This window comes from Euleptes europaea, chromosome 5 (genome assembly GCF_029931775.1).
Source record: "Euleptes europaea isolate rEulEur1 chromosome 5, rEulEur1.hap1, whole genome shotgun sequence".
NCBI classification, from domain to species: domain Eukaryota; kingdom Metazoa; phylum Chordata; class Lepidosauria; order Squamata; family Sphaerodactylidae; genus Euleptes; species Euleptes europaea.
In genome coordinates, this window is record NC_079316.1 from 102,026,659 (window position 1) to 102,098,747 (window position 72,089).

The 72,089-nt window shown below is 46.8% G+C and overlaps 1 protein-coding gene across 1 annotated transcript; it reads left to right on the forward strand.

Moving 5' to 3' along the window:
* Nucleotides 1–28,542: 28,542 nt before the first annotated feature.
* SNCG (synuclein gamma) lies at nucleotides 28,543–56,022 on the forward strand. The gene is made up of 5 exons (XM_056850044.1): nucleotides 28,543–28,663; nucleotides 43,304–43,345; nucleotides 44,433–44,560; nucleotides 53,959–54,168; nucleotides 55,718–56,022. The coding sequence occupies exons 1-5, from the start codon at nucleotides 28,543–28,545 to the stop codon at nucleotides 55,736–55,738; spliced, it is 522 nt and encodes a 173-aa protein (XP_056706022.1). The 3' UTR covers nucleotides 55,739–56,022.
* Nucleotides 56,023–72,089: the final 16,067 nt, after the last annotated feature.

Sequence of the window (72,089 nt, forward strand, 5' to 3'; positions counted from 1 at the left end):
TCTCTCTCTGTTTCTCTCATTCTGTCTCTCGCTCTCTTTCTTTCACTCGCTCTCTCTTTCTCCCTCTTTCTCTTTCTCCCTGTCTGCCTGCCAGCCAAGGCAGCCAAAAAATAAAAATGCCAGGGACCAGAGATACACATTTTATAGAAGACGCAGCCAAAGCTAATTAATATTATTTTTTACTTTAATTTTTACTTAAAATACAAACATGCTCACAGTATTTTGTTTTATTTAACAGTATTATTGTTTTGTGTGTGTGTTAAGTGCCATCAAGTCGCTTCCGACTCATGGCGACCCTATGAATGAAAGTCCTCCAAAATGTCCTATCTTTGACAGCCTTGCTCAGATCTTGCAAATTGAAGGCTGGGGCTTCCTTCATTGAGTCAACCCATCTCTTGTTGGGTCTTCCTCTTTTCCTGCTGCCCTCAACTTTTCCTATCATGACGGTCTTTTCCAGGGACTCTTGTCGTCTCATGACGTGACCAAAATACGACAGCCTCAGTTTAGTCATTTTAGCGTCTAATTATTGTTTTAAACATGTTTATATTTTAAGTAAGCAATAATTTCACTAATTGGCTTTGCCTGTGTCTTCGATAACGTTTGTATCTCCGGTACCTGGCATTAAATTTTATGGCACACATGGCCAGGCCCGACCAAGTGACATTTATGTCATATCCGGCCCTCATAATGAATGAGTTCGACACCCCTGCTATAGATATATCTGAGCTCTTTTTCTTCAGCAGGCAAAGCCCAGCTCCGTGTCTGTTCTCCTGGTGGTTTCCCCAGTTTCCCCCCCAAGCCATATCTGGGGTGATGACACAGTTTGCCACCACTTTGCTTTCTTCCTCCCCACAGAGGTTCCACAGCCCCTTATTGGGTGACTTAGTTTCTTCCTATTCCCTCTGTAGGTAGGGATTGGCTGGGATGCCTGGAGGGCGGAACTAGAGGCCATCTGTCACACCTCCATGCCATAAAAGTGTCAGCTGTCCATTTCCACACATCAAACCTCTATTCCAGGGACTGGACATTTTCTCCAAGCCACCTGGCAACCATAAAGCCGCTTTCTTTCTGCGACTTGGATGTGGCCAGAACAACAGAAATGTTATTCGTCGCTGTGCTGTCTTCACCAAACCAGCCGAGGGCTCAGTGCAGCTGGATATTTTTATTGACTTTATTTATTGATTTATTTATAATACTAGCAATAGTTTCCCTAGCACCTAAAGATCAAGAGCAGAATGAAACTTAAAAACAAATGAAGTAAACCTGCAGGCTTACAATCTTATGTACACAGATGGTAGAAGAAAGAGAAAAGGAAACAAGCAGAAAAACTGGAGGTAAAATTGCCTTAACTTTGGAAGGCAGAAAGGAGGATTTCGGCCACTGTTTTGAGAAGGGTCAAGACCGAACAGAATGAAAACGCTGGGGCGGATTGGCCCTTCAACTTACTGGGAAAGTTCTGGTGGGCCATTGTCCTGGAGAGGTCCCGGTGACCAGGAGCAAGTGGAGACAAGTCCCAGTGGCATTGGTACCAGGGCAGAGGGCATTTGGCTCAGATCCAGGCAGCAGGGACAACAGCAGCATTAGGCTTACCCATTGCCACTCTGAGGTGTAAGTTAATAGGGTGATGGGGTATACCACTGACCACAAACCCGGACTACGGTGCCTTCATTGGGTTGGGACAGGAATCCATTGAGAGGTGCCATTAACCATGACCCTTATGGCTTGGGCAGTGGGATAGAGCATGATACACCTCTCTGAAGCACTAGCTCGGAGCCAGGTAGACTTGCCCCACCCCCAAAAATCAGGGATACGTAAACAGAGGAGTCCTGACTCTTCTGCATCTCATCAAGTGCTCATTCTGCAAAATAATAATAATAATAATAATAATAATAATAATAAAAAGAAACAGAATGTGTTGTCTGCCTCTGACCACTGGAGATATTGATTGGATATAATTTATAAAAGTTGATTGATTATCCCAGCCAATGTTGTTGGCTTTCCTTATTCTGGATCTCCTGTCCTGGAAGCAGGACAGGAGGAACTTACAGGTAAGACTACGCCCATCGCCAGGTCTGAACTGAGTGGCCTCGCTCTCGGGTCATTCTAATTGACGGGTGTAGATGGAATGCTTAAGTTGGTGGCACACAGAAACCAAAAAAAGAGGAGATGTTGAAATCTGAAATCCATCAGTGTCTACTTGATCTACCTGCAGGGCAGGGCTGAACAGCAAGAGACTTCCACCCATAAAACCATAGAGATTTGGGGGAATTCTAGAGTATCATGTTGACATGATGACAACACTTCCGGTTGTTCGCTGGAAGTGACGGCGAGACATCTTTCCTCCTCATCGTCCCCTCTCTGTTCTGATTACCAGCCAGTGCCAGTAGCTGGTATCGCTATCTCACATCATGGACCAAGTCCAGGATTGCAAACTCCAGGCTGGAAAATACCTGGAGATTTTGGGCGTGGAACCTGGGGATGGTGGGGTTTGCAGAAGGGAGAGATCTCAGCAGGGTATAATGCCATGGAGTCCACCCTACAAAGCAGCCACTTTCTCCAAAGTGATCGCTGTCATCTGGAGATCAGTTGTGATTCCGGGAGATTGCCAGGCCCTACCAGGAAGTTGGCAATCCTACACAAGTATGAATTGGACCACTGAGCACGTGGTGAAATTTTTAAACATGCATCCCCCAATTGAACATCCCCCAATTTTAAACATGCATCCCCTCTACATGCATCCCATGTCGTTAGGCCCTCTGATTGGTGGTGGTACCATGTTTCTTATCTCATTTAACTCTCAAGCAATGTTTACTGCTTCTGGTCCATACACTCACATCAGTTTTGCCTTGGAGTCAACACCTTTGGCAGATGTTTGTATGGCACCAGTGAGACAAAATCAATCGATGTACGCCCCGGGGGAAGAGGAGCTCTTCCCCCTCAGCCAACTCTGTTAAAATGTCTGAAAGCAACTATGGCCTAACTGCACTTCTATTTATTTAATTTCCACCCCATGATCCCAAAAGTCATTGCTGTCCCTTCCTTCAGTATTTCAGCCACGAAGTAGACAGCACGAAGCAAGCGCCTGCTTAGAACAGAGAGGGTTTTCCGGCGCAATCACGCAAAAGCAAACAAGCTATTAAGGCTCAACATTGTTCTGACTTCCTCTAAGGGTGCCGGGGGTGGGGGGTGGGGTGGGGTGGGGGGTTTCCGTGCTGCTTTTATCTGCTCCCAACACTGTGGTGAGTTCTCCCATCCTCCATTTGTCACCCAAGCAGAGCAGTCAGGGAAAGGCGGCTGACTGGCCTAGTCAAAGACATGGAAGTCTGCGTGCCTTTGGGAGATAGCAACAGCACACCAGAAATAAATCTTCACTTCCACGAGCAGTGGGAAGTTTTAGAGCCAGTTGCCACGGGGTTCAATGTACTGGTGCCTTTGCTGCCATGTCTATTTGCGAACAAGCTAAGCATTGGAGAAGTGGCAGGCAGCCAGACAGACAGCGCTAATGTGTAAAACCTGGAGGTTTCAAACCTCCAAGTACTAGCTGGAGATCTGCTGCTATTACAACTGATCTCCAGCCAACAGAGATTAGTTCACCTGGAGAAAATGGCCGCTTTGGCCATTGGACTCTATGGCATTGACCCCACCCTCCTCAGGCTCCGCCCCAAAAGCCTCCCACCAGTGGTGAAGAGGGACCTGGCAACCTTAGTAAATCACCATCGGCTCACCCAAAGCAAGCAGTATAGACAAGCTGAGAAATCAAATGAATAAAAGATCCAGCAAAGAGTTTTTTAAAAAATGGAAAATATATTATGCGTATAACTCGTAAAATAAGTATAAATAGTATTGAAAATGCTTAGGTGTAAGGTAGTACTGGAAAAGTGTAATATGGAAGTGATTATTTAAAAGTTTATAACTGTGTTAGCACGTCAATACTGACTAGTTTTACTACACACGTGCTAAGTATATAAAACATGGGAGTGAATGACTGATTAAAAACTAACATATACAATGTTATAAAATTAGAATATCACAATATAGGGGAGATAATAAGAGGGGGGAAAGACTTTGTATGCTCACCCGTTTAAAGCATTCTTTAGATTGTATATTTATAATGTGTCGGTTCTGATCTGATGTTATGTATTGTATGTTTGTATTTTTATGAACATAATTAAAATACAACAAAAAAGCAAGCAGTATAGCCTCAGCAATAAAGAAAATTTGAGCAGTATCAATCCACACAAAGAGAAAATGAAAACAGGATGTCTAAAGACGACATGGAATACAAATTTATTTTTTTTAATTCACGTGACCTGCTTCAAGCCACTGCTGGTATGTGAAAAGGCTGTTCAAAGAACATAATTATCAGTTTAACAAGGAACTATATAATGAATTACACGTTCCCAAAGCCCTGACCAGGCTAGCCCAACCTTGTCAGATCTCAGGAGCTAAGCAAGGTCAGCCCTGGTTAGTATTTGGATGGGAGACAACCAAGGAAGTCCAGGGTTGCTCCGCAGAGGCAGGCGGTTGCAAACTATTTGTCTCTTGCCTTGAAAACCCTACAGGGTAGCCATAAATTGGCTGTGACTTGATGACCCTTTCCACCACCACCATCCCTCTCCTTGCTGCATAACCATTCCTCTCATCAGGCAGTAGTATAAAAAGACCATTCAGCCAGTCACAAATGATATCAATTAAGTCAGCAATTGGTTCTGTGCCTTCATAAAAACCTAACCTTCAGTGTTTGTCTAAGTAGTCCCTAGTGAGGCTAATGGCCGTTGATCAGTTTGAAACAGCAGTATCTTTGCGCATGCACACTTTTGCAAAACCTGAGCGCAGGCTTTGCGGCTGTTTGGCATGAATTGAACAGGCTGGCCAATCGGTTTATGTCTGATCAACACCTTCAACCAAGGTAAATTTGATTGTTGAACACATTTGTGGCTAAATTCACAGCAACCCTAGTTTGACTCCAAAGTATTTCTCTCGTGCCACCATCACCTGTGTAGATGAGGTGTCTCTATAACACCTAATAGCTGCCAACCATCCCAAGTAACTGAGTGCATATCTCTGACTATTAGTGCCCTTTGTGGAACTCTCCTTAGCTATAAGAGGAACAGAGGTCCAGTGCCTGACATCATACAAAACTAGTCTTATTACATTATGGGATGTCTTCAGATGAAACTGCCTGATACTTGATCAAACCACTGGTCTATCATACTAGTTCTGTTGTCTGCTCTGACCAGCAGGGGCGCTCCAATTTCTTGAGTAAAAAGAGGAATTCCTCACCACCTGCTACCTGCAGACGGGTGGAAACGTGCCTGGACCCTTCTGCATGCAAAACAGAGCAGGAAGCCACCAGAACTTCTCCCCAAAACATATTTTCTTCCTCTTTTTAATTTTTTACTTGATTCGAAGAAGAATTCAGTAAAAGCCCAAAGTCTGCCTGCCACACTGTGAATACCGGTTGGTCCGAATAAAGGTGTTATTTTATTGACCCTATGAAGGGAAAGACATGCCAGTAGCAAGAAAGTATATAAGGACTGTGGTGTTGGAGGAGAGTGTTACGGATACCTCTTTTTAATTTAATTTTTAATTAAGAGTGTTATGGACTGCCAAAAAAACAAATCAGCGGGTTATAGATCAAATCAAGCCTGAACTGACCCTAGAAGCTAAAATGACTAAACCGAGGCTATCTTACTTTGGTCACATTATGAGAAGACAAGAGTCACTGGAAAAGGCAATCTTGCTAGGAAAATTTGAAGGCAGCAGGAAAAAAGGAAGACTCAACAAGAGATGGATTTACTCTATAAAGGAAGCCACGGCCCTCAGTTTGCAAGACCTGAGCAAGGCTGTTTAAAAAGGGACTTTTGGAGGACATTGATTCATAGGGTCACCACGAGTCAGAAGCGACTTGACAGCACTTAACACAACACTCACATATAAGGACTGTGCATTATACTTGAGTAACTGTGCTGCTTCCATAACTGCAAAAAAAAATTATTTGAACATACTCCAAGTCAGAATTGATGGCACTCCATACAAGATATGCTGTTATTAGACACAGATACAGTTCTGACTATTAGCTGTTCTGAGCAAGAGTTCACGCATTTTGCCTTGGCTTACAGCCAGCCAAAATCATTTGTGGTTTATTCATTTTAAGTATTTAGACTCCATTTCTCTGCCATGCTTAGGGTTGCCAACCTCCAGGTACTAGCTGGAGATCTCCTGCTGTTACAACTGATCTCTGGGCAATAGAGATCAGTTCCCCTGGAGAAAATGGACTCCGTGGTATTGAAGTCCCCAAACCCCGCCCTCCTCAGGCTTCGTCCCAAAAGCCTCCCACCAGTGGTGAAGAGGGACCTGGAAACCTTACCCACACTGTGGGATGCAAAGCAACTTATAGAATTAAAAACACTTAGGTTAAAAAAAACACACACACACAAGAAGTCCAAAAAGCAGCCTCATTAGTGGGGGTGCAAAATGCCGTCAAGTCACAGCTGACTTATGGCAACCCCATAGGCTTTTCAAGGCAAGAGACAAACAGATGTGGTTTGCCACTGTCTGCCTCTGCACAGCAGAATTCCTTGGTGGCTCTGGGTTGGAAAATTCCTGGAGATTTGGGAGTGGAGCTTGGGGAAGGCAGGTTTTGGGGAGGGGAGGGACCTCAGCAGGGCATAATGTCATAGTGGTCATACAACCCACTCCCCAAAGCAGCCATTTTCTCCAGGGAAGCTGATCGCTGTCACCTGGAGAGCAGTTGTAATTTCAGGAGAACTTCAGCCCCCACCTGGACGTTGGCAACCTTATCTTTAACTGTTATTGCCCCCCCCCCACAAGGAATTGTGAGTTTGGTGAGAGTTATTGGGAGTTAACTGTTAGCAATCCCTAGCCCAAACTCATATAGAATTACTCTTAAACTACTTTTAAGTTTACACCTTTAGGTTGTTTTTATGCGCAAAGCTTCTCTTGTGCAATCTGAGCATTGCTCATGTGCATGGGGAAACAACTGAGAGGCATTTGTGAATGAATGAACATCCGGGCTAATGTAGATTTTACATCTGAATTGCAAAACAAAATAAAGGATCAAGATGCCCTTTGTGCAATACTGAACCCCCCTCCCCTCGTTCCTTCTAAAGGTTTCCTATTCTTAGAACTTCCTCATATCCGGCCACATTACCACCTTGCTTTTTTGAGTCTTCCTTATAGCTAGACTAATACAGGAAAACTGACGGAAATAACAGACCTTCCTCCTCCTCCTCCTCCAGACATACATTCAACCACCTATTGTGAGACTACAGCAGTGCTATGACCTTGTATGGGAAATTGTCCAAAGATGGGTATTTATTTATATACAGCAGCCAACTAATGTCTCCATCTGGTGACTGAATGGTTTCCTCTGATTCCACTCTCACGCCTACACTTGGGCCTGCTTTAGATATTAGGTCTTTCTGATGCAGAAATCATTTCCATGTTGAAGACATGGTGACGCAAACGCCTCATGAAGATCACTTCATGTGACAACCATACAGGCACATACACGTACTAGAAAACAGTGGTTGGTCATAGCTTCTATATTGAGCGCCATTCCTCCACATGAGCGGCGGACGCTAATGTGGTGAACTGGATTTGTTTCCCCCTCCTACACATGAAGCCAGCTGGGTGACCTTGAGCTAGACACAGCTCTCGTAGAGCTCTCTCAGCCCCACCTACCTCACAGGGTGTCTGTTGTGGGGAGGGGAAGGTGATTGTAAGCCGGTTTGATTCTTCCTTAAGTGGTAGAGAAAGTCGGCATATAAAAACCAACTCTTCTTCTTCCTTTAAGAAAAACACTTTGGTGCATGTTGTCCATCTCTAAACACAGACAACTGAGTGTGCGTAACAACTCATGATAACTCTGGACAGGCCTGAACATGGCATTCGATGCTTATTTCTCCCTTCTGAGATTGGGGAGTATTTTTTAAAAATGTAAACCATTGCAAGGCAGGGAAGGCAGCAGGGTACAGCCTGATCTTGTCACATTCTGGAAGCTAAGCAGGTTCAGTACCTGGTAGGGCTGCCAGGTGTCCCCCCCCCTCCTCAGCGGGAAGCTTTTGGGGCAGAGCTGAGGGGATCACGCGCGCACGGCTGCTCCGACACGCATGCGCGTCACTTGGATGGGAGACTGCCAAGGAAGACTCTGCAGAGGAAGGCAATGGCAAACCACCTCTGCTTCTCACTTGCCTTGAAAGCCCCTTGCTGGGGTTGCAGTAAGTCGGCTGAGACTTAACATTTCACACACATCAAACCACCAATACAAAGATAGCAAACAATTGGGATTAAAAACAACCACAACAGAACACAGTAAGGCCAATAAATGCAGTTAGACTACTCGGGGGGCAGGCTAGCCCGATTTCTCAGATCTCAGAAGCTAAGCAGGGTCAGCCCTGGTTTGCATTTGGATGAGAGACCACCAAGGAAGTTGAGGGTTGCTAGACAGAGGCAGGCAATGGCAAATCACCTCTGAAAGTCTCTTGCCTTGAAAACCCTATGGAGTCACCAAAAGTCGGCTGCGACTTGACGGTTGCAGGCACTGGTTACTTTTCAATGGGGCTACTGTAGTGCACTCTATATGGTGCTGCCCTTGAAGGTCACTTGGATGCTTCAGATATTGCTAGGGTTGCCAGGTCCCTCTTCACTACTGGGCGGAGGTTTTTGGGGCAGAGCCTGATGAGGGCAGGGTTTGGGAAGGGGAGGGACTTCAATGACATAGAGCCCAATTGCTAAAGCAGCCATTTTCTCCAGGGGAACTGATCTCTATCGGCTGGAGATCAGTTGTAATAGCCGGAGATCTCCAGCTAGTACCTGGAGGTTGGCAACCCTAGATATTGCAGAATGCCCCAGTCAGAATGCTTTCTGGCATTAGCCACATAGAACATGCAACACTGATTCTTATAGGAGCGTCACTGGGGCAATTTGTTTCTTGCTAAGCTAAATTCAAGGGGCTGGTGATTATCTTTAGGTCCTGAGACCAGGATCCTTGAAGGAACCTCTTTTCCCACATTTCCTGTTCAGTATCATCCATAAGACTGGTGCCCATTGCAGAACTAATAGGGTTTTCAAGGCAAGAGACGTTCAGAAGTGGTTTGCCATTGCTGGCCTCTGCATTGCAACCCTGGATTTCCTTTAGTGATCTCCCATCCGAATACTAACCAAGGATAACCCTGCTTAGCTTCCCTGATCTGCCGAGATGGGGCTAGCCTGGGCCATCCAGGTCAAGGCAAAAACAGGTCATAGAGACTTTAAAAAAATAGGCATTGGGTAATTACTGTGTCTTGGATTTTGATTTATATTGGCTACTGTACAGTCTTCTCCTTGATGTGTTCTTTAATGACCTTTTCACATTGTTGAATCACATTTTGTTGTTTTATTTATTGTGCCCAACCTTCAGAGCCATTTACGGAAGGTATAGTATACATCTGTGGAATAAATCAAGTTTGCTATCTGATTGAATAAAGCATCTCTCGTCTAGAAATATGACATTTTTGGTTCATGGAAATATTCTAAAAGCATTGTATAATGTACTGTTTGAAGGGATTTTTTTTTTTTTTAAGTTCTGGCACTGGTTATGCTTAAACTTGACTGCTGATGAATCATGCTTAATGCAACCCATTGATTTTCAGTGAGGCAAATATTGTCTCACATGCCCCCTGAATCATAGAATCATAGAGTTGGAAGGGACCACCAGGGTCATCTAGTCCAACCCCCTGCACAATGCAGGAATTTCACAACTACCTCCCCTACACACACCCAGAAGGCATCTTGCCCAGAAGATGGCCAAGATGCCCTCCCTCTCCTGAACTGCCTAAGGTCATAGAATCAGCATTACTGACAGATGGCCATCTGTGTGTGTGTTAGGTGCCATCAAGTCGCTTCCGACTCATGGCGACCCTATGAATGAAAGTCTTCCAAAATGTCCTATCTTTGACAGCCTTGCTCAGATCTTGCAAACTGAGGGCTGTGTCTTCTTTTATTGAATCAGTCCATCTCTTGTTGGGTCTTCCTCTTTTCCTTCTGCCCTCAACTTTTCCTAGCATGACTGTCTTTTCCAGTGACTCTTGTCATCTCATGATGTGACCAAAATACGATAGCCTCAGTTTAGTCATTTTAGCTTCTAGGGTCAGTTCAGGCTTGATTTGATCTATAACCCACTGATTTGTTTTTTTGTCAGTCCATGGTATCCTCTGCTTAAAAACCTCCAGGGAAGGAGCGTTTACCACCTCCCAAGGAAGCCTGTTCCACTGAGGAACCGCTCATTGACTGCAGGAATTGAAACCAAGGACAAGCTTGGCATAGGAATCCCTTCACTGGACTTTTGGCTGTTGTATCAGAAGAAGCGGGAGCAGCACTAGATGAGTGATTTTTTGTAATCCCTATCCTTCTTCAAATCCTGACTCAAATCCACCTTCTCCATCAAGCCTTTCTCGTAACCTCTTCTTCTTTACGCCCACAATAGTTGAACTTAAGGACCTGTAGTCATTCACATCATCCATTGTTTCTGATCCTTGTTTCTCCTCCCCATCTCTTAAAGGTAAAGAACCAGTAAAGCTGTGCAAGCACCGGGTCATTATTGACCCATGGAGTGACGTCGCATCCCAATGTTTACTAAGCAGACTTTGTTTATGGCAGGGGTGGGGAACCAGGGGCCATTTAAGGCCTGCAAAATCATTTGGTCTGGCCCTTCGTGGGTCCTGGCAGATCTCTACCTCAGAAGGATCTAAGACTGGCGATCCGCCCCCTCCTGTGGACAGGAGTAGCCTCTATTCAAGGCAGATGTGAGTTTGTTTTGCCGAGAAAAGTAACCATTTCCCCCTTGCAGAAGAGTCATTAGCTATGGAGCTGCTAGGACCATCCAAGAAACTGTGTTAACCCTTTCCCACCTGGGCCATGGAGAAACGTGTTCCTTCTGTACAAGAGGGCTGGGGGCGGAAGTGGTGACAATGGAGGGGTTAAAGGGGGCAGGGCCAGAATGCATGTGTGTGTGGGGAGTTCTTAGCCAGTGTGTCCTCATTTCATCCCTGCAGGCGGACGTAGCAGGAGCCGGCTGTAGAATCTGGCCCCGACCATGCGGAGCAGAAGCAACTCCACCTTGTGGCTGGATGGCTACACCCGGCTGGTGCAACAGACCATCTTGTGCCACCAGGTGGGTGAGTGCGCCACCTGCTTGCCCGTGCGGGGGGGGGGGTACCTGCTTGGGGCGTGGTTGGCTAATTTTTAAGTTGATAATTTTGTATGGCCTGCGAATGATGTTATAAATATCCAAATGGCCCTTGAAGGAAAAAAGGTTCCCCACCCCTGGTTTATGGGGTGGTCTGCCACTGCCTTCCCCAGTCATGTACACTTTACCCCCAGCAATCTGGGTACTCATTTTACCGACCTCAGAAGGATGGAAGGCTGAGTCAACCTGGAGTTGGCTACCTGAAACCAATTTCCGTCATGATCGAACTCAGGCTGTGAGCAGAGCTTGGACTGCAGCAGTGCAGCCTACCACTCTGCGCCATGGGGCTCTTGCACACAGTCAAAAGTCAGCTTACAAACTGTATTTATTTATTTACCTAATTTGTACCCTGCCTTTCCCCCCAGTGGAGACCCAAAGTGGCTTACATTCCTCTCCTCTCCTCCATTTTATCATCATAGAAACCTAGAGGCTGGTAGGTTGTGTGACGGGCCCAAATTCACCCAGCAAGCGTGTGTGACAGAGGGGGGTTCAAACCTGGGTCTCCTAGATCCTAATCTGACACTCTAACCACTACAAACTTCCAAAGCTCTTTAAAGGACTATGTATATCAACGGATCTGTACAGAAAGATGGGTGTTATTGAGATGTACCCGACTGCTCCAAGGTCGCCCAGCTGGCTTCATGTGTAGGAGTGGGGAAGCCAACCCGGTTCACCAGATTAGCGTCCGCTGCTCATGTGGAGGAGTGGGGAATCAAACCCGGTTCTCCAGATGAGAGTCCACCTCTCCAAAGCACCACTCTTAACCACTACACCACACTGGCTCTCATTCCAATGGAGGCTCTTCTTCCAATGGAGGAATAGGACAGATTCCATGATGATGATGATGATGGTGGTGGTTATTGAGGTTATTATGGGATGGCTGCTGGAAAACAGTGCAGGACAGAAGGCTGAATCCCCTCCTCCACCAGTGCAGTGTTCCTGAGCTACATTGTGCAGCCGAGTGCTTTAGAAGGTGAATTCCCCAATCGTTGTTGTGACTGCAGCTCTGGCCAGGGGACTCCAACCTGACTCATGTGACATGTGTCATGCAGCTTGGCCCTGAGTATGTGCTAGTTCCTCAGTCAGGCGCATGACCCTTTCTCTGAATATATGGTTTGATTGCCAAAGTTGTAAAGGAGGATGGTGAGAAGCCTGTCCTTTTTTTGGGAAGTCAACAGGTTCTGATCTGTCCCGTCAGCTTGCAAGGATAGCATTGGGGTGTGTCAGCTACTCTCAGCTCTTCAGGAAGGATTAACTCAAATGCTCAGTCATTTAGATGTCAACACTGTTAACAGGCCCATTCATCACGCAGATAAGCAGGGATCACCGCTATGATTCACAGCTCCTCGTATGCACAGACAAGTGAAATAACACCAACATAATTCAGGTTTGTCGCATCAATGCAACCTTGAATGTCTTCCATAGGCATCACCGGGCTGAACATAATTGAGGCGCGTATTTAATGCTCTGAGTACAGAGGACCCCTGGCATCTCCATTTCCAAAGAGTCCAGGTAGCAAAACCTCTGGATGAGACCTTGGAGAGCTGCACGAAGAAGAAGAAGACGAAGAAGAAGAAGACGAAGAAGAAGAGTTGGTTTTTATGTGCCGACTTTCTCTATCACTTAAGGAAGTCTCAAACCAGCTTACAATCACCTTCCCTTCCCCTCCCCACAACAGACACCCTGTGAGGCAGGTGGGGCTGAGAGAGTTCGGAGAGAGCTGTGACTAGCCCAAGGTCATCCAGCTGGCTTCATGTGTAGGAGTGGGGAAACAAATCCAGTTCACCAGATTAACCTCCACTGCTCATGTGGAGGAATGGGGAATCAAACCCGGTTCTCCAGATCAAAGTCCACCGCTCCAAACCACTACACCACACTGGCAGTTACCTGTATTCGGTACTGGGCTAGACGGACAGATGGGCTAGCTTAGTATCAGACAACTCCTTAGGTTTATGGGTGATCCGAGCCAGCGGTGGTACAAAGCAAAAAATTGTAGCCTTAATCCATTTTATCCCCACCATGTACCTAGAATGGCATCTTTCAAAGCGCAGGCATTGACCACTGGTGGCCTTGAAGAGCCGTTTGAGTCCTTTCAGTTTGGCTGCATAAAGACTTCTGGCTTCCTTTTCCTGACTGATGCTGGCTTCTGTCCTTTCCATTGAGATATACTGTGGCTCATGAGTAAATTGCTAGGACACATTCAGATATGTTAACTATCCTCCCAACAGTCTTCACTTCCAGCGAAAAGTTTCCTTCTCTTAAAGCCACAGCCGCATTTTCTACACTCGCAATACTTTATGGGCTGAACTTGATATTCAGCAGCACTCTGGTCACTATCCAATGGAAGTAAAGCAGTGAAGGGAAGATATAGTGTCCAGAAGAGAAGCCAGCGTGGTGTAGTGATTAAGAGGTAAAAGTCATTTTAACAGCTTCTTCTGCCTTATTGCACACTTTTACGTCAAACAGACTATTTTACCAAGAGCTGTTGTAACTAAATTTACGATTTATTGAGCAAATATCAGACATTCTGTTTTAATTATTATGATATCTCTTTTTGTAAAAACTGGTCTTTGACCGTAATAAACAAATGAATGAAATGAATGATTAAGAGGTGAACTCTCATCCGGAGAACCGGGTTTGATTCCCCACTCCTACACATGAAGCCAGCTGGGAGACCTTGGGCTAGTCACACTCTCACAGCCCCACCTACCTCACAGGGTGTCTGTGATAGGGAGGGGAAGGGAGGGTGATTGTAAGACAGTTTGATTCTTCCTTAAGTGGTAGAGAAAGTCAGCATATAAAAACCAACTCTTCTTCTTCAAGTTGGGAGGAAGACTCTTTAAGGCTGGAGGAAGGCTTCAGACTTTGCTCACTGGAGCAGTCGGGTACCTCCCAATAACACCCATCTTTCTGTACAGAACCGTTGATATACACAGTCCTTTACAGAACTTTGGAAGTTTGCAGTGGGTAGGGTGTCAGATTAGGATCTGGAAGACCCAGGTTTGAACCTCCCTCTGTCACACAAGCTTGCTGGGTGACTTTGCGCCCGTCACACAACCTACTAGCCTCAGGGTTGCTATGATGATAAAATGGAGGAGAGGAGAGGAATGTAAGCCACTTTGGGTCTCCACTGGGGGGAAAGGCAGGGTACAAATGAGGTAAATAAATAAATACAGTTTGTAAGCTGACTTTTGACTGTGTGCAAGAGACCCGTGGTGCAGAGTGGTAGGCTGCACTGCTGCAGTCCAAGCTCTGCTCACAGCCTGAGTTTGAACCCGATGGAAATCGGTTTCAGGTAGCCAGCTCCAGGTTGACTCAGCCTTAGGTCGGTAAAATGAGTACCCAGCTTGCTGGGGGTAAAGTGTAGATGACTGGGGAAGGCAGTGGCAAACCACCACATAAATAGGGTTGCCAAGTGCCAAGTGGTGGCGGGCAAACCCCCGCCAATCCACCTGGCTGCCCGTCGACCAGCTGAGGGTCGGCGGGCAACGCGTGCAAGTGGCCTTGCCTGCGGCAACATGTCACTTTTGGTTTACACCCGGAAGTACCACATCGCAAGGGGCCAGTTACCACTCAAACTCTGCCCCAAAAACCTCCTGCCGATGGCAAAGATGGAAACCTTAGCTGGGTGTCACAAAAGATCTTGCACAAGCAGAACTGCACTAAGACGGTTTGTGGTTCCATATGTGCATCTCTGGATCCAAGCCACAGATTCCCACTGGGCCTCCCACCAAGACCCAACCCAAATGCACTACTCCAAGTGCTGCAGTGGTTAGCGTTTTGGAGTAGGACTTAGAGGGCCCAAGTTCAACTTCCCACTCTGCCATGAAGGACATGCCCTTGGGTGGTTCTGTGTGTGTGTGTGTGTGTGTGTGTGTGTGTCTCGTTCTTAGACTAACCTACCTTGTAGTGTTGTTGTGAAGGTTAAAATGGAGGCGTGGCCAGAACCATGTATAGTGCCCTGAGCTCCTTGCGAGAAGCACAGGGTCAAAAATGTGCTAAATACTTTCATATGAATGCAAATCGCAGGACTTCTCCACCTCTGAAGTGACTAAGGCCACCCAGAATTTTGTCCTCCTTGTCTCTCCCTTAGGCAACCCTGGACATGAGCCCCCCCTGCCCCCAAGCCTGCTGGAGGATGCTCAGTGGGGGTGTGAGACTTCCAAAGAGAAGGAACAAAACATCAATAGCTGTTAAGGCAAAGAATTGGCCTGTTGCTGCTGCTCGGCAGTAAGAGGGCCTGCTATAAAAAATTCATTAACCCGTCTACTGGCACTTTTATATTTTCCCAGTTTGACCTACTTACAGGGCCTGGCTGTGCCTGAAATGCTAGGTCTTTGGAGACCTTGAGAAGAGACATCTCTCGCACAGCTTTGCTTTCTCTCCTTGGTTTGTTTATGAAAAAATAAGCTCTCCAAAGGTTTTGGTGGGGGAAGGAGTAGGAAAGGATGCTGTGATTCTTCCATGGTTTTTCTGCCACTGTATGGTTTGGGGTTGGCATCATCAAGATGCGAGTTCAAATCTTAGCTTAATCTGGTCTCAGCTATATAGACCTGGAGTTGGGTGTGGCCTTCTAAGCCACCAAGCCCAACCCTCTGCTCAGGGCAGGAAATGCAAAGCGTAGAGCATTCCCAACGGATGGCTGCCCAGCCTCTGCTTGGAGACCTCCACAAATGGAGAGCCCCTGCCCCCCACACCGGGAACTGGTTCCATTGTCAGACCCCTCTTCCCATCAGGAAGCTTCTTGTTCAGCTGAAACCCACCATCCTGTTCCTTGAGACCCTTAAATCTTGGTTTGCCCTTCAGAGCAGCAGAGAACAAATCATGGCTCTCTTCCATGTGATTAGGGTTGCCAACCTCCAGGTACTAGCCGGAGATCTCCTGCTATTACAACTGATCTCCAGCCGATAGAGATCAGTTCCCCTGGAGAAAATGGCCGGTTTGGCAACTGGACTCTATGGCATTGAAGACCCTCCCCTCTCCAAACCCTGCCTTCCCCAAACTCCACCCCAAAAACCTCCTGCCAGTGGGACCTGGCAACCCTAGTGCAACACACACACCACATGTTCTTCCCCGTAAATGGACAGGGCAGCTCAGTGAAAGGACAGTGATACAGATGTGAAGCCATCATTGATATAAATGGAGGAACCAGAGCACAGCTGTTATTATTCCTTTAGGTAGCATTTTATATAGAAATATATAATATATTCCTTTATATAGCTATGATAATGATGATGATTATTATAATAATAGTTTCATTTTTGAAAGTTTTGTCATGGACCAAGAAGGCCCACCAACATCAGATTTCAGCCACTGAAGAACCAGTTTTAAGTCCTAACTATTTCAGTGGGAGAATTGCAGCAAAATCTCCTTTTCATTGAAATCAACACAGATAATTCCCGGATTCGCCAAGTATTTATCAAACACGCACATCTGAAACCATTTCTTCTTAACAGGCATTTGCAAACAATTTAATACAACTGCATAAAACAACCCAAGTCACTGATCAAAAATAAGTTCTCTCTATCAATTTCATTGTTATTATCCATTGACTTCTTTTTTTATTTCTGTAAAAATTACTAGATTTTTTCAAAAACAAGATGTTGTCGTGTTTATTCTAGGGTTTGGAAAGATTGCAACTACAATGAGGGGAAAAAGTATTTAATCCCCTGCTGAATTTGCCCGTTTGCCCTCTGACGAAGAAATGACCAGTCCATAATTTTAATGGTAGGTCTATTGTAGCTGTGAGAGACAGAATAACAGGAAAAACCCCAGAAACCCAGAAGACAAAAGTCAGAGATTGATGTGCATTATAAGGAGTGAAATAAGTATTTGATCCCTTTGCAAAAGATGACTTAGTACTTGATGGCAAAACCCTTGTTGGCAATTACAGAGGTCAGACGTTTCTTGTAGGTGGCCACCAGGTTTGCACACATCTCAGGAGGTATTTTGTCCCACTCCTCTTTGCAGATCCTCTTCAAGTCAGTAAGATTTCGAGGCTGATGTGTAGCTACTCGAACCTTCAGCTCCCTCCACAGATTTTCGATGGGATTAAGGTCTGGAGACTGGCTAGGCCACTCCAGGACCTTAATGTGCTTCTTCTTGAGCCACTCCTTTGTTGCCTTGGTCGTGTGTTTTGGGTCATTGTCATGCTGGAATACCCATCCTCGACCCATTTTCAATGCCCTGGCTGAGGGAAGGAGGTGCTCACCCAAGATTTGACGATACATGGTCCCGTCCATCGTCCTTTCGATGCGGTGAAGGTGTCCTGTCCCCTTAGCTGAAAAACACCCCCAAAGCATAATATGTCCCCCTCCATGTTTGACGGTGGAGATGGTGTTCTTGGGGTCGTAGGCAGCATTCCTCCTCCTCCAAACACGGCGAGTGGAGTTGATGCCGAAGAGCTTGATTTTGGTCTCATCTGACCACAACACTTTCACCCAGTTCTCCTCTGGGTGATTCAGATGTGCATTGGCAAACTGCAGACGGGCCTGTACATGTGCTGTCTTGAGCAACGGGACCTTGTGGGCTCTGCAAGATCTCAGTCCTTCACGGCGTAGTGTGTTACCAACTGTTTTCATGGTGACTATGGTCCCAGCTGCCCTGAGATCATTGACAAGTTCCCCCCGTGTAGTTCTGGGCTGCTTCATCACCGTTCTCATGATCATTGCAACTCCACGAGATGAGATCTTGCATGGAGCCCCAGACCGAGGGAGGTTGACAGTTAGGGTTAGGGTTGTCACCTTCTCACCAAGCTGCTTGGCGATAGACTTGTAGCCCAGTCCAGCCTTGTGCAGGTCTACAGTCTTGTCCCTGACATCCTTGGACAGCTCTTTGGTCTCGGTCATGGTGGCTAGTTTAGGATTGATTGCTTCTGTCGACAGCAGAACCCTAACCCTAACCCTAATCTGGCTGGCTGATAGGGGATCAAATACTTATTTCACTCATTATAATGCACATCAATCTCTGACTTTTGTCTTCTGGGTTTCTGGGGGTTTTCCTGTTATTATTCGGTCTCTCATAGCTACAATAAACCTACCATTAAAATTATGGACTGGTCATTTCTTCGTCAGAGGAAATTTAGCGGGGGATCAAATACTTTTTTCCCTCACTGTAACTGGGATAAGGTAGCCTCTCTGTCAAGGAAGTTTGTCTGGAGTTCTCAGCTATCCCTTGGGAATTTAGGGTTGCCAGTTTACTCCTGGCCACCGGCAGCGGAAGGGAGGTAGGGTTACCAAATCCAGGTTGCGAAACTCCTAGCATTTTGGGGATGGAGCCTGGGGAGAACAGGGACCTCAGTGGGGTACAATGCCATAGAGACCACCCTCCAAAGCATTTTCTCCAGGGGAACCGATCTCTGTAGTCTGGAGATGAGCTGTAATTCCGGGGGATCCCAAGGTCCCACCTGTAGGCTGGCATCCCTACTTGGGATGCAAGTCCAGAATTATTTCCTTTCCAGGATACGTTTAGGAGTCATGTGCAAGACCTAGGATTGAAACCCTGATACACATGAACTCATGAATCTGCCTTCTACTGAATCAGACCTTTGGTCCATCAAAGTCAGTATTGTCTAATCAGACCAGCAGCAGCTCTCCAGGATCTCAGGCAGGGGTCTTTCACATCGCCTACCCGCCAAGTACCTTTAACTGGAGATGCCGGGGATTGAACCCGGGACCTTCTGCATGCCAAGCAGATGCTCTGCCACTGAGCCACAGCCCCTCCCCAAAGTGAACGGTCCCATACTTACTCTTGTTTGAGTTGTTGTGGGGCAGCAGCTTCATAATCCTCGTCTGTCTCTCCCTGGTGTGAAGTTGGAGCGGTGGAAGCTTGGTCCGAGGTCTCCTCCTGGAGAAACTCTCTTGGCCTGCGCTGCTCATACCAAGACAATGGAGAGTTTGTTGACAACCTGTGGTCTTGCGTCCTGTGGCCCAGATGTCTTGAGTGTACAGTCTCTGACTGCACCAGTCCAGTCATTCCACAAAGGAGTAAAACCGTAGCTATCATTGTGTGTTCCTCTTAGCTGCTTACACCTCCCAGGACTTCAAACCGTGTTCCTCCTAGAATTTCCCTCACACCATTGCTTCACTTCAAACTTGGAAGGAGGACCGTTAACAAAGAGCGGAAGTGGAGCATTCGGCCCTCCCAGCTCCAGTGGAAATGTCAGAGGCCATCAGACAATGGGGAGGGGGGTTCCTGTGTGGGCCCAGAAGACCGCAGTGGGGGAGCTGGGGGGGCGGGGAAGGAATTGTCGAGAGGGTCATGCTTTATTTAAGGGAGAACAAGAACTCTGATCTTTGACTGGCTGGTGAACTTATCAGCGGACAGGAACCAGGGCTTTTATCAGCTGCCTTCTTGCTGGGCTACAGGAAAAGGATGTTAGTTTTAGTAAGGAGGCGAAGGAAAAAGAAAGGAAAATATTGAGGGATGCAGAGGGTTCTCAAGCCATGTGTCACACTAAGCCACATGATTTGGATGCATGGAATATGCTGACATTAGATTGTAAGTGACAAATGATGTGTTTTTCCCAGGGATATGGCCAGGCCAGGCAATTCCCAGGCGTACCCAGGCCTAATTTGGGTTGATATCATGACATGTAGAGAGAGGTGGCTTAGAGCCAGCGTGGTGTAGTGGTTAAGAGCAGTGGTTTGGAAAGGTGGTCTCTAATCTGGAGAACTGGGTTTGATTCCCCATTCCTCCACCTGAGCGGCAGACGCTAATCTGGTGAACCAGGTTGGTTTCCCTACTCCTCCGCATGAAGCCAGCTGGGTGACCTTGGGCTAGTCACAGCTCTCTTAGAGCTAGGGTTGCCAACCTCCAGGTAGTAGCTGGAGATCTCCTGCTATAACAACTGACTTCCAGCTGATAAAGAGCAGTTCACCTGGAGAAAATGGCTGCTTTGGCAATTGGACTCTATGGCATTGAAGTCCCTCCCCAAACCCTGCCCTCCTCAGGCTCCACCCCCCAAACCTCCCACCAATAGCAAAGAGGAACCTGGCAATCCTACTTAGAGCTCTCTCGGCCCCACCTACCTCACAGGGTGTCACCACACCACCAGCGTGGTGTAGTGGTCAAGAGTGGTGGTTTGGAGCGGTGGACTCTGATCTGGAGAACTGGGTCTGATTCCCCCACTCCTCCACATGAGCGGCGGAGGCTAATCTGGTGAGCTGCATTTGTTTCCCCGCTCCTCTGCATGAAGCCAGCTGGGAGACCTTGGGCCAGTCACAGCTCGCTCAGCCCCACCTACCTCACAGGGTGTCTGTTGTGGGGAGGGGGAGGGGGAGGGGAGGTGATTGTAAGCTGGTTTGATTCTTCCTTTCGTGGTAGAGAAAGTCGGCATATAAAAACCAACTCCTCTTCTTCTACTACCCCCCACTGTTTTCTGGACCTGAAAGAATCCTGGGGTTTTTGCCCCACTGTTGGGACCCAACATGTAGCATAACAATGGGACAAACAGTACCCCTAGGGTCGTTCCACTCTGGGGAAACAGCCCATGTGAAGAGAGGGTCTAAAGTTTTCAAAGTGACTTGGAATACCCGCTCAAGATATTTCAATTTAGTTTCAGGAAGAGGAGGTCAGCAAGGTGCTTAGTAAGAGCAGAATGGAAACTTGCAATAAGGTATGGGCCTCTTTCCCCACCCTGTGCGGTGCCAATGATCCCTTATCCCTCCGATTCAGGAATGGTTTTCCTGTTGATCAACAAGGGTACCTCTTTCTGATAACCAGCATTAACCCTGCAACCGCATGCTGATAGCGCAAAACCCACCTGCATTTCAGTTATGCAGCAGGTGACTTCATTCGTGCGCTAATCAAAACAGAAGAAAGCTGAAGTGTAACGCTCTTTATCCGAGGCAGAATCTGGTTGCCGCCCTCACATCATGAACGGATACTTCCAGAGAGTAGCCGTGTTGGTCTGCAAGGAGAACAGCTAAAGGTGCTACTGGACTTGAATCTAGCTGAACTGATACTGTCTCCAATAAGTAAAGAGAAGGGCAGACAGGCATCATCTGAGAATCCAGCATCTGTAAAATCATAGATTAGATCACCTTCCAAAATACCATGGGATGTGGTTTGGGCTACAGCAAGGAACTTGTCTCTGAACGTACTGCCTTATCAGAGTCAGTACTTGTTCTATTAAGTTCAGTAACCAGTATTGCCTACTTTGTCTGGTAGCAGCTCTCCAGGATCATTGGTAGAGATCTTTCACATCACCTACTCCCTGATCCTTTTAACTGGAGATGCCGGGGATTGAACCGGTAGCCTTCTGTATGGAAAGCTGCTGCTCTCCCACTGAGCCACTGCTCCTCGTCTGCTTGCATGAGTTCACACTCCATTCATTCAAAAGCTTGCACAAGACAGGGGTTGGAGGGGCAGTTTCCAGCAAGTTCTTCCTCCAGCCTATGGTTGCCAACCTCCAGGTGGGGCCTGATGGCCCTGATTCAAAATCATGCTTATATCCTTTGGAGACCTCAGAATGTGATTGATCTGAATAATCCTGCCCAGGTTTGGAACCAATGATGGTACACAATGTCAGTTGGCTTGGTGGAAGCCTGCATTACGGAGAACTAAAGGGCTCAAACAAAGAAGATGGACATCCCGTATCTTGTTTGGTACATCGAGCACCAGATGCAGGCTTGTGGAACCTCAGTCTGCCCAAGGGCCCATTCAGGGAAGGAGAAGGGGTTTGAGATTCTCTTCTCAAGCACGGCTCTCTGTGACTGCAGAGGAGTGCCAGGCAGTGACCAGAGACAGGGCTTTTTCAGTTGCGGCACCTTGCTTGTGGAATACCCTTCCCTTTGGAGCTTGGCAGGTCTCTCCTTGACTCTCTGTTAGGTGCCAGGCCCAAACGCTGCTTTTTCTCCAGGCTTTCAGATGAGGGGGGTTCATCTTTTTAAAGCAGTTTTCATGTTCTGCTTCTAGCCTGTTTCATGAATAATAATTTAAGATGCTGATTGTTGTTTTATGCTGCTTTTATACCGTTTTGTTTTATTGATAATTTTGTGCTGTTGTTTTTATGATTTTGTTGCATTGTTTGTACTTGCTGAGATGCCTTGAGGTGGCTTATACATTTTCCTACATAAATACATCTAAACTGTTAACCTCAGTGCAGTTTAATTATTCCTGAATTGGGATCCCTGCTTTGTTATTAGCATTTTAAAGGGGGGATGTGCATATTTAACAGACACACCTTTTTGCCCTTCAAATGCATATTTGCCATGTGTGTACGCGCCTACAGTATGTGCAAGCTGAGTAGCATGCATACCTACCGAGGGTTTACACACGTGGAAAAGAAGCAGCTGCTTCAGTCCTTTTACCACTGCCTTATACTGAATCAGACCTTTGGTCCATCAAAGTCAGTATTGTCTACTCAGAGTGGCAGCGGCTCTCCAGGGTCTCAGGCAGGGGTCTTTCACATCACCTGCTTGCCTGGTCTCTTTAACTGGAGATGCCAGGGGTTGAACCTGGGACCTTCTGCATGCCACACATGTTTTGTTTGTGTTTGCCTTGTGCCCTTATGTTGGTGTCGGATTGTAATGAAATGATTATGATGGTGATGATATAGAAACATGTGCATTGCCCCTGTTCATGCACAATGGTGATTACAACTTTGGGGGAAATGGCAGATAGAGTGCACTCCCATTAGGCATGGTTTAAAGGCTTCTGGTAGTAAGATGGTAAGGTTACCTCTGCCAGCAACGTGGCAATGTCACTTCCAGGAAAAGACCCAGAAGTTACATTACTACACTGAGTGAATCTCTAGGGATTTCCACAATCTGTCTGCTTTTTACCATAGAAACTGAGGAAATTCCTAGAGCATCATTGGACATGGTGACTTTGCCATGTTGCATGGTACTCCCTTCCCCATGCCCCGCCCCCCAAACTCCTGCTAGGCTAGGCATGCCCCTGGCAAACTTATGTGATTGTAACATTTGCAAAAGAGTTGTGCAGAGGCCCAGTTAGTGTGCGGGAGAAAAGCCTTCACAAAGTCATGACTTTGTGAAATAGGGCACAGGATGCCCAGCCCATCACATGGGTATGTGGCTGGAGGAGTTCACTGTGCAAATGGGATTGTTGGACCGCTTAGCATACAAAACTGCAGTCAAATGATGCTAAAGTCCTATTCCCTTTGGAATGAGCCTCTCAGGGCAGCTCCTTCACAAGACCTCGCTCTCAAACTCTCAAGGGAAGGAAAACCTCACCAGCAACCCATCACTGGAATCCGTGAGCGCTTCTGAATACATTATCCTTCGCACCCTCTTCATGAAAAAGAAGGAGCAAAGAATCCAGCCAGGACACTTTTGCCAAAGAATCCAGCCAAGACACTGTATCTACCTGCAACATTTTTCATTGAACTCTTGTCGAGAAACAGCAATAGACCGGCTAACCAGTAAGCACAGCTCCCATTGTGCCTTTGCCACACGACTGATTTTTGGGCCGTCATTCACTTGGCTGCAGCATTTTCTGTTCTCCTTAACAGTCAGGCCTTTTGCGTCGTTCTGAAGAGTCGCCAGCCAGAAACATCTTTTCGGTGACCGGTGATTTAATTTGCTCCTAAGGAAACATAATAGAAGAGACCCGGCGTTTCTTATGAGCCCTGCATTTCTGCTTGTGCTGGGAACCAACATGCAGATGGCTGTCCGCCTTGTGAATTTTTATTCGATGCAGCAGCTCCCATGGACGATGGGGGTGCAATTTAAAAGCTAACGGGCAGCTGCTGCCCAATCGGCTGCCACCGAAGCTGATGCCATCCAATCAGCAGCCATGCCAAAAAGTCAGCCTGTCTCTGTCACCTTACCCTGCTCCATGAAGCACATTGCAATTGGAGGTAGAAAGTGCCCTCAATGCACAGCCAACTGATGGTGACCAGAGAGTTTTCAAGGCAGGAGATGAACAGAGGTGGTTTGCCCACTATCTGCCTCTGTGCAGCAACCCTGGAGTGGTCTCCCATCCTGAGTGGTCTCCCATCCAAGTACTAACCAGAGCCGACCCTGCTTAGCTTCCAGGATCTGACAAGATCGGGCTAGCCTGGGCCATCCAGGTCTGGGGTAGCCCCTGTCAACTGTAGTGGAAAGTGCTGTCAAGTCACAGCTGACGTATGGTGATTTTGAAGGGTTTTCAAGGCGAGAGATGTTCAGAGCTGGTTTGAACACACGAACCTGCCTTATACTGAATCAGACCCTCGGTCCATCAAAGTCAGTATTGTCTACTCAAACTGGCTGCGGCTCTCCAGGGTCTCAAGCAGAGGTCTTTCACATCACCGACTTGCCTAGTCCCTTTAACTAGAGATGCCGGGGATTGAACCTGGGACCTTCCGCATGCCAAGCAGATGCTCTACCACTGAGCCACAGCCCCTCCCAGTTTGGGGTGGGAAACCACCAAGGAAGTCTAGGGTTTCTACACAGAGATAGGCAATGGCCATTGCCTGCGCCTCTGCATAGAAAACCTAGACTTCCTTGGTGGTCTCCCACCCAAGTACTAACCAGGGCTGACCCTATTTAGCTTCCAAGATCTGAAGGGATCGAGCTGGCCTGGGACATCCAAGTCAGGACTGCAATTACCCTTGCAGAATTCCATCCTCACCTGTAGGTCCAGGCAGATAGTGGGCAGAACCAACTTGTGGTCCTCTACCAATACAATTGAGTTGGCTCATCTGAGACTCTTGAACCTGAACTACCATCTTAAGGAGAAAAGCTCCACATTATCTTTCAAAAATAAATGGATATTGATTCCCCCCCACCCCCCCAGCCTTAAGTTGGCAGATGCCAGCACGCTACCTGCACTGAATAAAGGAAACCAAAGTATGGCTTTTGCCACAAAATCTCAATAAAGAATTGCTGAGGGAAGACTGCAGCTTGGCTGACCTTGAGGAGATTCTCATGAGGACGAGCCAAGTTGCCACTGAAGCTTCCAAAAGAAACAGGAAGCTAATTTGGGGGTTTCCCCTCAAGCAAAACAAGAATTCCAAAGGAACTCATCCGCAACTTTGGTTCATGATGTTCTCCAAGTGGTTCCACACATCTGTAGGTTGTTGCTTGATTTACTCTAGTGCCAATGGAAGACATGGGGAAGAGGAAGGGCCCCCGTGGCAAAGGCCATCTCAGGTAATGATCCTCTTTACCTCCTGCACTGGGACACCCAGAGGTAGTTTTCCTACAAAGATCTCTGCGATCCAGCAGATTCAGTAGGAAGCCTTTTGAATATTGTGGGTTGGATCTCACTAACAGAAGGGATTCTGGTCAGCGGAGAGTTTTCTCTGCCTCCGTCTTCTTGATGTAGCACAAAATGCTTCCTGAAATACTACTTGTGGGGGACATGGGACCTCCTCCAGGAGCAGCATGACAGGGAAATAGATGGCCACGTTTTCCAGTTAAGAGCTCAGCCCAAGAATCTGTTTCCCAGTATCAGGATCCAGCCTTGAAATGGGGAGTATTAATGTATGTGCAGCCCTACCCCGTATCGAATATCTCACAATCTCTACCAATCTACTTTCCCATACTGTCCTGGTCCTCCTGTTCTCTGTGGCTGAACAGAAATATGGAATACAATCTACTCTCATTATTGTTGGGCTCCCTCCAGGTAAACATAATACATGCTCCTCCAGGAGGTCTAAGGGCCAAGTGGTTTTCACTGCCTGAACAAAAGACTCCCTTTGGGTGTTTAATTTTACCTGCGTGTCAGGCTCTGGGATCATGAACCAGATGCCTTGAAGCCCCGTCTCCCATATCACACACAAGAGGAATATTTATTCTGCCTCATCTGCAGTCTAGCTGAACAGGAAGACAGTCTTTGGACACGTGCGGTGTGCTTTTCCTTCCCCACTAAAAATACATCTAGGATCGACAGGACTTCCAAGTACAAGTCACTTTTCTGGATTTTCTACTTTGCGTGTTATGCCTCAGTGACATATCGTGCTCGAGAAACCATTCCTTGTTGAAAACTTTGGGTATTGTTTCTGTTACAGTAACAGCTGATCTGATTGTTATGGAGCACGCAAGTTGGGTCTGGGGTCCCCCACCCTGTGTAACGGTCAAATGCGAGTTGCAGGGTCTTCTCAGCTCCTGCGCATGTTATGTCCCGTTCAGATCGGGACCACAGCCCACATGGAGAAGGGGCTTCATCCTCCCCTGTGCCATTTTCCTTACCTGAAATTGTCCCCTGGGGTGCTTTTTAGCTTCTCTGGCCCCTGTCCTCCCTCAATGGAGCTTCAGGAACAAAATGGGGTGAGGGAAAACATGGTGTTGCACAATGCTATTTCTCCCACCATCCTCCCCCACATGCTCCTGCCCCCCATACTTTCCTGGCTGGGAACCCTCAGGCCGATTCCTAGCAGGAAAACCGTGCAGGGTAGGGTTGCCTGGAGAGCTCCTGCTATTACAACTGATCTCCAGCCGATAAAGATCAGTTCCCCTGGAGAAAATGGCCACTTTGGCCATTGGACTCTATGGCATTGAAGTCCCTCCCCTCCCCAAACCCTGCCCTCCTTAGGATCCGCCACAAAAACCTGCCACCAGTGGACCGGGCAACCCTAGTGCAGTGGGAGACTGAGGCATCTTCTCCATGGGCACTGTGATCCTGATTTTAATTGGGCACTATACAAATGGAAAATGGGGAAAAACCACTACTAGCACCTAATTGTTACACAGTAAAGTTGCCAACCTCCAGGTGGGGGGGCCTGGAGATCCCCCGGAATTACAACTGATCTCCAGACTACATTTATAGCTTATATATTATTTATTTAAAACATTTATTCCACTTCTCTTTGAGAAAATGGCTGTTTTGGAAGGTGGGCTGTATGGCATTATACCCTACGGAGGTCCCACCTTTCCCTAAGCCCCACCCTCCCAGGCGCCACCCTCAAATCTCCAGGTATTTCCAAACCCGGAGCTAGCAACCCTATGACACAGAGTGGGGACCCCAGACCCAACTTGTGTGCTTTTTAATTAGGGTTGCCAGCTCCGGGCTGGGAAATACCCAAAGCGGCCATTTTCTCCAGGTGAACTGATCTCTATTGGCTGGAGATCAATTGTAATAGCAGGAGATCTCCAGCTAGTACCTGGAGGTTTGGTAAACAAAGGTTAGCGTGCTGTAGGATACTCAGCAAACTAGAAACAGCACTTCAATTGTGAAGTGCTGTTTCTAGTTTGCTGAGTACCTGGAGGTTGGCAACCCTATTTTTAATGTAAGGATTAAGCATGCCAGAGTTGTACCTTGACTCAGTGCTCCAGTTCAGTAACAAGGAGAGCCCTCCTGGATCAGCCCAGTGGTCCATCTAGGCCAGCATCGTGTCTCACGCAGCGGCCAACCAGTTGCCATGAAGGGCCGAGGCCTTCTGCAGTTGTTGCTTATTAGCACTTGGCTTCAGGGTTTTACTGCCTCTGCGTGTGAAGCCCTGACCTGGATAGCCCCAAGCTGGCCTGATCTCATCAGACCTCAAAAGTTAAGCTCAGTTGGACCTGGCTAGTATTTGGATGGGAGACCTCCAAGGAATACCATGGCCATGACACGGAGGCAGGCAATGGCAAACCACCTCTGAACATCTCTTGCCTTGAAAACCCCACCAGGGGTGGCCATAAGTCAGCTGGGTTCCTCCCATCAGGCACTATTTTCTTTGACAGACCAGGCTGGGAGGCCAGATCAGTAGCTGTGGCAGGCTTCGGCTCCGATTAATCCCCGATTAAAAGAGGAGCTTTTCTCATCGCTGCCGAGAAAAGGAGAACAGCTGACTTGCCGCACTTCCAGGCCTTCGCGGCATTTCCATTGGCGTCTACTTACTTTAATGATACTGTTCATATGGCCAATTCGGCATCTACCACCACCACAGCCTTCAACATCTTGGCTTTTTTAAAAAGGCCCCAGTTCCCTGGAGCCGGGCTGCTAAAATCTCCCTCTCTGTCTGAAAGTGTCCAGAGAGCGTCCTTGAGGGAGCACTGCAGCCCATCTATACAGGCTACCATCTGGATGCTTTCCAAAAAGTCTCTCTGATTCCTCCATCTCCCCCTCTCTCTCTCTCTCTCCCTCCCCTCCACTTCTCTAAAATCTTACCAGGCCAATCCATTGCATGAATATTTCAGCATCAGCCACTCGAGCGCATTGGCTACGCAGAGAGGTACCTCATCAATAAGAGCTGGCACAGACAGTGCGCTCCACCAGAAAGCACGGCTCACATCCAGCAGAGGACTCAGAGAGACCTTGCAAGCTCTCCCCTGCAGCGCAGGAAGCGGTAGCATCCGTCCCCTTCAGAGGTCTCAACCCGAAGCCCCTCTGCAGGTGATCCCCCCCACAAGCAAGCCGGCATGGACGTCTTCAAGAAAGGGTTTTCAATTGCTAAGGAGGGGGTGGTGGCAGCTGCAGAAAAGACCAAGCAGGGAGTGACCGAAGCTGCAGAGAAGACCAAGGAAGGGGTAATGTATGTAGGTAAGAGAGCTCTTCTTCATTGGCCACTGAAGCAGCAGTGCAAGGAAAAGAAAGCCATGTTTTGCTGTATGACCTTGTGTGGGGGACGGTGCCCGCTTGGGCTTCCCTGGAGGCAGAAATGATTATTTAAAAGGACATTGCATGGTTAGGATTGGGACCTTCCCCCTTAGCCCTGCTTCTGTGCTTTTAAGAGCTTCCTGATGACACTGCAGATATTCAGGCCGCAGTCAGGATGTGTTTCCCTAGAAGGCTGTTCTCTGGACCCCGAGGCAGTGGCTTCCCAACCAACACACAGGGGATCGGGCTGCAGGGAGGCAAAGCTGGTCCTTTGCTCAGTGCCAAACATGAGCGACGCCGGCTGCCGAGCCTGCGGTTAAAGGCACGGGGACAGGGAGGGGGACAGGTGGAAGCTCCAGGTAGGCTTGTTGGGAGGGGGGTTTGCTTTGGGTAGGGCTCGCTAGCTCAGCGGCATCGGGTGAGAAGGGTGTTGCTCTGTTTAGAATTGCATTGTTGGCAGCCGGTCACTCGTTTGCATTATAATTCTCTGCTCCCCACTGTTTCTACCTAGGGATGCCAGCCTCCAGGTGGGACCTGGGGATCCTCTAGAATTACAGCTCATCTCCAGGCTACAGAGATCAGATCCCCTGGAGGAAATGGATGCTTCGGAGGGTGGACTCTATGGCATTGTACCCCACTGAGGTCTCTCCTATCCCCAAACCTCGCTTTCTCCAGGCTTCACCCACAAATCTTCAGGAATTTCCCAACCTGGAGTTGGCAGCCTGGGGAGTTGGCAGAGTCTGGGGAGGGGAGGGAGCTCAGCAGGGATCTTGATGCCGTGGAGTCCACCCCCACCCCCAAAAAAAGTTGCCATTTCCTCCAGAGGAACTAATCTCAGTAGTCTGGACATCCGTTGTAATTCCAGGAGATCTCCAGCTCCCACCTGGAAGCTGGCAACCCAAATGGTGCTCCTAGGTTCATTCTCTTTCCACTTGGCGTTCAGTTAACCGTCGATCTCCCTGCTAAGGGAGCTTGGGAGGAGACTGAAACATGCCTAATCTCCCTTGGAGGACTGCCAAGGATTGGATGATGCCATTCATTACGAGCCGCTGAAGAGGGTTCAGTTCTTAGTGCCGCTTGCAAAACACAAAAGGAGTCTGTTTCCATTTTGCCCTGCTGGAGGGGGGGGGGGAATCCAAGATGCCCTTGAAGCTTAAGAAGTGGCGAAACCGCGCTTATAAACCTCGCCATTCATCTGATGCTTTTCTTGTTTTCACATCCAGTTTCTCTGTGGTCTCCTGGCCTTGTGGTGTTTATGGCACTAGGGAGATGCGAGCTGCGGTTTTTCATTAAAAACGTTCCCCCGAGCACCGCACGGCCGGCTGGCTGGCACTGTCACAATGCTCCCGGGTCGCTGCGAGGAGCCTTTAGCCCGCCGTGGCAGAAGCCATTAGAGATCCTGTTTGGTAGCCGTCCTCGCGGGCTTTCCGGTTCCAGTAGCAGAGGTAGTCCCTTTTCAGTTCCTTCGAGGCAGCATCTTGTCTGGGGATCCACAAAATTAAAGTGAGGGTTGAGCATGCTCTTCAAAGGAGCATCTTCATGAAAGCCCTCGACAATTATGGTGAGATTTGTGTCTTATCCCACCCTGCTCGAGACACTAACGTACCTGCGAGTTGCCTTCAGCGTCTTCAAACCCAGGATCTTCCTTTAACCTTATCATCAGTGCTTTTTTTTTTTAAGTGCCAATACTCATATATAAGATTACACCAGTTTCCACCAAGTCCCACCTCAGGACTTGGGTTAACCTCCCCTGGGTTGCCAGTCTCCAGGTGCTGGCTGGAGATCTCCCAGAATTACAAATGGCTGGAGAAAATGGCTGCTTTGAAGAGTGGACTCGACGACATTATACCCCACTGACAATCCTTCCCGTCCCCAAACTCCACGCACCTCAGGCTCCACCCTCAAAATCTCCAGGTATTTCTCAGGCCAGAGCTGGCAACACTAAAACAGGATAAAATGTATATTGACATGCCCAGCCTCCACTCTCAATTTTCATGTGTTTCTGGGAATAGAGTAGCCAGATCTAGGTTGGGAAATTCTTGGAGATTTTGCAGGTGGAGCCTGAGGAGGGTGGGGTTTAGGGAGGGGAGGGACTTGAATGGGGTTTCATGCCATAGAGTCCACCTTCCAAAGTGGCCATTTTCTCCAGGTGAACTGATCTCTGTCACCTGGAGATCAGTTGTAATCCCAGGTGATCTCCAGCCACCATCTGGAGGTTGACAATCCTATCCCTTCCCCAAACACTGACCTCCTCAGGGCCCACCCCAAATCTCCAGGAATTTCTCAGCCCAGAGCTGGCAACCCTACCCCCAAAGGTGCCAGTACCAGTGAAGATAGGTTTGCCAGGTCCCTCTTTCCCACCGGTGGGAAGTTTTGGGGGCGGACCCTGAGGAGGATGGGGTTTGGGGAGGGGAGGGTCTTCAATGCCATAGAGTCCAATTGCCAAACTGCGAGTTTTTTTCCAGGTGAACTGATCTCTATAGGCTGGAGATCAGTTGTAATAGCAGGAGATCTCCAGCTAGTTCCTGAAGGCTGGCTACCCTAACTCTATGGCATCGAGGTTCTTCCCCTCCCCAAACCCTGTCCTCCTCAGGCTCTGCCCCAAAAACCTCCCGCTGGTGGCAAAAAGAGACCTGGCAACCCTAGTCATAACTGCAGCAGCCAGTTTGTGCAAACCACACTGAAGAGTACATTGTCAGGATTTTTTTTTTTTTTAAGGGCAGTTTCTGGGACAGAAACAGCAAAATGAAGGCAAGAGAGGGCTGGCAAGAGATGCTGAAACTGCATTTAGGAAGTTTAAATGAGAGCAGTGTCACATGGTGTATTGCCATGCAATTTTCACCCCTGGGGCTGCCAATCTCCAGGTAATACTGATTCCCTTCCCCCACGGCAGACTTGTCCTGAGCCAAATATTTGGGGAGGGCTCAACATGCTGAAGCAGTTGAAATTGCCACCCCCTCTAAAGAAGACCTTTCTAGGAATGGGGCAACTTGGCTTAGAGTTGCGCGTGAATTGTCTTCAGAAGGGCACGGTGACCTAGAGGCTTCCTTCTCTACCTAACTATGATACAGATCGTCCAATTAATCCAAGTATCCTAGGAATCCAGGGCAAATAAAGTAGCCTAATCTGTTAATTAATGTAATTAAAAACTAAAAACCGCTGAGCAGCTAGATGAAGCTACTCATCCGTCACCATCTTGTCTCTGGAGAGCCAGCGTGGTGTAGTGGTTAACAGCGGGGGTTTGGAGCAGGGGACTCTGACCCGGAGAACTGGGTTTGATTCCCCACTCCTCCACCTGAGCAGCAGAGGCTAATCTGGTGAACCAGGTTGGTTTTCCACTTCTACACATGAAGCCAGCTGGGAGACTTTGGACTAGTCACACTCTCTCAGCCCCACCTACCTCACAGGGCGTCTGTTGTGAGGAGGGGAAGGGAAGGTGATTGTAAACTGGTTTGATTTTGCCTTAAGTGGTAGAGAAAGTCGGCATATAAAAAACAACTCTTCTTTTTCTTCTTCTCCTCCAGCTATGAGAAGGGACAGGAACCCTGATTTCTTTTTATCTACCCACCCCAAACACATGACAAAGACTTGTCTTCCGATCATCCATTATCATTTTGTAAGCATGACCAAGACCTACTAGGGCAGGGGGAGGGGGCTTTGTTGAGGGTAGGTATCCCCCTTCCCCGTGTGTTCAATCACATAGGATTTTTCAGAAGCACACACATAACTTCCCACCCAGTAAGACTTCCATCTCGGCACTTTGACCCAAGACAGAGCCAGCATGATGTAGTGGCAGACTCAGGTTCAAATTTCCAGCCTACTCTACCTCGCAGGGTTGTTGTGAGGATAAAATGGAGGTGGCGGGAAATGTCGAAAATCCCTTTTGGGGAGAAAAGTGGGGCAGAAATGACATAAATAATTAAATAAACATAGCTCTAGCCTTCTACAGCCCTAGAGACAAAGGGTTCACCGTTCCTCCTGCCCTTTCCTTACCTGCAATTGTGAGTCTCCAGGTGTGCTGCAAATAGGGTTGCCAACCTCCAGGTACTAGCTGGAGATCTCCTGCTATTGCAACTGCTCTCCAGTTGATAGAGATCAGTTCCCCTGGAGAATATGGCCGCTTTGCCCATTGGACTCTATGGCATTGAAAGTCCCTCCCCTCCTCAAACCCCACCCTCCTCAGGCTCTGCTTCAAAAATCTTCCACCGGTGGTGAAGAGGAACCTGACAACCCTAGCTGTAGAGCAGGAGATGGAAGGGACAGAAGATTTGGGACCGTGAAGGGAAACCGGGGGAGCAGCCACAGGCCCACAGCGGCTTCTGTCTCTTGTGTTGGCAAGCCACATGCTAGAAACAATGGGCGAAAATGCACGGTTGCTTTAGCCTCCTTTCTTCCCTGTTCCAGCCAGGATTCAGCCAGGATCGAACGCACGTTCGTGCGTTCGATCCTGGCTGAATCCTGGCTGGAACAGGGAAGAAAGGAGGCTAAAGCGACCGTGCATTTTCACCCAATAAGAAAGGCCCCATATGAGACTCAGTGCACATGCCAAAAGATGCCGATCGCCTCGCACAAGATGACTTTATCTTTAGAAATATCATCAATATAAGTATAAGATGGCTTAGATCCCCCTGAGTTTTTCTGCCAGTGGAAATACTCACGGAGCACAACTTTTCTGCCTCCCCCCAAGAGTCAGAAATACACCCTGCAATCTCGTTCCAGGGTAGGTTTGCTAACCTCCTAGTGGAGATCTCCCAGCCTGGAGATCTCCCAGCATTACAACTGATCTCCTGATAGGATTGCTACCTGGAGATCAGTTGTAATAGCAGACCTCCAGCCACCACTTGGAGGTTGACCACCCTATCTCCAGACAACAGAAATCAGTTCCACTGGAGAACATGGCTGCTTTGGAGGATGGCCTCTATGGTACTATACTGCTGAAGCCCCGCCCTTCCCCAAACCCTGACCACCTCAAATTCCACCACCACCCCAAATCTCCAGGAATTTCCTAACTCAGATTTGGCAACCGTATTCCCCAGGGCACCCAAAGACCCCAGGAACAGGATTGGGGGGGGGGGGCATTTCAGGCTGACCTGAAATGCCAGTTCTCCTGGCATTACAACTGATCTCCAGACTACAATTCCCCTGGAGAAAATGGCTGCTTTGGAGGGTGGACTGAATGACAATTTAACCCTGCTGAGGTCCCTCCCCTCCCCAAACCCTGCCCTCCTCAGCATCCACCCCCAAATCTCCACCAATGTCCCAACCTGGAGTTGGCAACCTTACCTGTGAGTGGAAATCCTTCCACCTGTGGAAAAACTGCAGGGGGTCTAAGGCACTGTTTTTAAAGCATACTGCTTCTTTGCAAGTGGTCTTGAATAAAGAACTCTGAACTTTCCTGTAAAACCCCACCCCATTCTTGGAGGTATGACATGGCATCCTTGGTTTGGACTTCAATTGAAGAAAAGTGAAGGGGGGGGAGGGTTGTAACCTGATCTGAAACGTTTCCATTAGTTCAGGTCAGATTGCAAAATGACCCTCATTTAAAATCAATCGGCTGCAAGCGTTTTCCCCTGCCTTGAGCTGTTAGCAGAAGGGAGAGAGATGCAGCTCGCCGAGAGGTATTTTCAGACTTGGCACTGAACGATGCAGTTAATTCACAGCCAGCTTTTTACTGCATTGATGGGATCTCTTGAGGATCCTTCAAGGTTCCAGTTGACCAGGTGCGAGCAACAATCCTGCTGAGTCAATGCAGAGAGAGCATGCGGCTAGTTTTGCGACGGCCACTGCAGCAGATAGATGTCTTCCTCTCTGTCTAATGTGACCTGCCATTAAGCTCGCTCGAAGCGAGACGTCTTTGGCTTCACACGGTTAAAGCCAAGCAAACTGCATTGCAGCTCGGATTTGGTGCCGATGCTCTTGACAAGGCCTGGTCCTTTTTGCTGAGTCGTTCAACGCTGGGCTGGACCCCTTATGGTAGGTGGTTAAACAGAGGCAAGGATGGTGCTGGTAACCCTTGCCGCTTTCACCAGGAACAATTCACATAGGCTGACACATTGCTGGATGATGCAGTGTCATTATGATATGGCAGTCATTCATAGGGTTGCCAGCCTCCAGGTGGTGGCTGGAGATCTCCCACTATTACAACTGATCTCCAGCTGATAGAAATCAATTCCTCTGGAGAAAATGGCTGCTTTGCCAGTTGGATTCTAGGGCATTGAAGTCCTTCCCTTCTTCAAATCCCACCTTGCTTAGGCTCCACCCCCAAAATATCCAGGTGTTTCCCAACCCGGAGCAGGCAAACCTAGTCATTCACCAGTTCTAGGGCTGTCGTCCTCCAGGTAGATATCCCAGAACTACAACTGATCTCCAGATGGCAGAGATCAGTTCCCCTGGAGGCAATGGCTGCTTTGGAGGGTAGACTTGATGGCATTATAATCTGCTGAGGTCCCCCCCCCCACACTCCCCAAACTCTGCCCTCCCCAAGGTCCACCCTGGAATCTCCAGGAATTTCCCAACCTTGAGCTGGGAACCCAATTCACAACTGGATTTGCCTGGGAACCCAATTCACAACTGGATGGACAAGACCATCGAGGAGGAGAATAATGACTATACTGCAACAAGAACACAACATCCAATAATATGGCTGTGATCATAGCCACCAATTTTGGCTGGCTATGGTAGTGGAAAATTTATTTGTGTGGTGGCTACAGCCATGTCTTGGTGGAGCAAGGTTTTGTAGGTCACACCGAACTTTGAAGACCTGTCACATGCAGTACATCATCAGTGGCAGTCCAGAGAAGGTTCCAGAATCATCTGAGTTGTACTTTGGAGATGCTCTCCAAAGCATAATGCCAAATAGAAATCTTCTGTTCAGCAAAGCTTGCATTTCTCCCTGCAACTTGTTTAACAGTTTAATTAGCTACTTCCTTAGTTAGTTCATTTGTGATGGCCACAGCATTCCTGATTCAATCATTAATTCTTCTTTAATTAAAAAACCACTAGCTGTTTTTGTTCTGGGAGAGGAGTTTGTTAGTGCTTTTCACATTGTAGCTGAAGCAATTGCTCATTACAATGCTCCCCTCCCGGGGGGGGGACAGAAAAGGAAGTAATTAATTATTCTATAACTCGATTCAATAAAGAAAGAGCAACATTATAAGAGGGCGTATTCTTGAAAAGCCTTAGCAGTGCTTCAACCTCCATTTTGGCACTGCAACTGCATTTTAGGTTTAAAACAGTATCAACAAATCACGTCTGGAAAAAAGAGGAGGGACAGCATGGAAAACAGTGAAATGCAATGGGATGGTAATAATGTCATCTGAAATTTCGGAGCAAATGAATTACATACGATCCATAATAAATGGGTAATGCAGAAGAAACAAGCCTTTACACAGTAAACAGGAACAACAAACAAATATTTTTATCATATTATTATATTATATTAAATTTATTATATTGTTATTATATCATATGATTTTTATTATTTTGTTTCCAATGAGAAAGGGTTTATAAAATAAGGGAAAGTGTGTGTGTGTTTTTTTAATGGGCTGGCGCTGATCTCCTAACCTTATATACCCAAGCTGCTGGCAAAGATTAGCCTGTGATGATCCCTTGTTTATTTGTCTTTCCCAGCACAACAGCTGTCTCTTGCTGGCCAGACCAGGCACGGGCAGATCTGGTTTCATGCCCTGCGCTAGACAGTTATGAAGTCTGAGTCATTGGGTGTGGCCCTTAGTGAAGGCAGGGGGGGAAAGCCAGACAAGGTTGGTATAAGCAACAATAGAGCCCTCTTCTTCTTCTCCTGTGTATTGTTTCTGCAGCTGTCTACTTATGCAAAGTTTCTCAATTCAGAATTTTCCATTTCAAGAGGAGATGTAGGGATTTATTAATAACTAGTCCTTTTCAGTTAAATTAGAAAGGGGTGAGATATATAAAGTTACCACCTCTCTCTTTTTAGCCCTCCTCCCATATATTATACAGATATCTATATCTATAGAGAGAGATATCTATATCACTATGTCTATATCTCGCTGCAGGGTTGCCAACTTTCTTTTGACAGGAGATCTGTGCCTTTAATATTTAGATGTCTTGAGCTAGTTTTTTACCCTGCTTTTCTCCGAGGTGGAGACCCAAAGCAGCTTAGAATGCCATCGTCCCATCCTGCGTTTTATCCTCACTACAACGACTCTGTGAGGTAGGCTAGGCTGAGAGAAAGTAGCCCAGGGTCACCCAGCGAACTTCCATGGCAGAGTGGAGGATTCACACCTCAGCCTCCCAGATCCCAGTCTGACATTCTAACCACTACACCACACTGCCATATACTCAGCGCTCCATCACAAGGAGGGGAAGGAACCAGGCAGCAGCTGTAAGACCTTGTAGCCGAGACTCTGCATTCAAAAGCTTTCTTCTTCTTCTTCTTCTTCTTCTTCTTCTTCTTCTTCTTCTTCTTCTTCTTCTTCCTCTTTTGCCTCCTCCTCCTGTTTGTTTACATTGGGGTTTTTTTTACATTTCATACACCTTTGGATCCTTGTTGGGGAGAAAAGCAGCATATTAGGAGAAATAAATAAATCCCTGGCAGAAATTCACCAAATGACACTTTTCTCCATGACTAGGGTTGCCAGCCCCCAGGTGGTGGCTGGAGATCTCCCGCTATTACAACTAATCTCCAGGCAACAGAGATGAGTTCCCTTGGAGAAAATGGCCACTTTGGCAATTGGACTCGATGGCATTGAAGTCTCTCCCCTCCCCAAACCCCGCCCTCCTGAGGCTCCACCCCCAAAATCTCCAGGTATTTCCCAACCCGGAGCTGGCAACCCTGTCCATGACTGCATTAGGCTAACAGGAAGAGCTTCATGGGCTGAATTTCTGTTTGCCCCACAGAGGAGAAAGGCCATTTTTGCCTCCTAATTCACCCCTCATCTTATCCAAACAGGAAAATCCAGTGATAGTACTGACGGCATAGTATCCAACAATGTGTGGATCCAACCCTAGACTTGGAGGGCCCTTATGGGCCATCTAGACCAGGGGTCTCAAAACTGCGGCTCCAGAGCCGCATGCGGCTCTTTGGCCTGTTGAGTGTGGCTCTCCGAACTTGGTTTGGAGCCCCTGCTCTTGCACCTGCTCGCGCCGGCAGCTGGGCTGCGGAGCCAGCGCGCCTGAGGAGAGAGCAGGCGAGAGGGCGCTCTGTCTCTCCCCCCCCCACCTTGGAGAATGGCCGGGTCCCCCTTTCCCTTGCCCTCAATGGTTGGGAGGCTAAAGCCTCCCCTCCCCTCTAGCTGCGCGATTGCTGGGCGGCGGCTTGACGGTTCCTGCCCCCGCCCCCACCTATCAGCTGTTGGGCTGGGCGGGCTTCCTTTGGTAGACCTGGCCTCCGGCTGAGCCCCATTGGGAGGCCATGTCAACCCACTGGCTTTCTTGGCGGTAGACCTGGACTCCGAGGAGGGGAAAAAGTCCCCCTTCAGAGGCCAGGTCTACCAATTGGCTTCTATGGGCCTCCAGAGGCCAGGTCTACTGCCAAGAAAGCCAATGGGTAGACCTGGCCTCCCAATGGGACTCAGCCGGAGGCCAGGTCTACCAATAGGCTTTTATGGTGGTAGACCAGGCCTCCAGACGAGGACTCCGGACGGGGAGGGGGAAATGGCGGGGACTTACAATTTAATTTTTATCAATAAATAAGATCACTATTAAGTATGATATCAAGTTTTATTCAGTGTACCTAAAGTTTAATTAAGACTTTAAAACTTTAATTAAAGTTTATTAAGTTAATAAACAGTGTACCTACCTATATAGTTTAAGTTTAAGAAATTTGGCTCTCAAAAGAAATCTCAATCGTTGTACTGTTGATATTTGGCTCTTTTGACTAATGAGTTTGCCGACCCCTGATCTAGACCTTCCCCTGCTCTGTGCAGGAAATCCAAAGCAGGACTGGATCTATGTTTTTTTTTTGTTGTTGTTGTTTTAAGGAGCGCAAAAATACTAATTTTATAGAATCATAGAGTTGGAAGGGACCACCAGGGTCATCAAGTCCAACCCCCTGCACAATGCAGGAAATTCACAACTACCTCCCCCCCTCACCTAGTGACCAGAAGATGGCCAAGATGCCCTCCCTCTCGTCATCTGCCTAAGGTCATAGAATCAGCATTGCTAACCTCTTCTTAAAAACCTCCAGGGAAGGAGAGCTTACCACCTCCCGAGGAAGCCTGTTCCAGTGAGGAACCGCTCTGTTAGAAAATTCTTCCTAATGTCTAGACGGAAACTCTTTTGATTTAATTTCAACCCGTTGGTTCTGGTCCAACCTTCTTGGGCAACAGAAAACAACTCGGCACCATCCTCAATATGGCAGCCCCTCAAGTATTTGAACATGGTTATCATATCCCCTCTCAGTCTTCTCCTCTTCAGGCTAAACATACCCAGCTCCTTCAACCTTTCCTCATAGGACTTGGTCTCCAGACCCCTCACCATCTTTGTTGCCCTCCTCTGGACATGTTCCAGCTTGTCTACATCTTTTTAAAATTGTGGTGCCCAAAACTGAACACAGTACTCCAGTTGAGGTCTAACCAGAGCGGAGTAAATTTATGTCCCCATATATTATATACATGTTTTTTCTTTATATAATCTGCTGTTGCTGCCCCCCTCTGCATGTTGCCTGGGGCAGGTGCCTTCTCCCCCCCCCCCGGCCCTCCCCTAGATCCAGCCCTGATCCAGAGCTCGATCATTCCCAACCGATGGCTGCCCAGACTCTGCTTGGAGACCTCCAGCAAGGAAGAGCTCACCAGCCCTGAGGTAACGGGTGGGCCCCTTTTTTTTAACTGCTCATCGGGTGGGCTTCGGTTGCTGTCCTGCTCTTACCATTGGGAAGTGTCTCCTAATATTCATCCAAAACTCCTGTAACGTAAGCCCTTTGGAGCTGAAGAGTAGAAGTCTTTGCCCTCTTCCACGTGACACCCTATCTGAAGAGCACAATAACATCTCCCCTGGGGGCCTCACCACATGATGTGGAGTCCTTGGGCCAGAACTGCTCCAGGAACTGTCAGCCAGACATGCACTTTAAAAGTTCCCTGCTGGGATCTCAGTTCTGAGGCATGCAGGACCTGATCTGGATCCAGGCCACAGTGCTTTTGCCTTCCCCTCATGACATTTTCCCAACCCAACATGACCTTGGGGGTACTATCTGCCCTGTACATGTGGAGCCCCCAATGGTGCAAATAGCACCTGGGGATGGTTCCGCTTAGGAGAACAGCATGGGAGGGGAGGCTGATGCCCCTTCACCTCATGGGCCAAGGTACGAATCCAAACTGGCCTGAGTTGTTTGGAAACAGGATGACCAGTGGGGAGCCTGCAGATGCACATGGACTGGGGTTGCCAGTTCTGGTTTGGGAAATTCCAGGAGATTTGGGGGAAGCGCCAGGGTAGGCCAGAATCGAGGAGTAGAGGGAGGTCAGTAGGGGTGTGAAGCCATGTAAACCCCCCTCTGGAGCTGCCATTTGTTCCAGGGGGACTGATCTCACTAGTCTGGAGATGAGTTGTAATTCTGGGAGATTAGAGTTGCCAACCACCAGTTACTAGCTGGAGATCTCCTGCTATTACAACTAGGGTTGCCAGGTCCCTCTTTGCCACTGGTGGGAGGTTTTTGGGGTAGAGCCAGAGGAGGGCGGGGCTTGGGGAGGGGAGGGACTTCAATGCCATAGAGTGCAATTGCCAAAGCGGCCATTTTCTCCAGGGGAACTGACCTCTATCGGCTCAAGATCAGTTGTAATAGCAGGAGATCTCCAGCTAGTACCTGGAGATTGGCAACCCTAATTTGGCCATTGGACTCTGTGGCATTGATGTCCCTCCTCAAACCCCACCCTCCTCAGGCTCCACCCCAAAAATCTCCAGGTATTTCCCAACCCGGAGTTGACAACCCGATGGGAGATCTTCTGGGCCCACCTGGAGGTTGGCAACCCTAACATGTGCGGTCCCAGGGAGGCGGTGGGTTAAAATGCAACGTGTTCTTGGGCCCTCAATCTTCCTTTCTTGTCCAGGCTGAACGTGCCTAGTTTCTTCTTCTCCCTTTCCTCACTGGACTTGTTTTTTCTGACCCCTGAACCTGTTCTGCTTGTCTACATCTCCCTTCGGGTGTGGTGCCCAAAACCGGGCAAAGTGCTCCAGGTTGAGTGAAGCCATATTTGAACATATGAGATTTACGACACACCAAACAGCTGTGTTCCCATACCAGGAGGACACCATCACCCTTGTGGCATTCACCCAATGCGTTTCTGCACTGTCCGCAACTCTGTGAGTGATCAGTGTGTTGTTACAACCATAGGGGAGAAGAATCTCTGGGCTTGGCCGTTTTGGGAAGCTACACAGGTTCATCTGCCTGTGACTCTAGGCCATTTATTCATGGAAGGTTTTGCATTGGATTTGCCACTCTTTAGATGCACTTTCCCCCCATCCATATTCTCAAAACTCAACAATAAGCCCCCCTGCAGAGTTTTGAGAATTCAGATGAGGAAAATGTGCATCTATAGAGTGGCAAATCCAATGCAAAACCTTCCATGAATAAATGGCCTAAACAGGAGTTTAAACTCTGACGAAGGATGGTGGTGTAGTGAGTATGTGCTGTCCTTCAGGTGACCGTTACAGCCTTCAAATGGAATTCAATCCTCTGACATTTTATTTAGGACTACAATACCGTTTTCAGGCAGCCAAGGGTTTGGCTTGTCAGTGTTTTCCTTTACAAAGCCGGTAATAAGCTCAGGGCGTTGCCAGTGACGCATTTATGTCTCTCTGGCCCAGCCAGCCCTGCTTGTAGACCACGCTCCCTGCAGATGAGATCATGGGCACATCTCTGTTGTCAATGGGGTTGCCAACTGACCAGAAAACAAAACAACAGGACAATGATGTTTGTTTGTTTTCCTTTCAGACTATAAAAGAAAGGGGAAAGGCCATTTTTTTGAGGGGTCTTGGGCGTTTTGTGTGCCTCAGAGCTCAACCAGAAGACCGCTGAGCTCTTTCCATCTATAGCTGCAAGCTCAGGCAGCCTCAGTTTGCCTTGGGTCTATGCCAGGATGGATGAGCAGGGTTTAACCCTTCCCTCTTGGTTTCATCACCATTCGAAATCAGTCTTCCTAATCTGTTATTAGAATTTTAAAGGAGGAAAGACAGGTCCTGTAAAAACATGGATAAGTCTGTGATTATGGATTATGGATTATGGATAGATGTGTGATGTTATTTATTTGTTTGTTTATTTATTTACAACCTTTCTATCCGGCCTTTCCACAATACCCAAGGTGGCTTTCTAGATATAAACATACACTGTTTAAAAACATAGTTAAAACACATAAGATACATCAAGATAAATCTGCAACTCCTGCAACCAATATCTCCACTGGCTGCCAATCAGAGACTTTCATTAGTGACTTCCTCCAAATGTGCATTAAAATAATTTAGTTTTGCAGTTTTTGTGGAGGAGACAGAGTAGAAGCTTTCCAAACCCTATCTAGCAGGATGTTGCATAGTGCAGGCATGGTCACTTAAAACAGGTGTGCGTGTGCAGTGGATAAGCGGAACTCCTAAAGAAAGGAGGCCATCGAAACTGAGTTGCCTGATGACCTTAGTTGGTGCACAGTCTCATATAGGGAAAGGTGGTCCATTAGATGTGGGACCCCGGCCATGGTTTTAAAGGTAACAACCGGTGCCTTCAATTGTGCCTAGAAGCAAATAGATACCCAGTGAACTCACCCAACTATAGGTGTAATAAGTAGGATTACCAAACTCCAGCAGATGGCTGGAGATATCCTGGGATTACAATTGATCTCCAGGTAGGGTTGCCAGGTCCCTCTTCACTGTCCATGGGACGTTTTTGGGGCGGAGCCTGAGGAGGGAGGGAAGGGACTTCAATGTCGTAGAGTCCAATTGCCAAAGCGGGCATTTTCTCCAGGTGAACTGATCTCTGTCACCTGGAGATCAGTTGTGATAGCACACACTGGGGGCATGTGTGTGTAAGTAATACACAAGCATATATTTTAAGAGCAATCCTTTTTCTTTTTTCAGTGGTAGAGTGTCTGCTTGGCATGCAGAAGGTCCCAGGTTCAATCCCCGGCATTTCCATTTAAAGGGACTGGGCAAGTTGGTGATGTGAAAGACCTCTTCCTGAGACCCCGAAGAGCCGCTGCCGGTCTGAGTAGACAATACTTACTTTGATGGACCAAAGGTCTGATTCAGTATAAGGCAGCTTCATGTGTTCATGTGTACACAAAGGTGTGATTCTTTTTCTCACTAATCGGGCTTGGCTATGTGTATAAGAAATGGATAAATATTGTTTTCCTGACTGTATTTATTCTTGGACATATACACATTTTTCCCTTTCTTTAGGCTCATATGTCTAACTTACAAGGCAATTTTGATTTTTTGTGCATTTTAAGGAGCCCTCAAACACAAACCACTTGTCTGAAATGTGACAACGTCTGGGAATCAGGAAACTTCGTTTGTTTAGTTAACTTCTCTTCTCCCTTTTGCCTGTCTCCTTCACCTTCACGCTCAAGCTCATGTCCATAAAAAAGCTATGAAAACAATGTTAACAAAGTGCTTTTTCTTCCACAGCTGACAAAACCAAAGAGGGGGTCGTACAGAGTGTTACTTCAGGTAAGAGCACAATTAACTCCGATGTTAGCCAAGTTCCAACTTACAGCCAGGTTTTTCTTGCTCAGGAGATTCCTCCTAAATCCATAAAATTCAAGTCCGGTTGCTCTTGAAAAATTCCCAGGGTATAAGCTTTTGTGAGTCAAAGCTCACTTTGTCTTAAGTTTGTTCTATTACTGCAGAGTAACATGGGTACCCACCTGAAACAATCTCCTAAATCTACAGACACCTATGAAGACTTGTACGTGTGGCTTCATTTGCTTCCCAACACAAGCTGTACGCAGGGTTCTCATATTTTTACCCCTATCAGTCTTTTAAAACTAGTGAGATAACATCTCAGATTGATCCATAGTGCATAATTGTACATGTGCTAAGCTATACTATAAGTGGCACTTTGCCAGCTCAGTTAGGGCTAGTTCAAGGGTCATTTTTGGTGATTATTTCCCCCCAACAATTTAGCAAGGGAAACCAGCACAAATGGGAAGTAGCTATTTATTGATTTCACTTTACACTAGTTTCATATTATGGCTCCTTCCTGATGGAAGATTTTTTTCCTCCATGGCATTCCCACCGGAGTGGGGTCTTTTCGAGACCCGTGCTCCTTCTATCGCAGTCTGTGGTTTCCAGAGGTTTGTCCTAAGGTTTCAAAAAAAGATTGGAGTCAAAGCAGGCTTGCCCACTCATGGACAGGAAGGTACCGATATCCAGACCTCCACACCCACATGCAAGCCATTTCCCCTCCATAACCCCTTTTCGTAGGTTGTTTTTATAAGTAGTCAGCATGTTGCTATAATAGCAAGCCAGCAAAAATCCCTCATGTGGTACAGAGGGTGGGAAATGGTAGATATGAGGGAATACCAATGAAAAAGAGTGAATGACCCAATGGGGCATTTTGAGTTTATGACGAGGAATCAACCCTGTGCGGAAGCACCCGAAGGAATACTTAAAAATGAGGCGGTTGTATTAGCCATCGCCTAAACATTGTTGGTTGTTCATGATGGCAGCCTCGGATCTGAGAAAGGAAGGAAGAGAGAAAGGAAGAAGGAGAGAAGGTGTCCCCTTGACTCTGTTGTTTCTGTTCAACTCCTAGTTGCTGAAAAGACCAAAGAACAGGCCAATCTGGTGGGCGATTCTGTGGTATCCAGTGTCAACACGGTGGCCAAACAGACAGTAGAAGGAGCAGAGACGGTTGTAGCCAGCACTGGGGTTGTTAAAAGGGTGAGTGCATTCTTCCGGCATTGCCATACGCTTAAAGGACCAAATCACACACTACCTCAGCAAACCCTTGTTCCCAAAAGTGTGTTTGCTGGATAACACGAACACAGAAGCTGGGAACACTTGCTGGGGAGACTCTGTGGGCAGAAGGGGGATACCGTTGTATTAAGTAGTTTTATCTGGAAACAACTGTGGAGAGAGTGGAATATAAATATATCAAATACATAATACTTGACATCCTTCTTGCAGCTCTCTCCCCCCCCCCCCCCCGGAACTGTTTTCTCTTTGCTCTCAGGCAAGGTTTAGCTCCAGTCTTTAAGCCCAGGGTGTTTGGGAGGAATGGCTGAGAAAAAAATGTTGTAACGTTTAAAATGTTTAAATTGTGGAACTCCCTGCCCCAGAATGTGGTGATGTCCACCAACTTGGAAGGCTTTAAGAGGGGAGTGGGCATGTTCATGGACAATAGGGCTATCCATAGCTACTAGTCAAAATGAATACTAGTCATGATGCATACCTATTCTCTGTAGTAACAGAGGAGCATGCCTATTATACTAGGTGCTGTGGAACACAGGCAGGGTGCTGCTGCTGCAGCCGTCTTGCTTGTGGGCTTCCTGGAGGCACCTGGTTGGCTACTGTGTGAACAGACTTCTGGACTTGATGGGCCTGGGTCTGATCCAGCACTGCTTTTCTTATGTCCTTATGTTCTTATAATAGTCCTCTCGTACACATCCATTCATACCTACAAATGCCTGTTGCTCCTCACTAGTGTTATCAAGTAAACACTGGTTTGCCCCATAACATGTAGTTTATAACCTGTGTTATACCATGTGTACTTCTGTCATGAGTACCCAAGAGCCTGGGGTTCCTTTCTTGGCTGCAGTCTTCTTTGCAAGTAACGCTCATGAGGGAAACAATGGCGTTCTGCTCTGTTGTCATTTGGTAATGTCATGTAATTCTCAAAATTGATTTCTGGTATTTTGTTCCTTATAGGTAGTATATACCTCACCTAGCTGTTGCCTCAGAAGAGGCCTGAGTTATATTTAGGGTTGCCAACCTCCAGATGGTGGCTGGAGATCTCCCTCTATTACATCTGCTCTCCAGGCGACAGAGATCAGTTCACCTGAAGAAAATGGCCGCTTTGGAAGGGCGACTCTATGGTATTATACCCCACTGAAGTCGCTCCATTCCCCAAATCCTGCCCTCCTCAAGCTCCACCCCCACAATCTCCAGGTATTTCCCAACCCTGATCTGGCAACCCTGGTTATATTTCATTGCCTGAATCCCATAACTCAGTGAACCTGCAGGGAAGCAATCCCAAATAGCTTTCTACAACTTCCCGCATCATGGGACTGGAGGGCACTTCTGGTAAAAATCACTGAGGTTTGTGGGAGTTGTGGTTTACAGGGAAGCATCTGCTGCCCCCATCTGAGTGCTGCTGAGGGCATGTGCCCCCCTTCCCCTCCAGATCCAGCCCTGAGGGAGTGCCAGCCCAGCCCCAGCCTGCTCCCCACCACTAAGCGGCCCCAGACACCAGCAAGCAGCAGCAGCAGTTGGGCAGGCAACCACAGCCTCTGACCTAACTGCTGCCCCCCGCCCGTCTGCCTGCTGCCTGAGGCAGCTGCCACCCTTGCCCCCTAGATCTGGCCCTGCCTGATCTCATCAGACCTCAGAAACTAAGCAGGGTTGGCCCTGGTTAGTATTTAGATAGGCGACCTCCAAGGAATACCAGGGTTTTGACATGCAGGCAAGTAATGGCCAACCACCTCTAAACATCTCTAGCCTTGAAAACCCTACGGGGTTGCCATAATTCAACTACAACTTGATGGCACACACAAAAAAGCAGAATAGGAAGGAGCCATTCAAATAGCAAAACCAAGCGGTTGTTAGATTTGCCAACTGCCTGGAGAAGAAAAAATGTCCTGCCCCTTTAATAGAGGCTTAATGGATGTTATATACCAGGTGATGGTATTTACCTCCAGGCCATGAAAAGCTTCCGCTGGCTATTTTTACACATTAATCCTCTATGAAAAAGACAGGACATTTTTCTCTAGGTTTGTGGGGCAACCCTAGTGGTATTTGAAGAGTGAGACCCCCGCTTTCATCCCTGCACGGTCCCAAGGCAATGTGAGGCTGCATGATCCTGCCATTGGCATTTGATGGGTGGAATGAGAGGCATGATTTTATCTGTCTGAACCCTGCCCATGCGACAGGTTCTGGCCCACATAGCTTTTGTATGTGTTAGTGCTTCCAAAATGCCTGACTGGAGACCTCTGTAGAAGAGGGGAAATATGTGCACACCATGAACAATGACGACTCTACCAGGCAAGCTCAATCGTTTTGCAGAGATATGATGTTAGTATGATAGAGCCATCTTTAGCATGAGTAAATGTGCTCATTTTCTTTGCGTTGCCAAAGTGACTTTCCCCCCTTCCCAGGTGAATCTAGCCACTGAAGTGAACCAGAAAAATAGGATGCAGATAGTTTGAATAAATAATATATTGCGACTAACGTACTGTAGAAGTTGTTAGGGATGCATGACCAGCTTCAAGAACCTCTGTGTTTCATTTTTCCCCTCTTTCGCTAGCGATGTCTAGTAAAACAAGGCAGGAATAGTGGCTTGAAATAATGGAAAATGTACAGTGCAGTTCTAAGCACAGTTATACCCTTCTAAGCCCACTGTACTCAGGATTGCACTGTAAATTCTTGTGATGAAAGAAGATGATCCAACTTTTGTTTCCAGTACTGTATTGAGGAGACCAGGGACTCTTAAAGCCAGCATGGTGTAGTGGTTAAGAGCGGTGGTTTGGAGCAGTGGACTCTAATCTGGAGAACCGGGTTTAATTCCCCACTCCTACACATGAGCGGAGGACTCTAATCTGGTGAATCAGGTTTGTTTTCCCACTTCTACACATGAAGCCTCCTGGGTGACCTTGGGCCAGTCACAGTTCTCTCCAAACTCTCTCACCCCCACCTACCTCACAAATGTCTGTTGTGGGGAAAGGAAGGGAAGGAGATTGTAAGCCAGTTTGATTCTCCTTAAAAAAAGAAGAGAAAATTGGCATATAAAAAGCAACTCTTTTTCTTTTTCTTCTTCTCCAACAGATGCAGGGTTGGCCCTGGTTAGTACTTGGGAGACCTCCAAGCAATACCAGGGTCATGACGCGGAGACAGGCAATGGCAAACCACCTCTGAACGTCTCTTGCCTTGAAAACCTTCCGGGGTCGCCATAAGCCGGATATCACTTTCCACCACCACCTGTTTAATAGCACATCTGGCTCTGCAAAGAGTTAAAATGAGAACTGAACTAACTTCCTTCTAAAAATTTCCCCTTAGTCCTTCTAGTCCTGTAGTGGATGAATGTGCTTCTAACCCTGGACAGTCTGAAATCCTGATCCGGATCAAGATTTCACATCATAGCAGCGTGACATTGTTTCTACCCACTCCACTTCATTGGCCAGCTGCTTGAAGGGGCAAAGGCAACTCCGAGCTCAAGGGCAGGCATTTGGTTTTTCTCGATGTTACTGGGAGATGCAGGAAAGTGATTCATGGTCTTGGCAGCAGCTGCATATCCCTTGCATTGTTAGATGTGGCCTCGAGGTAGACTGTAGACCCTTTCGGGAAAAGGGAAAAATCAGTTGCCCAGAGTATCTGGTATGAGAGAGCCAATCCTGTCCTAGGCTACGCATGCTCAATTATCATAGCGGCCTCCCCACCCCTCAGCATCCTGAAGGACAGAGACAGGGAGGCTCTATCAGTTACCGCTTTCCTTTCTGCTCATGCTCAGATGCCAAACAAGCTGACCTTGGTGTAAGCAGTTAGCTCTCAGAACAAGCATCGATGTTTGCATCAGAGTGATACAGCACAAAGCTTGCTGCATTGCAGACTCTGGCCACATGATCTCGAGCTAATGCCCGCTAAATTTATAAATTAGCCATGCAGCCTGCCGGACACATTTCCCCCCCTCCCCCACCCACCCCGCCCAGCTAACAGCTTTACCTTGTTTTGCTGTTTCGCTTCTCTTCGGCTCAGATTTATTAAAGCCTACGTGAAAGATCAGGGCATCGCAAGTGGGAAAGCAAAAATGCCACAGGGCACACAGCATGCAGCATAGTGAAATAACCATTGCTAATAGCGTAGGTTGTTTTATCACCACCCTAAAGGAAAATTGGCTCTTGTTTTATGTACGGCAAGGAGAAAGGAGGCACTATATCTATAATCTCTGGGTACTTCTTCCTCTTCTTCTTTTTAAGTATGGCAGACTGGATACCATGAAACACATCACACTGTAAAACGTTTACTTGAAAAGAATACAGCTGCATAGTGTGCCTGGGTGTGGGTGTGTAAAGTGCCGTCAAGTCGCAGCTGACGTATGGAGACCCACCCCACCACAAGGGGCTTTCAAGGCAAGTGAGAAGCAGCGGCAGTCTTCCACTGCCTTCCTCTGCAGAGTCTTCCTTGGTGAACGCCCTTCCAAGTACAAACTCTGCTTAGCTTCTGAGGTCTGATGAGATTGGGCTATACCATGCCATCTTCCCTCCCTCAGTGGTAGATAGGGTTGCCAGGTCCCTCTTCACCACCAGCCGGAGGCTTTTGGGGCGGAGCCTGAGGAGGGCATGGTTTGTGGAGGGGAGGGACTTCAATGCCATAGAGCCCAAGTGGCCATTTTCTCCAGGGGAACTGATCTCTAGCGGCTGGAGATCAGTTGTAATAGCAAGAGGTCTTCAGCTAGTACCTGGAGGTTGGCAACTCTAGTGGTAGAGCATCTGCTTGGCATGCAGAAGGTCCCAGGTTCAGTCCCCAGCACCTCCAGTTTAAAAGGATCAGGTAGTCGGTGATGTGAAAGACTTCTGCCAAAGACCCAGGAGAGTTGCTGCCAGTCTGAGTAGACCATACAGACCATGTGCCCATGTGTATCTCCCTGGATAGCATGGAGGTGAATAAACCACCTTTTCAGAAGACCTGGTAAAATAGCTTATTCCTTGGCTTGGCTCTGTTAAGCATTGGGTGTGATTCTTTGGCCAGCCCACGTGCTGCTTTTCCAGCTCTTGGGATACAAGTGAGAGAGATGGATGGAGGGACTCTCAGAATGCATGCAGGAAGTGCATGTAGGAAGACAGCACCCTCCTCCATCAATTTCAACCCAATGCACATCGCATCCTGGGATGGTACTATCTTTCAGTTCACACCAGGTAGCAAGGAAGCTATGTTTGACCTACCTGCAACATTCCCAGCTTCCTGGCCCAAATTGGAAAATCGTGGTTCCTCTAAGCCCTTTGCATTTTGTGGAGGGCCCTGGTGAAATACGAGGTCATGGCCTAGCAAGAGCACTTCATTCCTCATTTTACTTGAAAACCCAATCTTGGCCCTGTGTAGTCCCACTGTTTTTAAGGCACCATCAGTGAAAATGATAAGTGGGTGACCTTAGAAAGACAGGCCCATGGTCTACAAAGTGGCAAATAAGTAGATACTCACTGACCTTTTATTGTTCGGTTGAACAAATTCAACTAAAAAAGGCTTATATTGCATTAGGGTCATGTTTACTAGGGTCAGCTTTAAATCTCTAGAGCTTGTCCCCAGTAAATTTCTGTTTTTTCCACACATGTTTTGCTCCCTCTATTGGTCGATTTGATATCACACAGGTTTATGTCTGGCATAAAACCCTGCAGTTTAAATCTGCAGGGAGATATGCTAGGCATGTATGATTTAAAATTGACCAATAGAGGGAGCAAAACACATGTGGAACTGAATCCCCCCCCCCCCCCGCACAAAAAACAAACAGGACCTTACAAGCAAGGAAAATGAGAATGCAGAAAAGGCCTGGGATTCTAAACCTCAATTTAATCCAAGTTTAGAATCTAGGTTTATCCAAATCACCAAGGCGTTCAGACAGGATTTCCAACCTCCAAGTGGGGCCTGGAGATCTCCAGGAATTACAACTGATCTCCAGACTACAGTGATCAGTTTCCTTGGAAAAAAATGGCTCCTTTGAGGGGTGGAGTTTATGGCATTGTACCCTGCTGAGGTCCCTCCTCTCCCCAAACCAACCCCCAAATCACCAAGGATTTCCCAGGCCCCACCTGGAGGAAGTTGGCAACTTTATCTACTGCTAGGGTTGCCAGGTCCCTCTTCGCCACTGGCGGGAGGTTTTGGGGGTGGAGCCTGAGAAGGGCAGGGTTTGGAAAGGGACTTCAATGCCATAGAGTCCAATTGCCAGAGCGGCCATTTTCTCCTGGTGAACTGATCTCTACCGGCTGGAGATCAGTTGTAATAGCAGGAGATCTCCAGCTAGTACCTGGAGGTTGGCAACCCTATCTACTACTTCTTCCCTCTCCCCTCAGGCACCCTCCAATTTTGAACACTTTCTGGTTTAGGAAGACCTTAATCTCACCGGGGCTGGCCAAAGGGCTTTTGGCTCCCTTGGCCAGCCAATAATAGACCCCACATACACACGCCACACCAGACACATGCGGATCCACCTTGACTAAGCACTCTTTGCCATTAATATCTGTTGCTAGGAGTTACAATGGGGAGGAAGAGGAGGCCTCATCTCCAGCTCAGTGGCTCAGGAAGTCACCTGATTGGCTGTTGTGTAATATAAAAAGGTCCAATTGCCAAAGCGGCCATTTTGTCCAGGGGAACTGATCTCTATTGGCTGGAGATCAGTTGTATTAGCAGGAGATCCCCAGCTAGTACCTGGAGGTTGGCAACCCTATGCACTCACCATCTGCTTTGAGCCTCAAAGACGCAGCGATGCTGGAGGGAGGGAGGGGACTATGGCAGAGCTGGGCCACCTGCTCCTCCTCCTTTTGCAGGGGCATGGCAGGTAGGGCTGCCAACCTCCAGGTGGGGACTGGAGATCCCAGCATTACAAATGATCTCCAGCCTAGAGAGATCCGTTCCCTTGGAGAACATGGCTGCTTTGCAGGGTGGACTCTATGGCATTAGACCCTGCTGAAGACCCTCTCATCTCCAAACCCTCCCCTCCCCAGGCTCCACTCCCAAATCTACAGGTATTCCCCAAGTGGGGATTGGCAACCCTAGGGAAAGGCAGGCTGGGAGACCCGCTGCAACCCGAGCCGTGGCAAAGCCAGAGGGAGGGAGTGTGATGGAGCTTGGTTGTCTTCCCATCCAAATATTGACCAGGGCCAACCCTGGTCAGCTGCCAAGATCTGATGAGATCAGGCTATCTTGGGCTATCCTAGTATATCTTTAATTAACAGGTAGAGTCAAGGCTGTGGCTCAGTGGCAGAGTATCTGCTTGGCATGCAGAAAGTCCCAGGTTCAATCCCTGACATCTCCTGTCCAACAGGATCAAGTGACAGGTGATGTTGAAAAAACCTCCACCTGAGACCCTGGAGAGTTGCTGCCAGTCAGAGTTGGCAATACTGACCTTGACAGACCAAGGGTCTGACTCAGTAGGAGGCACCTTCATGTGTCAAAAGTGCACCCCCCAGGCTCTATTGCCCCTGATCTATCTGACTATTAAATATTGATCAATGTGATATGCGACTGATCTTTAACAGCCAGATGCCTTCTTAAATCATTCCTTTGAAAGAAGGAAGGGCTGGTCAGTTTCTTAATGTAGGAAAAATGAGTAGCTCCTAATCCCGTTTCGTAAATATCTTCATTAGAACTTCATATTTGTCTCATTCACCCAGAATAATATACAATCTGACAAACTCCTCATTCCATTTACCTGGACAAATGAGACAAATATGAAGTTCTGATTAAGATTTTTACAAAATGGGATTAGGAGCCAGCAACGCGTCGTATTTAGTACATCTACTAAACCCTTCTACTAGTACGGAAGAGATGAGTTACAGTTATTTTTCTACAGATACCGAAGGGATGATTTATAGCTTTATTTATTAACTGATCTACTGGTGTTGCATCGTTGAAGAGATATTCACGACACACGGAAGAACAAGTTCAAGGATTGCAAAAGGAGTCTTGATTCTATGCCGGTAGAATTATTGTGGATTGTAACCTGGATGTATTTTAGTCAGTATATATAGGTTTGTGCATGATAAATTGTCATGTTTGTACATGATAAATTGAATCAATGAGTATGTGTCCCTCAGCCACATACGTTTGTATTTTGAGGTTTAATTACAGTTTCTTAATGTGACAGCTTCAGAAGCCAGGGCAGGCTAGATGATTGCAGAGTAAATCAGTGCAGCATACAGCAGGTGGAGTAGCCATGGGCATTGTGTAACCATGTGAAATGGGGAGTCAGCATGGTGTAGTGGTTAAGAGCGGTGGTTTGGAGCGGTGGACTCTAATCTGGAGAACCGGGTTTGATCCCCCACCCCTCCACATGAGCGGAGGACTCTGATCTGGTGAACCGGGTTGGTTTCCCCATTCCTCCACATGAAGCCAGCTGGGTGACCTGGGGCTAGTCACAGCTCTCTTAGAACCCTCTCAGCCCCACCTACCTCACAGGGTGTCTGTTGTGGGGAAGGGAAGGTGATTGTAAGCTGGTTCGATTCTCCCTTAAGTGGTAGAGAAAGTTGGCATATTAAAAACCAACTCTTCTTCTACTTCTGAAATGCCGGCTGCATACTAAAACCTAAAGCATTGATGGAAGGTTCCATACAAATGTAAGCAATACCCTGCCTTGTTCAAGGTTTATATTTGTAGGCAGACCAAACGTGTTGGGGGGGGGGGAGGGCAGAAATGAAAAAGAAACATTTTGATCCCAGCTGACACTCCTCCATCCTGTAATTGTGTCGGCTTCTGCCGTTCCGGTTCAGAAATTCTCAAGATGCTCATTTCCTGCCTTGGTTTTAAAATAGAAGAGTGAGTCAGAGAGCTGGAGTCATGGTGAGGAATACGTTCCCGAGGCAGACGAGAAACAAACAGAAGGAAATGGCCTGAGGAGGACGGAGTTTGGGGAGGGGAGGGACTTCAATACCATAGAGTCCAATTGCCAACTTCCTTCCTGTCAGTTTTCTTCATTGCCCAACTTTCACACCCATCTACCATACTATCTTATTTTTTTAAAAAAAAGTAACATCCAACCTGATGGACAGTTCTGATACAAACTTTAATCAAAGGTATTACTTGGATTTCATTCTTGGTTTCGTTGGTTGAAACATTACCAACCATTGGTTCTTGTAGGTTATCCGGGCTGTGTAACCGTGGTCTTGGAATTTTCTTTCCTTACCAACCATATTTTCCATTCCCTATAAGAGCACTGCGAAATGTTGAACTATATTTTGTTGAACTTCGATAATGGTTTTATCGAAGGCTGTGAGAAAGAGTGGAGTCGAGCAAATGGAGAGCTGGACCTTCGGAGTACGACACCGGTGCTCTTCAGCCATTCCCCCACCCCACCCCGGGACAAGTTTGACACATCTCAGCATGCCTCGCTCCAATGCATGTCTGTGTCTCTTCCGCAGGAGGATTTTGAGCAACCCGGGGAGCCCCCAGCTGCTGGTGCGGAAGACGACGCTCCAGTGGAAGCCACAGAGACCAGTGCCGAGGTAAAGCACAGTCACAGCCCAGCTAACCCCAGAATCCTTGGCTGGTCTGGGGTTGTTCTCGCCATCTATTGTTCTTTCCTTACTTTCTCTGTGCTCAGCTGGTTTCCATTTCTTTTCTGCATACAGGTGATTTCAGATCTTTTTCTCTGCTGATAGTTATGCCAAAATGTTCGCCTTTCATTTCCCGTTTGCAGGATCACTCGGGGCCCTTCGGGTTTCAAACAGATTGTGACGTGGGTGTTTCCCATACCAGGACAGGCTTGTCGGGGGGTTCCTCCTCCCCCCAAAAAAACGGTGGCAGTTCAAAGGGAGCTGAAAAGCAGATATCCGAATCATGCAGATATTGGGCAAGACTCGGGCCATTTTGGCCCACCACCATTTTTTCAAAATAAATAAATAAATAAAGACTCCATCCTGCCTCTCTCTCCTCCTCCTTCCTCACCACCGCCTCCGGGCTCCTGGTGACGCAGAGCTGCACACCCCGAGCCCAGCTCGCAGTTCTGCACAAGTCGGCACGGCCTCTGGTCTCCACATGGGGCTCAGAGGCAGCTCTGTGCCCTCTGCAGGTGCGGCCCTGGAGAAGGTAAGGGGGGAGAGAGGAAATGGAGGGGGCTGTAAAATTCGGATTCGGGTCTAATAGACCCGAATTTTTGGGGGGAATCTGAATGTTCCCGATATGGAGGTTCGCATATATCCAGGTTTACCGAAAAAAATTCAGAGCCATTAGACCCGAATTCGAATTTTGCTGATTTTTTTTTTTGTACAACCCAACTCACAATGTGAAGGACACATAAATTAGAACTTGTGGATTCAAACTTTACTCTGGGTCAGGAAAGGCGAGGGTTGCCACTGTCCTGGAAATCTTAATGTACATACCAGGCCTCGTATTCTTGGGCATCTAATGCAAGTGCTAAGCCTTACCACTCCAGGTATGTGAACTTGTAACTTCCCGAACAAGGTTTTATTTGGTCCATGTCCACAACATGGGAATGTTGGCAATCCCAAATAAAGTCTGTGAACATCTGAAAACTTTGAGGGAGTGTATTTGATAAACATCGCAATACAATCGTCACTGTTCCTGTTCAGGAAGGCAAAATTAATCTGGGATTCTTAACATTCATTATATTTAAGGCATATTATGATATATAATCTCAGGGCTGTTCCAGATTATCATTTTTAGCAACATATCGATGTGGGGGGGGGGGTCCAGAATGTATTTTCTAAGATTAGTTCTTCTGTTGCCACAGAGAGTGGGGGGTGGGGGGTGGGGGTGAAGGTATGTGGGTATGTCACAATACCAAAAATGCAAATTCATGATTGTTTCACCGTGAAGCTCATCTTGCTTTTCTTTGGATACTCAACATACTGTATTATTATTTTTGTGACATACTTAAGATGGACACTAATGCTGTTATTTACATGCCTAATGATAAGAATCAATATGTATGGGGCCTCAAGGCCAAGCTCCAAATCATATACTCATTTTTATAGTGTGATTGCTGGCCTATTTAAGTCAGGTGACAGATTCTTCAAAGTCACATTTCTGTTCTCCTAGCTCCATTTGGAAATTTATAGCATGAATGTGGAGATCCTGGCCAGCTCTCCTTCGGAATCCCAGTCGCAGGGGTGGTTTGTTTTGTAAATTAACCTGATCTCTTGTCTTTCTTCTTCCCAGGGTGAAAATGAAGGAAATTAACCCTCCTCGGGTCTTCTAGTATGAAAAATTGAGAACCCTGGGAGTAAATACAGAAATGGTAGCTGACACCAGAGCAGGGAAATCACCCCCACCCCCACCCTAGGCTAAATTCATTCAGCACTACTGTCTTTCACTTGCCTCGTAACGACACATCCTAGATGTCTGGCAGACTCCTGGTCATATGTTGTAGGGTAACTGTGTGCCACGCACCTTGTGTCTGCCTCGCCAACCATCCCCCGTTGTGGCTTCCTCCCTTGCCCATCTTCAAGACTTCTGAGCGTGCCGTTTGGTAGCTGCGGTTTAGGGCAGCTGTGGTCAGAATTGCTGAGTAATGTCTTCTGCCCATTAGCATCAGCACTTGAGATCCCTAGAGATGGTGGACTTTTTTTTTTCTAAAGAGACAAAATAAAACAACTTGTTTCAGCTACGTCTTTGCTTTTTTCTTTTGTTGGTTTATCCAGCAATCTGGCCATCGGCTAGGTCGGTTGTGGCGGTCTTTAAATTCCTAAGGTTTAAATTACATGTCACGCAGGTGGACCTGTGTCTTTATATATGAACATAAGAACATAAGAAAGGCCCTGCTGGATCAGACCAAGGTCCATCAAGTCCAGCAGTCTGTTCACACAGTGGCCAACGAGGTGCCTCTAGGAAGCCCACAAACAAGACAACTGCGGCAGCATTATCCCGCCTGTGCTCCACAGCACCTAATATATTCGGCATGGTCCTCTGATCCTGGAGAGAATAGGTATGCATCACGACTAGTATCCATTTTTACTAGTGGCCACGAATACCCCTCCATCTCCCAACCCGAGTATATAGTGTGTGTGTGTGTGGGGGGGGAGGTTTAAATGATGTGCGAGGGGAGATCTTGACGTCTCCCCTGCCTTCTCTTTCTCCTACCATGAATACCCCCACCATGTGTTTTTTTTCCTACCAGGCAACCATCTGGGGGAAAACAGACTCCATGACTTAGGCACCCTCTACACATGTGCCTCCTTGGTGACTTGACATTGTTCCCCCAAACTCCCATGACTGGAGATGACCCACATTTGAAGTCACAGGCCTGCTTACTCTGTGTTAGTTTTGTCTACCAAAAAGGTGTTATGAAAAAGGAATATATCATTAAAAGTTGATGGTAATCTGACTGTAAAGATGAGGAATCGTTTTCAGGATGCAGAATAAGCAATAGGCAACAAAGAACATGACATACATTACAAAGAAGAGCATCAGTACAAAAGACAGTAACAGGAAATGCTCTGGTAGTAGTTGGTTCTAGGTGAGAGTGGGTAATGGTGCCATGAAAAACCTGGAGCAAACCAAAACACCATTTTGGGTTCATGAATGAATCAGACAAAAATTCAGTCCAAGCTGAACATGGTAGAATGGTAATTCACAGTGGGTAGCCGTGTTAGTCTGTCTGCAGTAGTAGAAAAGAGCAAGAGTCCAGTAGCACCTTAAAGACGAACAAAAATATTTTCTGGCAGGGTATAAGCTTTCGTGAGCCACAGCTCACGTGAGCTGTGGCTCACGAAAGCTCATACCCTGCCAGAAAATATTTTTGTTCGTCTTTAAGGTTGGACTCTTGCTCTTTTTTACTATGGTAGAATGGGTTTAACCTGGGTTGCTCAAAACCTGAGTTTAACCATGAAGCTTGTTGGGTGAATTTTAAAGGGACATCAGCCCTCACCTAACCTACTTCACACTGTTGTGAGGATAACACAAGACAAATACTTTCTCCCAAATCCAGATCCTGAAACTAGGGGGCAGTAATACAAGGTGTCACTGCCGCATTAATGGAATCAATGGCATGACATCATTTCCAGGGCTATCCTAGAAGGGTCTTCCTGTCACTGTAGGATTCAATGGAAAGTATGGTTTTTTTTAATGGTTGAGAGTCAGCATGGTTTAGTGGTTAAGAGTGGTGGAGTCTAATCTGGGTTTGATTCCCCACTCCTCCTCATGAAGCTTGTTGGGTCACCGTTCTTTCAGAATTCTCTCAGCCCCACCTACTTAGGGTTGCCAGGTCCCTCTTTGCAACCGGCGGGAAATTTTGGGGGCGGAGCCTGAAGAGGGAGGGGTTTGGGGAGGGGAGGGACTTCAATGCCATGGAGTTCAATTGCCAAAGCGGCCATTTTTCTCCAGGTGAACTGGTCTCTATAGGCTGGAGATCAGTTGAATTAGCAGGAGATCTCCTGCTACTACCTGGCAGTTAAAACAACAACGAGTGCCCCAAATGTAGCTACTGGAAAATCTCAGGCACTTATGGCAAAATGCAAACACAATTATGCAAATATCCAAACTGTATTGTATGCATAAGCACAACAGTAAAGTATGCACAAGCACAAATATACATGTACTGTCTCACAATTATCACAAGTATCAGAAGATACGACTACATAAAGTCCTAATTATGTTACATCAACGATCCATGGGACTCAAAGGTCCTTGAAGCTGAGTGATGAAAGCAGAAAGACTCAAAGGTCCTTGAAGCTAGATGGTGAAAGCCAAAATAGGTCTCCGGTAAGTTCCTATTTCACATTCGCTTTTTCATCATCGGCAATCCACGCAATTAATTCTTCAGAATTTATGTTCTGTAAAAATGTAAGTGCTCATGAATATAACAAGAAAATTCCAAGGAGTTACAAAGCACAATTTATATATTACAGTAAAGAGAAATTACATACCCAAATCATAAGCACATAGCCTCCCTATACAGATGGATGGCGAATCTGCTTCATCTAAGTCTTGTAACCACAGTTCCTAATTTAAAAGGAATGTGTGTAATTGTTTACAGCTGAAGCCGTATTGCTAATTACATCAAATACAAACGAGAATTATGATGTTCATTGCATATGTACACATGAATAATTCTTTTTGTACATAAAATTGTTTACAAGGATGATCATGAAGTTAGTTCTGTCACAGAAAACAGGACAAATCAAAGCTGGTATTTAATTCATTAGGCATTAAAGTATTAAATAAATAAATAAATCTACTTTCTTGTTGAGATAATTTGTCAATGTCTTGATGATGGTATGGTTTACCCTGATACTGCCAGACCATGAAAAACTGCATTTCGTGGTCTGCATATTTAGCCTGAATGTAATGCATACTCAACGGCTCTTCTAAATTCTTGTTCCGCACACATGATCGGTGTTCACAAGTTTAATTTGTCCTTTGGTTTTACCCATGTACAATAATCCACACGGGCATCTGATGATACCCGTAAAAGAATTTGTGGACACCTGTACAAGTTTTAAATTCACCTTAAGAAATTTTTCTAATTGTAATAGTAAGAACGTGATTTATATCATCAGATGCCCGTGTGGATTATTACTTACCGGAGACCTATTTTGGCTTTCACCATCTAGCTTCCAGGACCTTTGAGTCTTTCGGCTTTCATCACTCAGCTTCAAGGACCTTTGAGTCCCACGGATTGTTGATGTAACATAATTAGGACTTTATGTAGTCGTATCTTCTGATACTTGTGATAATTGTGAGACAGTACATGTATATTTGTGCTTGTGCAGACTTTACTGTTGCACTTATGCATACAATACAGTTTGGATATTTGCATAATTGTGTTTGCATTTTGCCATAAGTGCCTGAGATTTTCCAGTAACTACCTGGCAGTTGGCAACCCTATGCCTTCTTCACTAGGTTCCTGTTGTGAGAAGAGGAAGGGAATGTGATTGTAAGCTGCTTTGAGATTCCTTAAGGTAGAGAAACGCAGGGTATAAAAACCTACTCTTCTTCTTTTACCATAAAGTACCTGCTAAATCCTAGAGTGACACGACCTCACTTAAAGGTTTGTTCTGGAAATGATGTGATGCCATTGATATGATGGTGATTTCAGCGTAATTTGTTCCCCCGCCATCCTACCGGGTGGTGGGAGGGAGCAGCTGCTGGTGGGAAATCTCCTGCTATAGTGTGAGACCCAGCAACCCAAGCCCTAGCAGATCCTCTTTTCCAAGCAACTTCTGTGTCAGAAGGTCAATCGGAGAATCGACTGCCACGATAAAGCCTTTTCAACTCAGAGCCAGCAGAGGCCGTTCTTTCTTGACTTTTATCAGAAGCAAGCAGGTTTCCTTCCAAGCTCCTCTTTTGTTTGCTCCATCCAGACTGCGTTCTCAAAAGCTCATAATGTGTATTTGCTGGCTGCTGGTGTCTGTTTGCTGTCTTCGCTTTTTAAAAACCAAACTCAAGAGATAAGAGACATTAGCGGCCAGTCCCGGGTTGCATTAAATGCTGAGCAAAGCATGCCTCATTGGCTCAAATGCAGCAATTCCACAATACGATGACATGAGTCAATAACGGTAATGCTGCCGCTGAAAGAAACGCATGTAATTATTGACATAAACCCCACAGGCTAAGTGACTGAATTGTAAGAAGCTGGACAGAAATCTCAACTCACCAGCATATAGGGAGTAGGAAAGTCCAAGAAGAAGCTGCAAAATATTATCAACGAGAAAGATGCCTAGAGGGTTGGTCTCTAAATTTGTGTGCAATGTCCCTATGCGGAATGAATTTACTATTGGGTCTCAGTGTAAAATAACTCTCAACAGCTGTGAAAGCAAACTGAGCTTCTATGATCATTTAGGATTAACCACTTGGCAATTTTTCCTGTTCCTTCTCCTGTGAGTGAAGACTTCATAGGGTCAAGCTTATTTTAAAATAAGTCTTAAGGCACACTTTAAAAAAAAAAAGAACATTTTTCCAGGAATATTTGAATATAAACTTTTGCATTCAAAGGTAGGCTTTGTCACAAGCAAGTTACAGAGAAGGTTTACCTCAAAGTAACTTGCTCCCTATCATAAATAACTATACAAGCTTATCTTCTTGTTCAAAAGAGAATGAGTACTGGGAACTGTAGTAGACTTCACATACATCTGAAGGAAAAGACAGGATTATTTGTCATCTCAGGTATGTGAATTCAGATAATTTCTTGGAAGTGGGCACGCTGTCATCAATTCTCTATTACTTTTCATGTTTCTTATTTCTGTATCTTTACAGCATTCCTTCTCTGCCTTTGTCAAGAAGGCTCAAGAAAAATCACAACTAAAATATCTTAAAGCAATAAATATCAATAACACATCTATAAGACTATATTACAAACAGTAACTCAGATTCAAAACAGATAAAAGGAAGTATTTTTTCACACAACGCATAGTTAAATTGTGGAACTCCCTGCCCCAGGATGTGGTGATGGCTGCCAACTTGGAAGGCTTTAAGAGGGGAGTGGACATATTCATGGAGGAAAGGGGTATTCATGGCTATTAGTTAAAATGGATACTAGTCATGATGCATACCTATTCTCTCCAGGATCAGAGGAGCATGCCGAATATATTAAGTGTTGTGGAACAGAGGCAGGATGGTGCTGCTGCAGTTGTCTTGTTTGTGGACTTCCTGGAGGCCCCTGGTTGGCCACTGTGTGAACTGACTGCTGGACTTGATGGACCTTGGTCTGATCCAGAGGGGCCTTCTTATGTTCTTATGTTTTTAATTTACAAAAAGAGCCTCTTAAGAAGTTTTGTGTCTCCATACAAAAAGTTACATGGTCTACAGAAAGAAAGGAGTGTGGGCATTTTACTAAGTTCCTGTGGTAGGTTATTCCACCAGGTAGAAGCCACAATGGAAGAAGCCTGAGCATAGTCTCTCTTTTCCCACCCCTCTCCATTTTTAAGACGGATCTAGTTCCTTTCTGCATATCACAGGCAACCCAGAAGCAGACCTTTTGGGCATTCCTGCAACACAGAGCATAGGACTGTACTTTGCTCAGTCGTGCTAACTGGAGTAGGATAAGGGTGCTATTTAGTTCCCCAGAATGCAGGACACCAAAACATGAGAACTTTACCACACCCATCTCTGAGAAGGAAAGTAGGAATGATGAAGAAGAAGAGTTGATTTTTATATGCCGACTTTCTCTACCACTTAAGGAAGAATCAAACCAGCTTACAATCATCTTCCCTTCCCCACAACAGACACCCTGTGAGGTGGGTGGGGCTGAGAGAGCTGTGACTAGCCCAAGGTCACCCAGCTGGCTTCGTGTGTAGGAGTGGGGAAACGAATCCAGTTCACCAGATTACCGTCCGCTGCTCATGTGGAGGAGTGGGGGAATCAAACCTGGTTCTCCAGATTAGAGTCCGCCACTCCAAACCACTGCTCTTAACCACTACACCACGCTGGCTCTCATGTATAACAATATCTTGAAGAAGAAAAAAAGAACACAATCGGAAGACTGAAAATTTTACATAGTGTGTGTGTGTTTTGCCATCAAGTCACAACTGACTTATGGCGTCCCTGTAGGGTTTTCAATGCAAGAGACATTCCAAAGTGATTTGCTATTGCCTGTCCCTATGTCAAGCTTCTGGCATTCCTTGGAGGTCTCCCATCCAAATACTTGCCAGGGTCTAGGCTGAGAGGGTGTGACTAGCTCAAGGTCACCCAGCAATTTTTCCATGGCAGAGTGGGGATTCGAACCTGGGTTTCCCAGATCCTAGTCTGACAACCAGTACACCACGCTGGCTCTCAATTGGTCCGTTACTTTCACTCTATTTTGAGTCTTATACAAGGAAAGGGCAGCCCAATCCTAAGAGGGGGGGACGAAAGGGGTTTGGAACCGACGTGACCCAGCACCGGCATTAATGCCACATGCGCCGGCTAAAGTAGCATCAACGCTGGCGCTGGGGCATTTATGCTGGGTGTGGGGAGCCGTGCAGCCGTGTGAGCCTTGGGCACTGGTGCAGCCTCACCAACAGCGTTTTCCAAGTGCAGAGGATTGCGCCGTCTCAAAGGGGATGCTGCCGGTCATCTCCCAAAGCCCTTTCATCCTGGGAACGCCCCTTTTTGCAGGCACCGAGTTACCCTGTGAGGTAATTTAGGTAGAGAAAAGGCACCCGGTGAACCTCACTGCAGTGTGGAGATTTGAATCCGTCTCCCTGGTCTTTGTTCACCACCCTATCTGCTACATTATGTAGGTGATCCAAGGTGATAACTTCTTGACTTTCTCTTACACGTTTCTGTCAGACATGACCCTGCTCATGAGATCATTGGCTTAATGGAGCTGCTTCCTGGAAACTCATGAAGACAGGCCTGGTTCCCAAGAGTAGTGTATCAATACTAATTGGGATAAAGCACATCCAGGAATTACCTTCTCTTACTATCAAAATGGATGGCATCAGATCTTGGAAGCTAAGTAGGGTTAGAACTTGGATGGGAGACCACCAAGGAAGTTAAGGGTTGCTGTGCAGAAGCAGGCAATGGCAAACCACCTCTGTTTGCCTCTTGCTTTGAAAACCTTACAAGGTCACCATAAGTCAGCTGTATGAGTTGTTTGCATTGTTTCTAATCTTTGTGATCCTAGGCCTGTTTCATTGTTGTTGGGTGATTCATGCTGTTTGATTGCATTATTTTTCATTATATAATCTGCCTCGAGTTTCGGTGAGGAAGGCGAGCTATAAATAAAATGCATATATAAAAATAAAAATAAATAATGACACTAACTTTGGCTGCTGTGATTGTCTGAAAGGGGGGTCTGAAGATATGGTCTGAAGCTGGTTTATCAACCACAGTTCATCTTAATTATGGTTTCATTCAGTGTACGAACGCAGATGTCCTGACTTATTCGCACAACCCTCATGTTCTTCTGGCTACAGAGACTCCTGATGAAAGTGAAGGTGGTAAACCAGCACCTGCCAAAGCAAACCAGAACTTGTTCATAATCAGAATGCTGGTTTCACAAACTAACCGTAGTTAAAATATAACATGACTTTAGCATTATGTCTGAAGTGAGCCTATCTCTTCCAGTTGATAAAATACAGACTGAATAGACAAAATTTGTCTGTTCTCCTTGGACAGTGTACAAACTAGTGGTATGGATCCAACCCTCCTCCAAGGAGCCTTCCTCCAACCTAAGGAGACTTCCTTCGACTTGGAGCTCTTTGTGCAATGGAAAAGCCACTTAATTTGGAAGATGTTTCCTTAGATTGGAGGACGGCTTTAAGCCAAAAGGAAAGGTGGGGCATAAATATTGTAATCAATAAACAAATAAACTTTGCTCAGTGGAGTGGTAGGATAGGGGTTGGATTCCCCCCCCCCCCAGGATATATATGTGCAATCTGGGTTCCATTCTTCAGCACCATATCCTAAAGAACAGCAGTTCCAAATAGGATGTCAGATGCCCTGTTTCACATGTCTTTACTTAGAGCAGGGGTTCCCAACCTTTTTTTGACCAGGGACCACTAGGACTTTTTTGTTCGGTCCAGGGACCCCAAGGTTCAAAATAAAAATTCAGAGAATTTGAAAATAAACTTTAATCATAACTATTAGTTAAACATTAAACTTAGAATAATATTTGAATATATATATTTTATAATAGAGAACTTTTAATTGAAAATATTAATTTATTATGGGTTTATAACTTTGTTTCACGGACCTTAATTTAGTTCTCGCGGACCCCTGGGGGTCCACGGACCCCTGGTTGGGAACCAGTGACTTAGAGCATCCGAAAATGACCAACCCATTAAACACAATGCAGTAAAGAAGTCAACAGACCTCTCAATGCTGCTGTCTTTCTACAGCTTTCTATGGCAACCCTGTAGAGTTTCCAAGGCAAGAGGTGTTCAGAGGAGGTTTGCCATTGCCTGCTTCTGCAGAGCGACCCTGGACTTCCTCAGTGGTCTCCCATCCAAGTGCTAACCAGGGCCAATCCAGGTCAAGGTCCAACAATGGGTCTGGAAAAAACCCACAGGGAAGGTGAACAAATCAGAACACTAACTTTTACTCCTCTTTAAGTTTGTATACGAATGATGGCAAATGCGCGTCTCCCACAAAACCTTGGCTGACCTCCCAGCTTCAGTTTGCTCAGATATCTTCTATTCAGAAATGATTTGTAAGCGACAAACAGTAATGCCATTGAGGCAGAAAGAAAATGCCAGCTGAGATACACCCTTTGCTTGGGAAAATGGAAGAGTTCGTCAGTTCAGTGCACACCTTCAAATTCCTTTCAGAAGGTTAATCCCTGCGGGAGCTCCACCTCTTGAAAATATTTGCCATTTGGGGAGGGCCCTTCGGACTTGTATAAAACCAGCAAACCAGTGAGAACCCCCCATCAGATGGTTCAGAGGGCAGCCGCTTTGTTTAAATCCAAGCAGAAAGGCAACGAACAGAACCATGTCTGGCCTAGCTCAATGCTCTCAGGAGAAGGTGCAGAAAGTTGGTAAGGAAGCCTTAAGATTCTTTCCATTTTGAAGGTTGTTTTTTTTCTTTTCTTAGAAACTATCTCTATATACAACAGAAATAATTAATATGGATGTTCCTGGACTGCATCATGTGAGGCTGTCAGAAGGGAGGGTAGTTTGCAAAATGGAACATCCGTACCCCACCCTGGAAACATTTCTTTGCACACGGAAAGCTGGCACATCAGGAGAAGGCGAGGTACAACCCATTCCCCCAATGTGCTTGTTTTCTGTATGCAAAGAAGGTTTTAAAAATGTTACTTGAGGGGACACTGAAATGGGAGGGGCCATGGCTCAGTGGAAGAGCGTCTGCTTGGCATGCAGAAGTTCCCAGGTTCAAGCCCCAGCATTTCCAGTTAAAAGGACCAAGCAGTAGGTGATGGGAAAGACCTCTGCCGGAGACCCTGCAGAGCTGCTGCGGGTCTGAGTAGACAGTACTGACCTTGATACCCCACTCCTACACATTGTTGTAGGGGTGCCAACCTCCAGGTAGTAACTGGAGATGCCCTGCTATTACAACTGATCTCCAGTCAACAGAGATCAGTTCACCTGGAGAAAATAGCCGCTTTGGCAATTGGCCTCTATGGCATTGAAGTCCCTCCCCTCCCCAAACCTGCCCTCCTCTGGCTCCACCCCAAAAACCTCCCACCGGTGGTGAAGAGGGACCTGGCAACCCTACACATGAAGCCTCCTGAGTGACCTTGGAGTAGTCACAGCTCTATTAGAGCTCTCTCAGCCCCACCTACCTCACAGGGTATCTGTTGTGGGCAGGGAAGGTGATTGTAAGCTGGTTTGATTCTTTATTAAGTGGTAGACAAAGTTGGCATATAGAAACCAACTCTTCTTCTTCTTCCATAAGAGGGATATGGCACCACACTTCACCACCCCATCCTTCAACCTCAGGGATCAGTAGGGTTGCCAGGTCCCTCTTCACCAGTGGCAGGAGGTTTTTTGGGTGGAACCTGAGGAGGGCAGGATTTGGGGAGGGGAGGGACTTTAATGCCATAGAGTCTGATTGCCAAAGCGGCCACTTTCTCCAGGGGAACTGATCTCTATCGGCTGGAGATCAATTGTAATAGCAGGAGATCTCCAGCTAGTACCTGATGGTTGCCAACCCTATAGATAAGTTATGTAAAACATAGGCTGCCATTTGAAACACGGACAAGGAACTCCTGAACTTTTCAGGAATGTATTTAGATGCCTCGACTCTTTGGCAGGCACCGTCTCTCACATTCTCAATGTTACTTCGGATTCTGATCACGTCTTGCTGTAACTTGCTCAGAAGACGAGACCTCTTATGCATAAGCTAAGCCATAGACTTCTTTGCTAATTGCTCTCAGGAGTGGGGGAAATAACGTATTTCTTACCAGTAGTGTCTCTTTTGTGGAGGGGGGGGTTCGAAGCAGGGGTACTTTGGTCACTTTCTCAGCGGTACTCCATCTCAGCCCATGACAGCTTACTTTCTCCCCGGATTGCATTACCAAAGAAGTCACAGCTTTTCCAAAACATCATTTCAGATCTGAAAAATATTCCTGTTTCGTGTCCTTAAATGACACTCACTGGCTAGGTCACAGTCTTTTGCCTGGGTGCTCTGATAAGTAGATCTCCCCCCCCCCCAAGTATATATGAACTCAATAGACATCTGGTGTGTGACATCAGAATGAGACATTTGGTCTTTGTGTGCTGATGTTAGCTGATATCTTATCATTTGCACTCAGTATTGCTTCTATGTTGATTGTGATCCACCAAGCTAAATATAAATGTAGGCAGCATTCAGCTTAACTGGCCCACAAATTGTGCAAGTCTGTTGTAACATTTTCTCCTCCCTCCCATTGCTTGTTTTCTTTTCCCCTGCCTGCATCCCTTGTACACTCCACTTACAAACTCTTTTTCCTGGTTACAGTACACACCGTGGAAAAGACTGCAAAGGATGCCAAGGATCAAACCATACAAGCGTGTAAGGAAGGTATGAGAGAAACAGGATGGTGTTCACATTGTACCTGAACAAGCTCAGCTGTTTACACCGCAAGCAAAATGTCCACTAGTTGAGATGGGCCATACACCGTAATCCCTGTCTGCTTAGTTCGTAATCTTCGTATATAGCTTTTGGTTCCAGACAAACATTTGCATAGCACCATAGGGCACTTGTAGGGCACTCATAGGGCATACATCATGTTCAGATCGTCACACTTTGAAAAGGGTGGGGAGCAGATCATCAACACAGGAAGTACAAGCAACAGACAAAGGACCAAAGGGAAACAGAAAACGTGAACTGCAAGTGAAATACTAGATCTGTAGCCAGTCAGGTCCTGTACCAGGCCGAGGACGATTCAAAACAGGCATACAGCCAAGAGTCTTCTTATTTTTTAATGCTTAGGGGATTCATTTATCAGATCATGTCCATGTTTTAATATCTTAGTTGTATCAACGTATTTAACCCAACCAATTTTGTATTTCACGTGGAATACTTGTGTGCTACAGTATTTACTCAAATGCAAGGGTAGAGTTCCCCCCCACCCCCACCCCATGTATGGCAACAACAACAAAAAAGAGTATGTCATCTTTAATTCACGTACAAGTTACCGGAATGTCCAATATTAATTTTTTGTGTGTTTATATCATTTTTTAAGTGGGTTGCCTAATATTTAGGGTCAACTTCCTTTTGAGCAAATACAGTAGTGACCTTTGGTCTAAGCCCTTGTTACCTCCATTTAAAAAAAAAAACAGATCTCAGTTAATAGCAAGGCTGGGAAGGATCTGTGCTCGAGACACCAGAGATCCACAGCCATTTGGAGTCATCGAATTGGTTAATTAGCTTAATGGTACATGTCAGTGATTCCCAACCTGGGGTACAAACCAGGACATTTAGGGGTATGTGGAAAAAAATGGAATAATGGTGGGAAAATTGAATAATGGTGGGAATACAGCAACTGTATTAATTACAAACGTTTTTGTAATATAAGGGGTACAACGGATAGAAATGGGCTGCCAAAGGGTATGCTTGTGAACAAAGGTTGGGAACCACTGGTATATGGGAACATCATGCATGCTTTTGAAATGATGCTCCGTGGGATCATAACATAGAGCAGGGATGTCCCACCGAATGACCTGTGGGCCAGATCTGGGCCCTTGAGAGCTCTTATCCAGCTCCCGAGGCAGCCGAGGCAGCCACACACCCCACTCACACTCTTGATCTGGGCTGGCAAGCCCGCTGCGGGTTGGAGCCTGGGGAGAGTGGGGCATGGGGAAGGAAGCGACATGGCACAGCGGGCAAGCACATGTTGCCCATTGACCCTCAACTTGTTGGCGGGCAGCCAGGTGGATTGACGGGGGTTTGCCCGCCACCACCTGGCACTTGGCAACCCTATCAGTGGGGTATAATGCCATAGACTCCACCTTCCAAAGCAGCCATTTTGTCCAGGGGAACTGATCTCTGTTGCCTGGAGATCAGTTGTAATAGCAGGAGATCTCCAGCTAGTACTGGGAGGTTGGCAACCCTATTCTCCAGGGGAACTGATCTATGTCGTCTGGAGATCAACTGTAATTCCAGGAGATCTCCAGGCCCTACCTGGAGGCTGGAAACCTTAGTCCCATCCCTGAAACTGAAAAACTGAACCCTAGCATTGCAAAGAGAAAAGGGTGGGGTGCCAGGAGGAACAATACCGTGGGCTACCCAAGAGGTGGATAGAAGTTGCCTGCCCAGTTTTCTGGAAGTACGCATGAATGGATACGGTTGCCAGCCTCCAGGTGGAGCCTGGAGAACTGCTATTACAGTTGATCTCCAGGTAGGGTTGCCAGGCCCTGTTCGCCACCAGCAGGAGATTTTTGGAGCAGAGCCTGAGAAGGATGGGGTTTGTGGGGAGGGGAAGGACTTCAATGCCATAGAGCCCAATTGCCAAAGAGGCCATCGTCTCCAGGTGAACTGATCTCTATTGGCTGGAAAGCAGTTGTAATAGTGGGAACTCTCCAGCCACCACCTGGAAGCTGGCAACCGTATCTCCAGACGACCAAGATCAGTTCCCCATAGAGAAAATGGCTGCTTTGGACAGTGGCCTCTATGGCATTATACCTTGCTGAGGTCCCTCTCCTCCTCAAACCACACCCTCCCCAGGCTCCATCCCCAAAATCTCCAGGTATTTCTCAACCCAGTACGATACAATAAAAGGTTATTGTTTGTGGCCGAAGGCGATCACAATCTATCATACAAAACATTAAAATAACATTAAAATAATTTTTAAACAGTCTGACCCCCCCCCCCCAGAAGCTAGTAATTAAATATATTAAACACCCTGGTTAAAAACAGCTTAAGCCTGGGTTTTCTTGGCTGCTAAAGCAAAGAGTGACACTTCGTAGGAAACATCAGGATTGGCAGCTGATAGGAGAAAGAGCAGCTTCTCTGAATCGGAAAACAAATTTAGGCCCTTTAGAAACGCTGCGAGAAATCTAGATCTGGGCTCTGTATAAAGAGGACAGAATAAGGTGTAATGTATTAGGTCCTCTGGAACTGCAGCTCCACAAATACATAGGCGAGAGGCTCACGGTGTTTCAAAGTAACGTCCCGTTCACAAAGCTGTTGGCATAGTTTGAAACCGGAGGGCGGTAAAAGCTATTCTGAGGTTATGCAAGGGGATGATGACCAGGTATGAAGCTCTGACATGATCCCTTTTAAACTGTTTAAACCATGGTGAGAATTTGGACTGGGAGATTTTTTGTCTGTCTGATGCAGCATCACACTTAAACACCCAGTCAAGGATGTTGGTACCCGTTGTGGGGACAGCCTGAATGTCATTTGATATGGAGTAGCAATGCAGGATGATATTATAGCAGGCTAGCTTAGCAATGTCATTTTGCATCCTCAGTTTAAAACATTGGTGGTGTCACTGCTTTGCTTTCTCCAAGATCTTAACAGGGCTAGATGTACACGGGCTCTGACTGAGGGCAAACCGAGTTTTGCCTGCATCAGGGCTGAAGGGTTGCCTCTGGGTAAAGCTAGAATTCTCCTCGAGAAGTGATTTTGGATAGATTCCAGCTTTGTGACCAGACTGTCCTTCCAACCCCAAACCTCTACACCATACAAAAGTTGGGGAACTGTTTTACAATGACATAGTTTCAGAGCTGGGTCAATCAAGAATCCTCTTTTTGTGTAATAAAATTTCAGACTAGCCCCTATGGATCTTAAGGCTGTGGCTCTTTCCCAACCCGGAGCTGGCAACCATATGAATGGAAAGAGTGTGCTTTCAGAAAAGGAAACTGTGCACGCCAAACACACACACAAACCAGTATCAGTGGGAAACCCTGACCTATAAATTCCTTGTTTTTTACAGGCAAGGACAAGATATGCAAGCAGGCTGAAGAGGACATTGCACAAGTAACTGAGTGCACCACAAAGGCAGCAACTGACCTGCAGAAAAAACTAGGTCTTTAGAAACGATGTCACTTAGAGCTGAGAAAGACCACCAGACGTCAAGAGTGTACCCCTCCACTTTCATTTTGTCATTATAATCATCGCCTTTGCAGGAAATAACTTTTTTCTTCCATTTCTGAAACTTGCGTTCTTGGGGTGGGGTGGGGGGTGGGGGAATTGTATAGCAACCTTTGCAAAAAAGAAAAGAAAAATTTCCTTGAGTCAGCATCATTGAATTGTTCATTGCAAACCTGGCTGTATTTGGCTGTATTTCAGCACCTGATGTAGGGTGGGGCCGTTCTGCATGGTCAAAGGTGGGGTTTTGTGTGTGTGGGGGGGTTGCATAATAATGGCAAAAGGCAGCATAGCCATCTCTGCAGAACCCAGCTTTTAATCACCTCTGCCCCCTCCATTTTGAAAAAGCCACAGCACCCTTTGCTACAACAGGGTCGCAGGAAAAGCATGCACAATTCAGGTGACTGCACAAAGTCCCCAAGCCACAAAACTCAAGAGTCAGCAACAGGCAGCCCTTGGCCCAAGTCTGGCCCCATGTTCTACTAACAGGTCCTTTAACCAGCCATCATGGAAGGCTGTAAACAAGCAGTAGCTGTACAGTGAGATTTGGGAGCAGGCCATTTGTCTGAGTAGAACATGATGCTTTGACTCACTGTCTCTATTTCAAATAGCCCTGTAAGCGAAAGCGCTTGTGGATTCTGTTTTCCTGACTTACTCAAACTGGTTTCCTCTGCCCAGAAGTTGACTGTGCTTCCAAAATTGGATAACGTAGTGCCTTTGCCTGAGAAGGTTCCAATTCCAGAATTGTGGACCAGCTTCCCAAGTAGCTCAAACGGTGCAAGCCGACAATGCGACACAACACTCTTCACTTCCATACCAACAGGACCAATGTATCACATGCAGCGATGCCTGGATTGGCCTGTAATTCAATGTGGCTAACACAAAAATAATATTTGCTGCCTGGCTTGAGTTTGCCTTTCCGAGATCTGGACAATCACAGTGCTGACTGCCAACCTGCACTGTATGTGTGCCGTTCAGCATACATTTTTATTTGAACCATTAAACCAGACAGGGTTTGATGGGATATTTAGACAGGCCATTCCTCTGCCTGTGAGATCGAGAGATTGTTCTTGGACATGGAAGAGCAGTCTGATGGGATTGAACTCTACGGAGATGTAATATTAGCGCTGTTCTTGGAATGTGTCAACAGCGCCACTGTGGAGGAGCAGAGGGGGCGAGCTGGCAGTGTAACACAGAATTGTTAGTTCTCCCGCCGAACAGTGATCAACCAGGGGCTAAATGGCAGCTATTTCTGTAACTCACCATCCCTAATGCACAAATAACCATTGTTGCCTTAATTTTTGAGAACGGAACAATTGCCCTGCTCACTGCCAACTTACCCCGAGTGCGAGTTTGCACAGTTGATGCTATCAAAGGCATATCATAAAACCAAGAGTGTTTTTTGGTATGTTTTGGTAGATGTAGTTGAAAAGACATTATTTTTGCTGAAAAGATAATGTCTTGAGTTGTTTTTGAGCTCTGACTGCAGAGCTTGCTAACAAGTGTGCAGGTGGGCAGTGAAACATGAGATTGTTAGCTCTGCTCCGATGCTGCAGGATCAGTCAACAGGCAAACCACGACCGTATCTGGAATGCACCCATGTTAATGGACACATGTTCTTTGCTGCTGTACCTTA

Coding starts and splice junctions, on each gene's coding strand:
- SNCG (XM_056850044.1), top strand. CDS start 28,543: ATGGACGTCTTCAAGAAAGGGTTTTCAATTGCTAAGGAGGGGGTGGTG. Junction 43,346..44,432: donor CGTACAGAGTGTTACTTCAG/GTAAGAGCACAA, acceptor TTCAACTCCTAG/TTGCTGAAAAGACCAAAGAA. Junction 44,561..53,958: donor GCACTGGGGTTGTTAAAAGG/GTGAGTGCATTC, acceptor TCTCTTCCGCAG/GAGGATTTTGAGCAACCCGG.